Raw genomic sequence first — 72,089 nt, forward strand, 5'->3', positions numbered from 1 at the left:
ATGATGCTTTAATTTGTAGTCTTTATATAGTTTTTACTATATCCAAGATGCTATGGCTACTCCTGAACACTAAATCTACTAACTTTAATATGACATCGAATAATCCCAAATAATTATATAAAATCTTATTATAATTTTCATCATAAATTTCCAGCAAATAAACTATAATCTAGACTTTTTATGTAACCAAAATAAATTATAAAATATAATTTAAAATGACCTTTATGCGTAATAAAGTTTATGATAGAGACTAAATAATAATCCAAGGATCTTTATATAATAACTTTTATTATAGGGATCAAAATGCAATCTTACAAGGACTTTTACGAAATTAATTACTTTATCAGGGGACTAAATTATAAAATTTTCTAAACAAAATTAAATTGGTCTGGTTCGTTCAACTAAAAGGCTTTTTACCGAATATAGACTTTGTCAGGGGTTTAAATGCAAAATCCCCTGTTTTAATAAATGGACTTAGGACCAAATCCCCTTGCTCTTCCCTTTTTTTCCGATCAAAACCCCAAACCCTCGTGGCCGGTGGTGGAAAACTTCCATGAACCCCGCCGACGTACATCAATTGACCTACACCACCGGCGACCTGCTTGAGACCGCCATCTCGACTGTCGATGAGCCGGCGATGGGTGGTTTTTTCTTGATGGGAGATTGGGGGGAGGAGGGTTAGAAAAACCATGGATTCCCAAAAATTTTGATGGCAGCCATCGAAAAATACCAGATCAGCGGATGCCACTGTCTCCGTAATAGTCCGGCAAGTCCAACCTCTCTTCTCACCATCTCGTTTCCTTTTTTTTAATTATAAAAAAATGGATGGTGGCCGATCGTCGCAGGCCAGATGTCCGACCGTCATCAAATGAGGGCGCTGGCGATAGGGAGGAAGCCCAACCACTGTTAGGAAGAGAGGAGGAGGACACACCATCGGCCCTCTTCTTCATCCTTATTATTTATTTATTTTTATCAACCATAGCACCAGTAAAAGAGATGATCAAGATCCATTAAAAATAAATAAATAAAACTTATAAATTCTTTATGGAATCCAATAATAGATCCAGATTGTGACAGTTACGGTCACAAGTAGCAGATCCGGCTTCAAGACTCGCCGTCAGCCCATTCTTCGGATGTCGGAAAGAGTAAAGGAGGTCCTTCTCTTCTTCATTTTATTTAAAAATAATAATCAAACAATTTTTAAAAATAAATAAAAATATGATATATTAAAATTTTTTATATAGTAACAAGATCAATAGATTGGAAAAAATAGTATAGGAGGGACTCTAATATTACTGAATGTAGGAAGTTTAATTTGAATGTAGAAATAAACACAATTCCAACTACTGTTGTTCAAGCTCAAAATAAATCAAAGATTAAGAATGTTACAAGAATATCAAAAGATGAATTTGTTAGACAAATTTATTTTTTTTTTATCCTACAAAAGAACGCTACAAAAGAATTCTTACAGTTTATGCTAGAGGATCTCGATGTTTATTGTTGATGGAGAATCACAGACTATATTTATATGCTAAATCAGGGATTCTTTTAGATTAACACAATTTTTTTCATCAAAGAATCATAACCGTAGTGGAGTTCTTATTTTGACTAAAATATATCTTTATCTCAAAAGAGTTTTAATAATTCATTATCATTTTAATTATCTTAAATTATTTTTAATGATTAAATTACAAGTGGGCTATATTAAGTCTCTAATATTAGGATGAGTACAACACATATAACTATGGAGAAAGAGCAATAAGATGTTAAAAAGACTGGACTGATATTTTCTGCATTTCTTGTTCCAAAAGAAGCAGTGGAAGCTTGAGCGGATACGAAAACATGGATACTAAAAAATTAGTGGAGACTGGAGAGCTTCTTCCGGAAACTGAGTGACATACCTCTTTCATTGTTACATTCCTAAGTAATTTTGTAGAGATCTCCTTCTAAATTCTTCTGTTGGATACCTGAATCATAGTTATTACCTTTTGGTAGCTCAATAGTTGCTTATTCTTAGCCATGTATTTTCTGGTCCAGATCTGAATTTGGCTTTGAGAAAAATTCTAGTTGAAGATATTTCATGAAATGCATACTTCTTAGAATAGATTTACATCAAAATGATGAAGAAAAACAGGAATAGTTAAAATGGAATGAACTGCTACACATTTGAAGACAAAGCATTACAAATCTAGCTGGCAAGGTCCAAAGAACCGTCCATACTGGGTCCTTGACCACCTGGTGCCCAAAAAATCCATGAGTAGATAAGGGGGATGTATTGCAGTATCTATGATGCTAGCATGTGACTAGTATGCCCTGGTAGCATGGTGGTTCAAACATTGATTGCTAGATTTAATAAATAGGAAAACAAGGATCAAAAGGCCAATGGATTGGGTTTCGAGGCATTCGAGGAATTCATCATGCGAGTGGGCCTCGGTGTGATATGCACCCACGGAGTATGCTCTTAAGTAGTTAGTGAATTTTGCTGCAAAATCTTAGGAGTGTGTACGATCTTTAAATCTCATAATCTGTATTATCGAATTTCTGATTCGATCTTGACTTTTCATTTTTGAGCTTCCTAGAATTTCCCAAATATTAGTTTATGGTTATCAAAACATATTTGACGTGGTACCTTGCGGTTGTTTGGGGTGGAGGGGCTTGGAGAGAAGGGAGTTGCAGTAATTAATGATTGGATCAGATTATTAAGCAGCATTTTGATGGTTTCCCGCGTTGCTATGGTAATCTAATGTGTGTGTGTCTCTATATATATATATAGAGAGAGAGATTGGGCTTCGATTGACCGAATTCCAATCCATATCCGGTCGATTTCTCGATTGTTGGATTGGCATGCATCTCAAAAAGTTCCCTAAAAGCAAATGAAGGAGTTCAGGAACCCAATAGTTGACCCGGCATTGTTTAATAAGAAAAGATGAATGCTTTAGATCGGACCATGTGCATTTTCTTCTTTCCGTGTCTTCTCCTTTTAAGGCTATGATGTTGCTTTAATGGGGATGGGACCGGAAGGGAGAGGGAGAGTAGACCTTCCCATTTGAAATGAAACTCTTCCCTCCCTCTCTCCAGCAAAACCTCCTTCTCTCTCTCTCCTTCTATTTTTCTTCGGAAGAAAATTTTTCCCCATCTCTCTCCGATGTAAACATCTCATGGCTCTCTCTTTGGTGCCGCCACGTCGCTGGCTCTCTCTCTTCAGTGCAGCTACCTCGCCGGCTCTCTCCATCGCAAACACATCGTCGGGGATCTTTCTTCAGTGCAAACACATTGCCAGCTCTTTCTCTCCGTCGCAAACACCATCTTCTCTTCCTCTCTCTCTCCGGCCACCTTCCTCTCTTCTTCTCTCTCCGGCCACCATCCTCTCTTCTTCTCTCTCTCCACCCACCGTCCGGCCACCATCCTCTTTTCTTCTCTCTCTCCGACCACCATCCTGCCACCATCCTCTTTTCTTCTCTTTCACTCCGACCACCGTCTGGCCAGCATCCTCTCTTCTTCTCTCTCTTTGGCCACCATCCTCTCTTCTTTTCTCTCTCCAACCACTGTTATCGTCTCCTTCGAACCTCCCCACACTTCTCCCACAGCCACCACCATCCTCTCTTCTTCTCTCCCTCCGGTCAAGGTCCACATCTTGTCCGCAAACCCCCAGCCGACTATCAGAAATTTAAGTTTGCTCTATCAGATGAATTTGAGTTCTCCTATGATAGAGAATGAGAAAGGGGTATAAATTAATTTCTGATTAAAATAAACACAAACTCATCTAACTCAAGCTGAAATAAATATAAATTATCCAAAGATAAACACAAACTCCAAATAATAAACATACACATATTCAGAGTAAACACAAACTATCCTAGGATAAATACAAATACCATAAAATAAATAGAAACTTGATATAATAAATACAAAATCTGATGCGGTAAACACAAACAGTCCCAAATAAACACATACTCGAGGTCCAACATAGGTCATCTTAGGGCCCTCCTAGGATAAACAATAAGAGAAGAGGATAAATATTAAGTCCTATGAAAATAAACACAAAGTATTACAGGATAAATACAAACTTCAAATAATAAACATAAACAGATCCAGGATAAACATAAACTGCTTAAGTTGCTCTTTGTCTTTCATGAACTTATAGCAGGATAAATACAAAGTACTTTAGAATAAACATAAACTCCATATAATAAACAGAAATTATAAATAATAAATACAAACTCTGGGACATTAAACAGAAACTACTTAGGATAAACATAAACTCGGATGGGGTTCAAAAGTTTACTGCTCTAAGGGTCCACCTAAGATAAACAACAAGATAAGAGGATAAACATGAAGTCCTGCAAAAATAAATACAAAGTATCGGAGGATAAACACAAACTTTAATTAATAAATACAAATAAATTCAGGATAAACACAAACTGTCCAGATTACTCTCTGCCTTTCATGAACCCATGGCAGGATAACAACAAAATACTCCAGAATAAACATAAACTCCATGTAATAAACAGAAACTATCCATAATAAACACAAACTCTACGATGATAAATAGAAATTATCTAAAATAAACATAAACTCTACACCTGTTGTTCAGTATATCTTGGGCAGTTTTTATTTATCATCTCAGAGTTTGTATTTATTATGGATAATTTATATTTATTATATGAAGTTTATGTTTATTATGGAGTACTTTATGTTTATCCTGCCATAGATTCATAAAAGACAGAGAGAAATCTGGATAGTTTGTGTTTATCCTAAACCTGTTTGTGTTTATTATTTGAAGTTTGTATTTATCCTTCAATATTTTATGTTTATTTTCACAGGACTTAATATTTATCCTCTCCTCTTGTTATTTATCTTAGATGGATCCTTGGATCAGTAAACTTTTAAACACTGAGTTTGTGTTTATATTGGATAGTTTCTGTTTATCATCTCAAAGTTTGTATTTATTATTCACAGTTTTTATTTATTATATGGAGTTTATATTTATTTTGGAGTACTTTATATTTATCATCCTCTTTTATTGTTTATCCTCCTCTTTTGTTGTTTATTTTTACAGAACTTATTATTTATTGTGGATAGTTTCTGTTGATTCTATGACAGTTTATATTTATCCTCTCAATAGTCTTAGAAACAATAAGAAACAAGATCGTAAATGCACAAATAAGTTCAAACACAATTAAGTACAAATTGATCTGAAATAGTTTTGAACACAAAATTATCTAGAAAGTAATTCTCACACCAACAGCAGAACTGAACAATTGTCGAATCTATCAATAAACATAAACACAACCTGTAAAGAAACTCAAGGAAACACAACGAACAAACCCACATGTCCAAAAATTCTATCGAAATTTGAGGTTTGGTGCATGTATATGTGTTTTAAAAATTTTATTTTCTAAACACCGCAATAGAGAATAAGATTAAAACACTTTTAATCTGAATTATGTATGTGTGAAAATATAAAATCATATGGATCTATCTCATATGCTGAAATTGATATATGTTGAATTCAGATTGTGATCAAATCACATACCTGTTTCGCAATCTTTTTCTTCAAATCTGGATCTGAAAGAGAAGAGATTCTCTCTTAGCCGCTCAAGTATCTGGCCTCTACGAGTATCCACTCAGAATCAATCTGGAACAGTCCTCTTTAATTTGAATTTTGATTCTCCAAAATTCAGTTTGCTAAATCTGAACGAAGCTTGGATCGCAATCAATGCTTGATCTTTTTCCTTGATTTTTCTCCTTGATCTTCTTCTTCTCCTCTACTATAGAGTTTCTCCTTATTTTGTACTACTACAAAATACCAGATGCCCAATCCCTTGGGCGTGGAACTCCTTGGGACTCGCATCCCAAGGGATGGGCGTGTAGAACGCCCAAGAGAAAAGAAAGGGAGAGGAAGAGAGGGTGTGGAAAGAGACTTTGGGTATGAGTGGCTGCTGGTTTGGATGCTCAAAGAATCTTAGGAGAGGTCCCTTTAAATAAGTATAAGGATTGAATCCTATTCAATCACATAATATAAGTCCTACTTGCATTCAGTTTTCTATTAACTTAAGTTATTCAACTTACTTTAGGAGACCCTTTAGGCACTAACAATTGGAGCCCTTGCACCCATAATTAAACACCCCAAAACATATCCAAGAGATGCCCCATAAGAGAACTAAAAGCCCTCTAATCAATGGACACGCCAACTTGATCAAATTAAGGTGGCGTCCAAAAATAACTATCAAGAAAATTAATTAGAGACTTGCACCCTCAATTAATATGATCCATAACCTTAGACACCCAACAATTGGAGTCTCATGAATCTTATTCATATAGGTTATTAGTAGATAATTAAGTTAGAATTATCTTATCAAATAAGTAATTCCAACTGAAAAAGGAATTGGGTCCAACCATGTGCTAGCAAGGTTATCATGAACCCAATAAGTTTTTCTAAACCCAATTGATACTTCATCAGTTCAATTACTAATTTCAGACCTAATTCCTTTGTTGTGTGATCTCATAGGTTCAATTCTATCTGGTAGTGAGATATACAATGATCTCTATCATTGTATTATTGAAACTCTTTTCAATAGATCGGAACAAGTTCACTCTAATTCAGCAGGGATTGTCAATTCAGAATAATCCTAGTGAGCTCTCATAATCTATCAGAGATACCTAGCAGTATATAGTGACAACCTAGTAAAACTGAAAAGAATCTCTAGGTATGTTAACATATAATTCAGTCTCTCTATCGTGAGTCCCGATTAGATGGCAGGTCATGGATAAATCGTCAAACCTCAATATCAGTCATATGATAGATTTGATTAGCTCAAGTCCAGTTGTGACTTCTATAGAAACTCTTTTCCATCAATCACACTACTATAGCTATACATTCTTAGACTTAGCCTTTCAAATCTCATAGGACTACTCCTCTTTATCAAGATCGATAGATCCTATTTTGATGCGCACCCCACTCCTATAGTGGACCAACTATCGCCAACGTCCACTATAAGGACTCATTGAGATCCATGTTTATATGTCAGTCAAACTTCAGCAGCCTTACTGTGAGTAGCAGTACCATCTTAAGTCAAAGAATCAGTCATACAACTACAGCATCGAGACAATCACTAACGATTGAATAGAAATCCAAGTGATCTCTCGTATGGTCACGCTTAGTTCTAGTTGTTCTTTAACAATCACCCGTACTTGTCATCCTGTGTCTCTACACAGTAGATCAAAGACTCATCTATCCCGACGGAAGTGATTTGTGTGTCAGTCTATCTAGATCTATCACCATCCTCATGATGATCCTATGATCGGAAGTATTTAGAAATTAAATACATATCTCTAATTCTCAACACTTTGAGAATATGTATCGAAACTAATTTTATGGACGATTCAAAGATACATCACACTTGAATGAAAAAAAAATTATCCTTTTATTGATCATATCAATATATTAAGTACAAAATTATGCTCTAGAATTATTACAGTGTGTCAGTCATATTGATTTCTAGGACATACATCTAACAATCTCCCACTTGAACTAAAACCAATTGGCCACAAATCTAAGTCCCATCTTCTCAAGGTGGACTTCTATTTTTGATTAGCTCAACTGCTTAGTCAGCGGATCTACCACGTTATCTGTAGAGTCTACTTTTCGCACCTCGATATGAGGTAGTCGCGTTCACTGCTGCTCTATGTGTTTGGACTTCTTGTGAGACCTTGGGCTCCTTAGCAAAGGCTATGGTGTCATTGTCTTTGTAGTACTGTGTCAGGATATGACATCCAGTTCTACAACTAACATTAGAGCCAGAATTCGTCCTACATATCTACAGCATATTCAACCTTCATTGATCGAATATTCAAAACCCTTCTAATATGTCGAACAAAAATACACCCTCGACTCGCAACTCAGAATCATCTCCAAAGATTACAAATAAATCTTTAGTGCTTCTTAAGTACTTAAGAATGTTCTTTACAGCTATCCAGTACTCCTCATCTGGATTCGACTGATACCTGCTCGTGATACTCACAGCAAGGGCAATATTAGGTCGAGTACATAGCATGGCGTACATGAGACTTTCTATCACCGAAGCATAAGGAATCCTACTCATGCACTGCATCTCCTCAAATATGGTCGGACACATCATCTTGGAGAGACTAATACCATGCCTAAAAGGTAAGAGATCTCTCTTGAAATTTTTCATGCTGAACCTCTTCAGTACCTTCTCTATGTACAGCTTTGTGACAGGCTAAGCATCCATTTAGGTCTATCCCTATAGATCTTTATTCTGAGAATATAGGATGCTTCTCCTAGATCTTCCATGGAGAATTTTTTGGATAACCATCTTTTGACTATGGTCAGCATGAAAATGTCATTCCCAATAAGGAGAATATCATCCACGTACAATACGAGGAAGGTGATCGCACTCTCACTGACCCTCTTGTATACACAAGGTTCCTGTTCATTTTTTGATGAAATCAAAAGATTTGATTGCCTCATCAAAATGATGGTTCCAACTCTGAGAAGCCTGCTTTAATTCATATATGAATTTTTACAGCTTGCAGACTCTATGATCACCATCATCGGACGTGAAACCTATAGGCTGCTCTATATAGATGTCTTTCTCAAGATATCCATTCAGAAAAGCAGTTTTCACATCTATCCGTCAAGTTTCATAATCATAGTAAGCTGCAATAGCAAGCAAAGTGCGGATAGATTTCAGCATGGCTACAGGCAAGAAAGTTTTCTAATAGTCAATGTCCTCATGCTGACTATAATCTTTTGCTACAAGTCTAATTTATAGGTCTGCATCTTACCATCGACATCTATCTTCCTTTTGTAGATCCATTTACACCCAATGGGTACGATACCCTCAGGTGGATCTACTAAAGTTCAAACTTGGTTCGAGTACATCGAGTTAATTTATGACTTCATAGCATCTAACCATTTCTCGAAATCGATGTCAGACATCACCTCATCAAAGATATTAAGATCATCAGTATGACCCCTATCTTCCATAAAGAATATTTTCTTTACTTCTTCCATAAGTATATCCATGTACCTTTCAAGAGATCGGGAGACCCCGCTAGATCTACGAGGTGATAGAAGAATATCAACTATTGGCTCATGGACTATGGATTCCTGAGGATCTATAGCTCTGGGCTCTTCAGAGACTTTCTCTTCGAGCTCTACTATCCTTCCACTACCACCATCCTGGATAAACTATTTTTTTAGGAATACGGCATTTCGACTCACAATCATATTATGATCTTACGGAAAGTAGAAGTAGTATTCCATAGATTCTTTTGGATACCCCATAAAGTGAGCTATAATAGATCTATCCTCTAGCTTATCCGCCATTTATCTCTTGACATAGGCCGGACATCCCCAAGTCTTGAGATAACCCATACTCGGCTTCTTACCGAACCATATCTCTACAGTGTGGTAGGAACAAACTTTGATGGAACCCTATTGAACAAGTGAATGTCAGTTAACAAAGCATGTCTCCAAAGAAATAAGGGTAGATCAGTGAAGCTCATCATGGATCGAACCATATCCAATAGGATCCTGTTCCTCTTTTCAGATGCCCCATTGAGTTGAGGCATTTCAGGAGGGGTCCACTGAGAGACTATGCTATTATCCTTAAGATATCTCAAAAATTTTTGACTAAGATATTCACCTCCTCGATCAGATCGAAAAATCTTAACAGATTTGTCTGTCTGCTTTTCTATTTCATGTCTGAATTTTTTGAACTTTTTAAAAGCCTCAGACTTGTGTTTCATGAGATGCACATATCCGAACCTAGACAGGTCATTGATAAAGGTAATGAAGTAGGTATAACCATCCCTGATCTGCACATCAAATGACCCACACACGTCGGTGTGTATCAGGGCAAGTAGCTCTATGGCCCTTTTTTCATGTCCTACAAAAAGCAACTTGGCCATCTTTTCTCGAAGATGAGATTCGCAAGCTGGATACAGCTTTGGGTTAAGAGAGCCAAGGATCTCATCCTTCTCCAGTCTGTTTATCCTGTCCTCTTCAATATGGCTTAGTCTATGGTGCCATAAGTACTTCTGATTTATTTCATCTCTGAGTCTCTTTTGGCCTACAGCACTCACCATGTGCTTGTTTAGGTTCACATTCGCATCAATGTGCAAGTGATAAAGACTGTCAATTAAAAGATCTTGTGCAACCAATTTATTTCATAAATAAATAGAACAAAAGTCTTTATTGAAATAAATTTCAAAACCTTCCTGTGCTAGCACAGACATAAAAATTAGATTCTGACTAGCTACGGGAACATAATAACAGTCTTTTAAATCTAATCTAATACCAGACAGTAATCGAAGAGGATAAGTGCCAACGACCTCTGCAGTAATCTTTGCTCCATTGCCGACCCGAAGAATCATATCACCTTCCTTCAACCTTCTAATTTCTATCAGACCCTGCATTGAGATACATATATGAGCACTCGAGCCAGAGTCTAATATCCAACTAGAAGTAGAAAAAATCGTAGGTTAGATTCAATTACGAGCATACCTTCAGAAGGCTTATCATCTTTTTGGTCTTTAGGCTCTCTAGGTATTTAGGATAGTTCCTCCTCCAACAGCCTTCAGCATGACAATGAAAACACTTTCCCTTTGCCTCAACCGTCTTTAGACTATCCTTCTTCAGCTTGCTCTCTTTCTTTTGCTTCTTCACGAATTTGACCTTCTTCCTTCTAGTAGACTTTCTCTTGGAGGAAGAGGTCTGCTCCACAGTGAGAACAATATCCCTTGAACTCTTCAAGGTACCCTCTGTAGTGCTCAACATGTTGACAAGTTCAGAAATAGTGCAGTCAAGTTTGTTCATATGAAAATTCATAATGAATTAAATATATGAACTGGTAAGAGATTGAAGGATCAGATCCATCTGTAATTTCTTTTGCATTTCTAGCCTGAGCTTTTCAAGCTCCTCAATATCCTTGATCACTGTCATACAGTGCTCATGGACAGACTGTCCTTCGCTCATTTTTAGATTGAAGAGTCTTTTGGACACTTCGAAGCACGCAGTACGGCTTTGCTCACCATACAACTCTTGTAGGTGAGTGATCATGACCCGAGCAATGGGCATATGCTCGTGCTAATTTTGTAACTCGTTTGACATAGATACCAGCATATAACATTTGATCCGACTGTCTTCATCCGTCCACTTCTTAAAAGCAGCTCTTTGCTCAGCAGTAGGACGGTTTGATAGCACTACGAAATTCTGATCGAGAACATGGCTTAACTTTTCTGAGGTTAGGACAATCTTAAGATTTCTGAGCTAGTCTTTATAATTGGTTTTGATCAAATGATTGGTTTCAAGGATGCGGGCTAGAGGGTTTGAGACAGACATAGTGGTTAAACTACGAGAGTAGAGATTCAAGTTAAATTTATATACTTAATGTTTATATTTGCTTCTAAGGACTTTAAGATGCAAACAATGACTCTCACTAATTTATCAGATCCCTCCACTCTCTGGGAAAGAAACGAAAATCCTAACGTGACAAAAGATTCTTAGTGGGTGCTGCAGTCCCACCGATGACATGCACCTCACCTAACAGTTATTGATAACATGCACACTGATACGTAGGCAACTCTTTGTCTAGATGCTTCACTAAGTATGTTGCAACGACTTGGTCTCTAAATCATGTGTGCTCACCTAACAGTTATCATCCACACTTCTTAGTTAAACCCGACCCACCGTTCACAAGTAGATGCAAGGCCATCATTGGATTCCTCACCTAACAATTATTGAGCCCAACTCCATTCTTATCCTAGAGTAACTCTTTGCTAATAGAGTGGTTGCGTGTTCTTGATGCAACTAAACCACTGTAACCAGCTGAGAACAATCAACGTCGGTAGCACGTCCGTACATCTACAACGATAGAAGATCTATAGACTTATATTTATGAAAAAATTAAGTTTAGGTCTCATCTAATCAGTCATCATATGATCAATCTAACTGGCATGGGCTAAATCAGATTGCTAAGCAACCTAATTCAAGACTCAATCTTCCAAATTGATCAGATAAGTGGAGATTGGTAGGGGTCCCTCCATTATCTTTCTAAGATATCAATAAATTGATCAGATCGGCTAACGAAACTAATTAAATAATCACATCTCATTAACTTGCCTGAGATACCAATAGGTCGATTGATCAGAATTGGTTAGCTTTAGTGAATTGGACTCAAACCAGCGAGCCAAATTAGATCCTTAGGTTAATTGATTCTACATATGGGATTCAATCGATTTGATCAACAATAATTGTATGATCATTAACTTAATTGATCGGATCCTTATCAACACTTGATTTGATTTGATTAATTACTTAATCGAGTTAGACCCATATGACTCAAATCAAAAATCTTAAATGCAATCCTATTATATGACCTAATTTATGATTTTTTTATGACCAAAATCGTCATACATAAATACTAATTTTAAATTTTAAAATTATATTTCAGATCTAAATTTATTACATGAAAGTAAATTTTAAAATATAAAAATAATTTTCAAGTTTTAGCATACAAACATATATCAAATATATGCATGTGAAATCAGATCTAAACAAAATTTCAGATCTTAGCATGATATCATGTATCTCATATACTAATCATGAATCAGATTAAAAGTAAATTTATGATCTAAATATGTAATCATATATCACATATATGAATCAAAATTTAGATCATATAAAAATTTCAGATTTTATGCATGCATCTATGTATCACACAAATATGAACTAAAACTCTTTTTAGATCAAAATTCAGATCTATGCATGTAATTACATGTCAACTATATATTCTAAAATTAAATATAAAATCAAATTTTAGATTAGAAGATCTATTTATACATCCCATGTATCAAGAAAAATTTTGATTTTGAAACCATTTCAAAAATATGTATATCAAAATTCAGCATATGAAAACCTATGGCTCTGATACCACTATTGAAATTCGGAGTTTGGTGCATGCATATGTATTTTAAAAATTTTATTTTCTAAACACTATAGTGAAGAATAAGACTAAAATATTTTTAATCTAAATTATACATACATAAAAATATAAAACCACATAGATCTATCTCATATGCTGAAATTAATATATGCTGAATTTAGATTGTGATCAAATCACATACCTGTTTCGCAATTTTTTTCTTCAAATTTGGATCTGCAAGAGAAGAGATTCTCTCTTAGCTGCATAAGTGTCTAGCTTCTATAAGTATTCACTTAGGATCAGCCTGAAACAGTCCTCTTTAATCTAAATTTTGATTCTCCAAAATTCAGTCTACTGAATCTAAATGAAGTCTGGATCGTGATCAACGCTTGATCTTTCTCCTTGATCTTCTTCTTCTTCTCTTCTCTAGAGTTTCTCCTTGCTTTGTGTTGCTATAAAACACCAGCAACCAACAAATTATGAGATGCCCAACACGTTAGGCATGGAACTCCTTGGGACTCGTGTCCCAAGGGATGGGCGTGTAGAACCCCTAAGAGAAGAGAAAGGGAAAGGAAGAGAGGGTGTGGGGAGAGCCTTTGGGCATGAGGGACTGCTGGTTTAGATGCTCAAGGGATCTTAGAGGAGGTCCCTTTAAATAGGCATAAGAATTGAATCCTATTCAATCACATAATACAAGTTCTACTTGCATTGGATTTTCTATTAACTTAAGTTATTCAAATTACTTTAGGAGACCCTTTAGATGCCAACAATTGGAGCTCTTGTACCCATAATTAGATACCTCAAAATATACTCAAGAGACACCCAATAAGAGAACTAAAAGTTCTTTAATCAATGGACACACCTAACTTGATCAAATCAAGGTGGCGTCCAAAAATAACTATCAAGAAAATTAATTAGAGACTTGCATCCTTAATTAATATGATCCATAATTTTAGACATCAAATAATTGGAGTCTCATAAATCTTATTCATGTAGGTTATTAGCAGATAATTAAGTTAGAATTATCTTATCAAATAAGTAATCCCAACTGAAAGAGGAATTGGGTCCAACCATGTGCTAGCAAGGTTATTATTAACCCAATGAGTTTCTCTAAACCTAATTGACATCTCATAAGCTCAATTACTAATTTCAGACCTAATCTCTATATTGTGTGACCCTATAGATTCAATTCTATCTAGTAGTGAGATATACAATGATCTCTATCATTGTATCATTGAAACTCTTTTCAATGGATCAGAATAATTTCATTCTAACTCAGCAGAGATTGTCGATCTAGAACAATCCTAGTGAGCTCTCACAATCTACCAGTGACACCTAGCAGTATATAGTGGCAACCCAGTAGAACTGAAAAGAACATCTAGGTATAGTTAACGTGTGATTCAGTCCCTCTATCATGAATCCCGACTAGATGGTAGGTCATAAATAAATCGTCAAACCTCAACATCAGTCATATGATAGATTTGATTAGCTCAAGTTCAGTTGTAACTTCTATGAAAATTTTTTTCCATCTATCACACTACTATGGCCATAGATTCTTAGGCTTAGCCTTTCAAATTTCATAGAATTACTCCTCTCTATCAAGATCGATAGATCCTATCTTGATGTGCACCCCACTCCTATAGTGGATCAACTATCGCCAACGTCCACTACAAAGGCTCATTGAGACCCATGTTTATGTGTCAGTCAAATTTCAACAGTCTCACTGTGAGTAGTAGTACCATCTCAAGTTAAAAAACTAGTCATACAATTACAGCATCGAGATAATCACTGACGATTGAATAAAAATTCAAGTGATCTCTCATATGGTCACGCTCAATACTAGTTGTTCTCTAACAACTATCTGCACTCATCATCCTGTGTCTCTACACAGTAGATCAGAGACTCATCTATCCTGAAGAAAATAATTTGTGCATCAATCTATCTGAATCTATCTTCGTCCTCATGATGATCCTATGATCAGAAGTATTTAAGAATTAAATACATGTCTCTAATTTTCAATACTTTGAGAATATGTATCAAAACTAATTTTATGGATGATTCAACGACACATCACACTTGAATGAAAAAGAAATTATCCTTTTATTGATCATATCAATATATTAAGTACAAAATTATGTCCTAAAATTATTACAATGTGTCAGCCATATTGGCTTCTAAGATGTATATCTAACAAATCTATTGCATCAATCACAATATAATAGTTTCACTGCAGTAAATAAATTTTCGACAATACAATTTTGAATATAAATTTTTGATTCACCTATTACTGATTCACACAATTTCATACACAAGAGATTCACAATACATCCAAATATCATGACAGAACACAAATTTCTTATAAATATAGACAAATAGCAGAGCCAACATAGATATGATCACATCAGTAGCACAAACTAAACTATTAGACTCTCTGTAAAATGTATGATGTAGAAGGAACTGATAAAAGTCATTCTTTGCATTAACACTTCATTACTATACAACTAAAATCATACCATACAAAATTAACTCCAACATTCATTGCAATAACATGTTTTCCAACAACATTCACTTTAACATTAGTAGGACTCCAATAACAAACAGTACTATCATTCCAAACAGAACTCTATTTGTCAGAGCACTACCCTCACCTAAATCTTTAATTTTACAATACAACTTTTTGGACTCCATCCTTAAATCACTAATTTTTCTTCTTACATCTCGAAGCGAATCATCCACTGAAATCGATGGTTGAGTTCTCAATGGATCATTTGTAGGCAAACACCAGTTCACAAAGTGATGTTCTTCACAACTATAATACAACTTGTTTGGATTTTTTTGTGAATTTGAGATTTTAATTGATGTTAATCAACCACAATGGCATCTCTTGTTCAAATAATCCAGCCAACATGAGCTACTCTGACAACTTGAACTCTGTTGAGACATTAAAACTTCTGCACAAAATAAAATAAATTGCATTAGTTAGGAATTCAGTTAGATGGAGAACAATACAATATGTTCTACTATATTTAGCTATATTCAAACACTAAAAAGGATTAGGGTAGTTAAAAAACTAAAGGATTAGGGTTCTGATAGAGGGAGCAGTCCTAGAGCTTCGACGAAGGACACCGATTTGATGCTTCCATAGGGAATAGGCTGGGGCGGGGAAGGTTTGACACACGAGAGGCTGAAGAAGATAACACATTGATATCACTTGAGTACGAATGGAATTTTAACTTTATAATAATATTTTTTAATTAATGAATGTAATCTGATAATTATTATAACCATATTACATGCTATTAAAGGGGCCAGGGTCTCTAAAATAATCACCTTAGCCGTTAAAATATTAAAATTATATTATGCTAATCATGATATCCATATCATATTTTTTTATAGAAACAGTACTCTGAAAAAGTTGCAACATGTGCCTAAGACATTGTGCATCTTGTACAAAACAAAAGCAAATCAAAGAAAAATATAACAGAGCTATTAAAAGTTTGCAGTGACCATTCTCTCCCCTATATTAATCCTAGATTTCTCTTTTGAGTAATTTTAAAAGTTCTGAATAACTATCCTACTATTGCAGACATGAGAAATCCATTTACCATTCACTGATAGATAGGCATTGCCCACAAGAATGATTAACGTACACAAATCCACACATGCAAATTGCAACGCACCATGCACAGTATTACTCACAATCCAGCAAGAAAGATTATAAATACCTACCAAACATTGGGATTGATGTCACGACAGAAAGATGTGTGCCGGTGACTGTTGGGGGCGGCATTGGGTGGTGGAGGCATCGGTTGGGAACAGTGTAGGCCGGTGGCGGCGTTGGTTGGGGGTGGCGGTGTTGGTTGGGGGTGAATAGGGAAGAGAGAAGATGGTGGCAGGTGGAGGCGGAGGTTGGTGGTGACCTGGGGGGCTTTCGTACAAGACGTGGACCTTGGTCGGAGTGGGAGAAGAAGAGAGGATAGTGGCCGTAGGTGGGGGTTTGGAGGAGACGATGACGGTGGCCGAAGAGAAAGAAAAAGAGAGGAAGGTGATGGCCACAGGAGGGGGGAGGTTCGGAGGAGACGATGATGGTGGCTGGAGAGAGAGAAGAAGAGAGGATGGTAGCCAGAGAGAGAAGAAGAGAGGATGATGACTGGAGAGAGAAAAGAAGAGAGGATGGTGGTCGGACGGTGGCCAAAGAGAGAAGAAGAGAGGATGGTGGTCAGACAGTGGGTGGAGAGAGAGAAAAGAGAGGATGGTGGTAAGAGAGAGAGGATGGTGGCTGGACGTGGTTGGAGAGAGAAGAAGAGAGGAAGATGGTTGAAGTGAGAGAAAAAGAGAAGACAGTGTTTGTGATGGAGAGAAAGAGCCAACGATGTGTTTGCACTGAAGAGAGATCGTTGGCGATGTGTTTGCGATGGAGAGAGCCGGTGACATGGTTGCACCGGAGAGAGAGAGCTGTGAGGTGTTTACATCAGAGAGAGATGGGAAAGAAGTTTTTTCTAGAGAGAAACAGAGGGAGAGAGAGAGAGAGAGAAAGAAGGAGGTTTTGTCGGAGAGAGGGAGAAAAGAGTTTTATTTCAAATGAAAAGGTCTACTCTCCCTTTCCTTTCCGGTCTCATCCCCATTAAAGTAACATCATAGCCTTAAGAGGAGGAGACACGAGAAGAAGGAAATGCATGTGGTCCCATTTAAAGCATTCGTCTTTTCTTATTTAATAATGCTAGGTCGGCTAATGGACTCCCGAACTCCTCCATTTGCTTTTAGGGGACTCTTTGAGATACGTGTCGATCCAACGATCGAAGAATCGATCAGATATGGATTGAGATCCAATCAATCGGAGCCCAGTCTATCTCTCTCTCTCTCTATGTGTGTGTGTGTGTTGTGATGAATTCCTAGCTCAAGTCGACACCACTAGAGTGGGGCGGTGATAGCAGGATGACAAAAGTTGGACCTACAAAATAAGTTTCTGGCTAGAGTTATCTCCGACAGAGATCCTCCAATGCTCGAGTCAGAAAGCCAGAACAGATGGAAAGGAGTGAATGTAAAAGGTTCTTGTGTGCATACATTGGGATCCCCTACGAATCGAGATTTATTAGATGCCATAAGAAGGTGGGAGCATAGGGCGCCATCTCCGCCATACTAGGCGCAACATTATGAGTTGTTGTCGGTGATCTCAGGATCTAAAAATCCATGCGGAGCCGAGGATCAAAACTTTCCATTTTGCTGGATAAGATCGGCTTGTATCTTGTATCGATGGGGATCGAGATCGGCTCAGACCGAGGCTACTTGTATCTTGGAACCTGTTGCCATGGAACTCCGACAAGATAGTCAGGTTGATACCGATTAAGGGCACCTGATGTGCGAATCATTTGGAGATCTAAAAAAAAGTCCACTTGCCAGAATTTGTCTAACGAGAGGCCCTCTGATGCCTAAATTAGCTAGAGTGAGGGAATAGTTGAGAGAACCAGCATAAAGAGAGTGCTCTAGAGTTTTCCTTAGAAAAAACTTAACTTCGGTCCCCCCTACCTCCCATATATAGGGTGGAGTCTTGGTAAACATCGTCGATTTCCCTCGAGACAAGGGAGTTATGAGTGGTTAATGGATCCTTAGTGGTGGTTATTACTACCCATGACCTAGGAGTTACAGATTGTTAATGCCCACGCTAGGTAACCATCCTCCGGCCCCTAATTTTTTAGGGTTGGGAGTTATGGTTTTGTAGGTTACTGTAGTAGATACTTGACTGATTACTGAGTATATATTCACCCAATCTCCAAGTGTTGTAGTCAGGGTAGATGCCCTATAGCTGCACCATTTGAGTCATTTTCTAAGATTGTTTGTTTAATCCCGAATTAGATTATCAATAATCATCGAGATCGAGAATTTGAGTATGTTTCAAGTATTTTCCCCAACACTTGCCCTCCTACTCCTTAGTCCAAGTGTGTTGTAGAAGTCGGGCAAAGGAAGTAAGTTGGAAGCGAAACATATATCGATAAGGATATATCTTCCGCGTTCAGCATTTAAAGCAATCTTGAAAAATCAGATAGTCATTTTGTCATTTTGTGATTCGAGCCACTATTTTGCCATGTTATGGGCCGTGCAGCCATTTTGTCATTTTGTAAAACATGCGGCAATTATGAGCGTGAGGCATGAGGCAATCTACTTGGAATGCCAAACTGTTGCCGGTGATTCCTTCATGGACTTCTCTGGGGGCATACTCGACTTTGATAGGGCGAAGACATTTAAGTAGAGGTAGAGAAGTAGATCTTTTGTAAAGTTGTTCGTTTATGAGCACATATCAAGACACTAAACATCTGATTCATCATGCCTCCTTTGGATCTATCGATAGAGTCCCATCGATTAAGTATCTAATAATTGGATCAATCCAACTCAATCATGACCGACTTGGACCTGGTGAACTTTTTCTTGGGTGTCGATGCTCGAAATGTCGAGATGTTCGATGAAAATCTTTCTTAACTCATTGTACCTAGAGATTGCAAGTCGAGATAAAAAATCTACTCAGGCATTCTTCGAGCGAGGGATATGAAAAATTTTCAAATAATCAAAATTTGCCTTCAAGGATTAGAGCTTGCCAAGGTACCTTGCCAAAATTAGATCCCGTGCTTCATATTTTTCTCAGGCTTGTCCAGCTACTAGTTGTGAGTTGGTGAAAATTTTTAGTCATTTCACATCGAGTTCTTTGGTGACCTCCAAGCCAGCTTTCAGGGCTTTATATTTGATTTGATTATTCAAAGTCTTGAAAAAGAAGCAAAGAGCATATTCGATGACTACCCCTTCAATATTGGTTAGAATAAGTCCCACTCCACAGCCTTGGGCATTAGAAGCTCCATCCACAGGTAGAATTCATGCTGGTTCTGAGGTCCACTCTTCCTCGGGTTGCTCCTGAGTTTTTTTATCCTCTAATATCATGCATTCAACGATAATGTTGGCCAACATTTGGGCTTTTATTGAAGATCGAAGAAGATAAGAAAGATCGAACTCATTGAGTTCAGTCGTCCAATTTGCCAATCTTTTTGAAGTATCCGATCCTTGTAGTAAGGTTCTCAAGGGAAGATCAATTAGAACTATTATTGAATGGGCTTGAAAATAGGGGCGAAGTCATCGTACAGTGATGATCATGGTGTAGACAACCTTCTCGATTTTGAAGTATCTTGTTTCTGCCCCATACAAGACCCTATTAATATAGTTGATGGATTTTTGTACCTTGTCATCTATTCAGACCAAAATCAAACTCACAGCTTTAGAGGATGTTGCCAAATACATGAGTAGTTTGTCGCCCGTGTTTGGTTTCATCAGTAGAGGAGGAGAACTCAAATATATCTCTAAGTCTTCAAAAACTTTTTGGCACTCATCCATCTAGTCAAAATTCTTCATTTGTCTGAGTGTCTTGAAGAATGGAAGACATTGCTCTGCCAACGCAGAGATAAATTGGCTAAGTGATGCAATATGTCCAGCCAGCTTTTGGATATCTTGCTTTGAAGTTAGAGATTTCATATCGAGGATTGTTTTGATCTTCTCGGGGTTAGCTTCTATGCTGTGCCTTGTCACATGAACCCGAGAAACTTTTTCAAGATCACTCCAAATGCACACTTAGTCGGATTTAACTTCATTTGGTATCTTCTCAAGGCATCAAAGATTTCTGCTAAGTCATCGATATATCGAGAGGCCTTATCATTTTTCACATGCATGTCATCGATATAAACCTTCATATTTTGATTGATCTGATTCTTGAAGACTTTATTGACTAGTCGTTGATAAGTCACTCCAATATTTTTGAGACTCAAGGGCATAACTTTATAGCAGTATAAGCCCTTCTCGATGATAAATGCTGTCTTCTTCTCATCCTCGGATGCCATCCAAATTTGATTATAATCGAAAAAAATATTCATGAAGCTTAAAAGCTGATGGTCTGATGTAGCATCAACGAGTTGGTCGATTTTCGACAATGAAAAGTTATCCTTTAGACAAACTTTATTTAAGTCGGTGTAGTCGACACATATTCTTCACTTGCCGTTAGCCTTCTTGACCATCATCACATTTGCCAGCCAGTTCGAGTAATTTACTTCTTGAATAAAATCTGCGGCTAGCAATTTGTCGACTTCTTCATTGATTACCTTTTATCTTTTAGGTGCAAAATTTTTTTTCTTTTGACAAATTGGCTTGCATTTGGGACCAATATTTAATCTATGGATAATCATGTCAGAAGGTATACGTGGCATGTCCGAAGCTGACCACGTGAAGATGTTGGCATTCCCTTGTAGAAAAGCCATGAGGTTATCCCGAAGATCTTGGCTCAACATTGATCCAACTTGGATTGTTTTTATCAAATCTTCTTCCCTCAAAGCTATCGAGACAAGTTGCTCGGTGGGTTCTCTTCTACTTTCTTCTTCTCACTGGTCCAACCCGTCAATAGGAAAAGCTTTTAAAGGCTTCTTTCCTTTTATCATTCCTAGATAGTATTATCGGGCCAACTGTTAATGTCCTCATATTTCACCGATTCTGTCTGTTGTGGAAATGGACGAGTAGATGATACATCAACACGATAGCCCAAAGTGCATTCAATCCCGATCATTTCAGTATTACATTGTAAGCTGAGGGAACTCAGACTATGCGAAAGTTGAGTCACATAGTTGATTATCGGGGTCATCATCTGGTAGTAACTGGAAGCACTATTTCTCCTTCCACCTTGATAGAATCGCCAGTGAATCCGACTAAGGATATGCTGACCGATTTTAGTTGGTTAGTAAGTAATTGAAAAAAGATATCATTGAATAATATGTCTGTCGAACTTTCATTATCGATCAAATAATATTTTATATCATAATTAGCTATTTTTATAGAAATGACAATAGCATCATCATGCAGAGTTTGTACTCCTTCGAAGAGCTCTCCAAATATTTTACCTCCCAAGCAGCATCCTTCTAGAGATCATGTTGATCACGCCCGTCGTAGGTTGAGCATGAGTTTCTTCCTTAGGACGTGATCAAGATTGTTGACCGATAGGTAGTTGAACCGGACACACTACAAGACAAAAGCCAATTAGCAATGCAAAAAAAATGCAGCTAAATGTCTAAAAGCGTCAGTAAAGATAACTACTGACCAAATTTGCATCTAAAAATAAGTGTTAGCAAAAGTAGAGTCATTAATTACCTTTGCCAATTCTTCTTTATGATTGTCGGTAAATGAACATTTTGCGATGCAAAGTAAGAGTTGGTAAAATAGATAATTTACCAACACTTTCCTTAAGCATCGGTAATAACTCTTTTATCGATGCAAAATTTATGTCACCATAGGGCATACCAGAATCTGGCATGCCCTATGGCGATGCAAATTTTGCATCGACAAATGTGATCATTACTGATGCATCCTGATAAGCATCAGTGATTAAACTTTTATCGATGCTTTCTTTGCATCGCTAATGATTATTTTATAAAAAAAATAATTTGATTGTTTTTGTAAAATTATCAATTTTTTTATAGTTTTCCTTGCAAATCTGTATAGATGAACAAACATGTATATACAATATACACTCACACAACCATCTTCTCCATTCACACAATTCGATAGTCATAAATCCAGAATCAAATTTATCTCACTTTAATAATGACACAATCTATATATATACTATCTAATATATAAATATATTGACAATATTAACTTTCACAATTGCACATATAGCAAAATAAGTGTGTGTGTGTGTGTGTGTATACAACCGAATATTTGGATTTTACTGTCATGTAAATATTAAACAACTATTCATGTAAAAATGTAAATATATATCCATATAAAATTAAACTCCAAGCAAATTTGAAGCTTACTATCATGCCAAGCCATATCACAGATCTACAATAGATTAAAAAATATAAAAGATTAAGTTAGCAAACTAATTATTTACTAGATGATGAAAATATATAGATTAAAAATAATATCAAATAATATCGATCACTGGAAGTCACCCATCATCATCATCATTACAGTCATCATCATAGGCGTCAGTAGGGATGTCAGCGGTCGGCAAAAGAGGCATGCGGTGGTATAACTCATCAAGCTTTATCCCAAATGCTTCAAGTTGGGATGTAGTTGAGTATTGGTGTGCTGTAGGGCTGCTATATCCTCTTGACATCTACGGTGCTCCTCCTCAGCTCAACACATCTCCTCCTCATGTCTCCTCTGTGCCTCAAGTAAATGAGCATCACAAGAAACATGTGATGCTCTAGAGGAGCTGGAGGCCACAATTATATATCCCAATCCCTTAATATAATTAGATCTCCTACCAAGCATCTCATCATAAATATCATCATCTGTGGATGGGAGGGAGCCCTCAGTGGTGGGCTGGGATCATATATGCATCATCCGCTCTTAATTAAAGAAAAAAATAAATAAAGAAATACATACACTCTAAACTCTAAACTTCATAGTGAAATTGACAAATAAAACTTAATTAATCAATAAATATATGCTTATTAGTTACTTTACCTCATGATAAGTATATGATGTTGATAATGTAAAAGTACTTACTCCATGAAATGATAGATTTTTTCGTAATTATTTAGTACATAGAAATGTGCCTGGTCATGCTCTTTTGTGTCCATATGTTTGTACTTTCTTCCATAAATGGAATAAATATTAACCTTGAAAATAGATAATGTAGGCTCAATATCAGCCCACTCCCTATCTGCATTGCGCTCTTCACGATTGAACCATGTTTCTATATCATCGAGATATATCTAACAGAATGTAAGACACTCTGTGAAAATATATGCTTCTATAATTGATCCTTCTGGACATGCGTTATTTCGCACATATTATTTCAACTTATACAAGAATCTACACATATAAAATGATGAAAATAAATATAATTTGCACGTAATTAAAATTATAGTATTTGTAAATTAAGTAAAAAAATTAATTTTTTTAATATTATTACTACTCAACAGGGTACATCCATCAGACTGAGTTGGCCCGACAAGCAAAACCTCCCTTGAAAGGTGAACTGCTAAGTGTACCATAATATCAAAAAATGATGGTGAAAATTTTTTTTTCAGCATATACAAAATTAGGATAATATCTGATTGAAGCTTCTCAAGTATATCAACTTGGAGTTTTTGACAACATAATTTTTGAAAAAAAATATTTAATTTAATTAGTATATTTTGTACCTCGAGGGTGGAGAAGCCACGCATCACAATAGGTATAAGATATTGCATCATAACATGAGAGTCACGACTCTTCATATCTAAGATATTACTTTCTTTCAAGTTCACATATCTTGAAATATTGGAGGCAAAACCATCAGACAACTTTGTGATTTTTCACCACTCATAAATTTTTTTTTTCTCATCTCCATACAATATATAACTTGCAGTTGGCATTAGAAATTTTTTATCATCATGGGGCACCAAGTGCAACTCATGCCATGATCCCATTCTTTTTAGATCTAGCCGAGAATTTGGATTATCCTTTATTTTTCTCTTGATGTTTAGCAGTGTCCCAATAACATAATCATAAATGTTCTTCTCAATGTGCATAACATCTAAGTTATGACAATGTAAGAGATGTTGCCAATAAGGTAATTCAAAAAATATGCTCTGGTTCATCTAGTTTAACTCTGATTCAGTATGCTTTCGCTTGCAACTCTCAAAAATTTTACCGAATTTGACACAGTCAATGACCTCTAGTTGTGCTAATATGTCATCTCTGCTCATCAAACAAGGTAGCCTAGCATCTTTGACTTCCTATTGAAGCATCGATTCTGATGGGTCCTCTAAGAATGATTAGATGGTAAAAACTGATGATAACATATATAGATAATTTTCATTCCATACTTCAGTCTAACGAAACACCTATCATCGTTGAAAACTGTAAATGCCAAATATTCCTTTGTGCTCCATTCAGATAGATTACCATATGTCAAAAATTTATTAATTATTCACATTATCATCGCATGCAATCAAATTTTTTTTTTACCAACTTAATCGTATGTTACAACATCAGTCTCCCAAAGTTTCTTTAATTCATCGATTAAGGGTCACAGATAAATATCTATCTCATTATCGAGAGCTATAGGTCCAGAAATAAGCAATGATAAAAATATAAATAGCTCTTTCATATATTTTTATGGTGCAACATTGTACGGCATTAGCATAACCGGCCACTTACTATAAGCATTGCTCATGGTCCCGAATAGATTAAAACCATTAGATGCTAGGCCAAGGTGAATGTTGTATGGGTCACTAGCAAAATGAGAATACTATTTATCAAATTCTCTCCAAACTATGAAGTCAGCTAGAAGACTAATGATGTTATCCTCAAAAATTCTCATCTCATAATGCCATTTCATCGCCTCGATGGTCCTTGATGACTAATAAAGTCTCTGAAATCTTGGTGTTAATGGAAAGTATCTCAAAACTTTATGAGGCCGCTTCTTATCCCTACCAAAGTCTTCAGCATACCTAGACTCACCACATTCTTGATAATATTCTAAGTGTTGATGCTCTTTATAAAACAAAGCACAATCATTCTTACATGCATGTATTGGTGCATAACCCAGTCCAAGTTCACGCATATACTTTTACCTCTGAATATGAATTTGGAAGTTTTTTACCTTCTAGTAATGCTTTCTTGATTAATTTCAATATATATTCAGAGGACTTTTGACTCCAACTAAATATGATTTTATCGTGAAGAAGCTTTATCAAGTACTCAAGCTTCGAGAACTTCTTACAATTTGGATACGACGGCTCCTTTACATCTCTCATGAGTTTTTTAAAATATCTATTATTTATATAATCCATACTATCAAAAGACTTGTCATGAGTATTTTCGTCGGATACAAAATTATCCCCATATTAGGTAGCATGAGCCTTTTTGTATGAATCATCTAATATATCATTGATGTCAGTTGATCCAGGCACTTGACCCGCATGTTGGTCTCTTATATTAGTAGGTCTAGATACTCCATGTAAATCCCAAATAGCATACTTTAGATCCATATCCCAATTCAATAAGTGTTCCAATGCTATATCTGTAGGCTAGAAGTAGTTGTTGTGATATCTCCGATTAGGATATTTGATTCTATTGGGATCATCAACTCTCTCTCATGCAAATCTTATAAAATTTCTAACACCTTGTTAGTATTCAGGTAAGATGATAGAGCATATATTCATCCAACTCTTATTGATATTTTTCATCTATCCATAAGAAATGTTCATCATTAAAATGTGTTAAAAAAAAGTTTTAGAAATGCATGACCCTATCCATTTTAACTCATTACTAACAGGTATGGCCCTATTCCTTTCGAAAAAGCAATAATCTTATTATTATCGTTACTCAATATTTTATTTCATTATTATAAAAATTTTGACAGCATCTCTCCATGATTCTCCAAGTACACGATGTGAATATGGTGCCTATGCCCAATATGTACCCAGAGAACAGATGAGAGATAACTATCGAATACCACATAACGAAATAAAATACCAACTAATAACAATAATAAAGTAAAAGTTTTTTCAAACTGTCCAAATATGGGGCATCCAAGAGTCCATCTCGAAAATGACTCTTGAATAAAAATCTACGGTTCAATACAATTTAACTACCATCTCTGAACATATATATAAGGATGGATTCCTAATGTATCAAAAAAAGATAACTCCTATTGATTTGAACCACCATCTCTGAACATACATACAAGGATGGATTCCTAATTTATCAAAAAAGGATAACTCCTATTGGTTCAGTTCCCATCTTTACCTCAATATGAAAGGACAAGTTTACAGTGATTAAATTACATGATGCCTAGGTTTTGCTCCAGAATAGGATAAGTCAATGAAAATAATTTGGATGGCATATTTTCATGCGAGAATGACATGGATGAAGCTTGTCTAAAGAGATGGAATAGAACCATGCTAAGGTTGAAATAAGATTAAACACAGATCTGAAGGAATGATCGCATGCCCAATCGATTAGATCAGGATGCAGCGGACTTCAAAATTTTTTTCTCGATCCAATGTGTGATCAGATTGAGATCAGATCTCAATCATTGCCAGATTGATCATGCATCTAACATTAGAAATATAAAATCAGAGATTTAAACTACTTTAAATCAGATGGTAATCATATCATCTTGTGTGGGTAAATGAACTCTGCAATCTGATGATCCGTGGATTTTTGAGGTTCGCTGTTGAGCTGTGCAAGTGTCCGACCTCTACAGGTATCCACTCAGGTTCATACTAAGATATTTTTTTCTTGATCAATCCACCTACTCCTAGATAGATCAGTAAGCTCCTTGGTCTGCTTTCAATCTGATCTTTGGTACAGCTTCGATCAGCCTTCGATCACAGTCTTCTCGCTTCTTCATGTAGATCTGACAGCTTTCGATGCTTCGAACCCACCAAATGGCACACCCAATACTCTTGAACGTGGAAGAAGATCTAAAATCAAAGAGAGGAGAGGGAGGAGGCATGGAGAGGAGAGGAGGTGTAGGAATTTTCTATCTCATAAAAATCTATTTTATCGATCAAAAAGGGGACACATTATATAGGTATCTGATCAGATCAAATGCCTTAAAGCAGAAGAACTCTGTTAAGGAACCTGTTGAAAAATATATCTCAAAGTCAATCATTAGATGATTATGCTCATCTTATAAACTATATATAAATTTTTATTAATAAAAATTATTTGATATTTTTATTATAAATTGACCATCTTTGAACTCCTGTGTTGTAATGAAGTTTTTAGGACTATATATATTAATCGATAAAGAAAGATTTGTTGTTAAATCCTTAAAATTATTCGCGATCAAATGATATGCTATTACTAGGACGATAGCGATATCAAGTGTAGGTCGTTGTATGCGATATGAGTTGGTTGTCCTCTTAACCAAGGAGTGTGGAGATACTGTTATGACATGCAGATAGAATATAAGAGTATATTCGCATCGAACATGATCATGTGTCGAGCACTCTGCTGTCAAGAGTAGCTTGTGAAGGGTATGGGTATGTGTCCCTTCGACCTGAGACCACCACGGTGACTTATAAGCAACTCACTGTATTTTAGTATCAGACTATCTGAGTTTTTAACTTAGTGACGGAAGGATACTAGGTACAGTCAAGTACTTATCAAGTCGGTGTGTGAGTCAAGATGAAATTAACCCCTCTGAATTGGTAGGAGATATTCATCAGTGTATTTCAATTTAGCAAAATCTTGATCAGGATAATCCATGAGATGAATTTGAAAGATTAAAATATAATGTGATCGACTAAATTAGGGTTGATAATTAAATCCTAAGTTATCTTGAGCATTTGGGTCAAAGAGATGAATTATACGGTAACCATATGCCAGTAGGTTCTAGAAGGTTGCTTTGCAACACTTCGACCCATCTGATCGTCGGGTCATCATTGCTAGATGGTTACATCGATTGATATAGAAAATTATTTCTACACTACCAGTTTAGGTTTGAACCTATAGGGTCATACGCATTAAAAGATTTGGTCAGATCTGATGGCTGAAGAGTCTAATTGGATTGTGACTCTGGTGAAGAGTCTTACTTGGACTAAGACTCCGTAGGAGAGTCCCATTGGGACTGAGACTCTACCATTTATAAAAAAATAATTAGTAATTAGATTATTAATTAACTTAATTTGATTAAGTAAAGAGCTTTGAAATAAATCTAAATGAATTAGATTCTGTTCGACTCAGATTGGGATTGATATGATCAAACCCGATTACAAGAAAAATTTGATCCTGATTCGATCAGGATTTGGACTCGACTAATTCCTAATTGGGTTAAAAATTTAATGAGATATTTAAATTTTTAATTAGATTAGATTTATTTCTATCAGTAGTTTCAATCCAAATTTAATTTGGATTAGAATTGAATTAGAAATGAAGAGTCAAAGTCAGACTATGACTCTATCCTTATCTTTTGCGCCACATCTGGATCCATGCCAATTTCTCCATGCCTAATTGGATTTGGATATTGATTTTTGGTGTCATGAGAGAGGATCCAATAAGAGTAGTCAGTTATAGCTGATGAGTCATAATATTATCTCTTGCCTAATTCGAATGCGATCCGAATTAGAGATAAGATGCAGACTGAAAATTTTTTTTTTCATATATGATATATTATTGGAGCCATATTATTTTTTTCTTATTTTTTTTGAGCAATTATTTAGCATGTGAGACTCTAAATTTTTTCTCCACATCTTAATATTTTTTTTATAATTTTTGAGGATACCAAAAATGGGTTTTGGCATTGATTCATGGCATCCTTTCTTGGAAAGTCCTAATTCCTAGTCTATAAAAGGGGAACCCCTCTCTTGGACGTCCTATGATCAATTTTCTTGTAGATTTTTTATTTTTAGAGTCTCTTCTCCTTTTTCTCTCTTCCTTCTCTAGATCTTCTATCACTTTAGAGTATCCAAGGTACTTGTAGAAGAAGGAAGAGGTCAGCTGTCGAAATTATTCACAGACTAGCATCTCCGAGCCCCTGATCTATGCCAGTTTTTGTGTAAATTTTTTTATAGAGGCCAGATGATTTTGTGTGGCTATGAGTGATCTGAGGAACACTCTCTCCAACCATTAGATCAAAGAAAATCAAGATCAAAATTTATTTGGTAACGATCTCTAACTTATTTTGATTCCTATGGTAGATCTAATAGTTAGATCTAGAATTTCAACATCGATGAGATAGATGTGATTTTTATTTTTAGATCTAAAGTATATATTTCTTATATCAAAAATTTTGATGTGTTAGTCTAAAATTAGATCTTATATATGTGATTAAGATTAAATTATTTAATCTATTATTTCTACTGTATAAACTTTTTAATTGCATGTACTGCACTATCAAAATTTTTTTTCAACTGATATCAGAGCCAGATTATTTTGATATGAATTAATATGACTTTAGCTCTAATTTTTTATTATTAGATCTGATTATTTATGATTTAGATTAGATCTAAATTAGTTTATTTTCAGATCTAATTTTTATTTATTTAGATTAGATATTCTGAGTAGCAAAGTATTGGGATTGGATAATCACCAGGCCGTCCGATCATAGGAGCAAATAGAATTTCATAACTCTCTCCTCCCATTCAATGGGATGATCTTCATGGCGTGTAGGGGTGCCACTATGAGTTTTCATGAAGAAAAAAGTGAAAAGAGAAAACTTACTTTCTTGCAAAATCTTAGATCTTGAAATCCTAGGTGTTGTTTTATGTGATGCAAGTTGTGAAGATAGTTAGTTACATCTAATTTTGTTGAATCAAAATTATTTTAATCTAAAATCATAAAAAATTTAAATTTGATCCAAAAAATTTTATGAGTTGATATAAAAAATTTACATGAAAAATTATTTTTAAAATCTTAACCATGTTGATGCAAAACTTAATTAAGAATTAAGTATCAAGCTGATTGGATCTAGAATTGTGATTTAGATCTAATGACAATGCATAAAATATGGGGCATGAGTTAGCTCAAATCAGATCCTTTTCTTTAATTGGATTAGACCTAAGATTAGAATCAAAGAATTGATTGACCATATAGAGAAATTGATCAAGTCTAACCAAATATTGAATTAGATTAATCAGGATTTCTCTAGTACAATAGTTGTAGATGGTCAAGTCCATATCTTTGATTAGACCAAATAGACCTTGATTATGGTTTAGTGGTTGAACCCGAACCATTAAGTTGGTCAAATCAAAACTAGTTAACCAATTGATCTCTAAGATAAGTTTGACATTTTGATCGGTGATTTTTAATTGGAAGCAGCTTACCTGACCATTTTGATGGTGTCTAAGGCAAGCTTGGTAGACCCTCCCACCGATCTCACTTACCTGGCCAATTTGGTGAACTAAATTTTGATTAGATCGCTAAGTGATTCGAGTTAGCCCATGTCATTAAGGTTGATCAGTGTGACTGATCTAGGTGCCAGTTCAATCAGCATGACCTAATCCGATTAAATGACTTGGTGAAGTCAGTGGGAAGATTATGGTCTACTGATTGATCTTTTCTTCTCATCTCTCTTCTCTAAATTGATTAAATTTTTTAAATTATTAGATCCTTAAAATGAGCTGGTTATGGTGATAACTAGATTATAGCCTCCCATTAAGGTGAGTGATAATAGGCCCATTATTTTTTATTGACATTGTAGGGCACCATCCGTCTGATGTTCTCTTTGAATGATGAAATTATCATTCATCATATGATGACTCTGATGAACTATCTGATGATGGTTGGGTTGACCAAGCCATCGTTGGGCCTGATCACTCATTAGGTAGAATCACTGAGTAAGTTCATGTTAATAGTTTGACCAAACCAAAACTTTCAGTGGAGGCCCATCGCCTACTGAAATAAAATTTGGGGCTAAATTAAATATTAAAAATTATTTGAAGAAATAATTGGTTGAGAATCTATCCATAGGTGTATATGGGTTGATCGAGCCATCCTCGAGCCTATATGTAGTCTGTATGGATTCTAGTACCCGCTAAAGAATGAAGGTAATTCTTTAAATTGGAGATAGAGGCTATCAATTCGGATAAAATAATGGAAGAACCTTTAGACTAAAATCCAAATCTTTAGGATTAATAAATTCATATACTAATTAGGCTTTGTTCTTTTTTTATGTGTGCAAATATGGCCTCAAACATGTCACTCTGATCATTGTTGGACAATGAGAAGTTTATTGGATCGAATTTCGATAATTGATATCAGAAATTAAAGATTGTCCTGGAGCACGAGCTGATCCTTTATGTGATAACGGATTCGGCACTTGAGGAGCCTACTCCTAACGTTCGAGGAGTGGTCGAGACACTTATTTGAAGTGGCTCAATGATCGCACCATAGTTCGTTGCATCATGTGGGCCTCCATGAATGATGAGTTCAGTCGAAAGCTTGAAAAAGCTCAGCTAGAGAAAATACTTCAAATATTAAGGGATTCTTTTGGTACTCCTGATGACGTTGAGCAGTACAAGACTAGTTGCACCATTTTCAATGTTCGGATAAGGGAGGGTGCATCTATTATCGATCAGGTATTGTACATAATCGAGCAGATTGAAATTTTGAGCAAACTCGGCTTCTCTTTGCATGAACAGCTGGGAAAAGATGCGATCTTGAACTCTTCCCAAGTCCTACCTATCATTCTTCAGTCATTTCAGAATGACGAAGCCTGTAGTCAACTACCACAGTTTGTTGGGGTTGCTACAGACTTTTGAGAAAGATCATCAACTCCACAAGGAGATAATGAATCTAGTGGGAGGATCTTCTTCAGATAGTTATCATCCTTTTAAGAAAGAAAAAAAGAAGAAGAATAAGAAGGTGCCTGATACTGGGAGTCAGTCCCAGAAATCTAAGTTCAAGACTGATCAAAGTCAGACAGAGTGCTTCTTTTGCAAGAAGCAGGATCACTGAAAGAGAAATTATCCTCAGTATATCACTTTCCTTGATCCGAATAGAAGCAATCTGTTGCTGGATAAGGTACCTATATGATAACACCTTATAACTTCTCTCTTATAGATACAATGACCTAGATATTGGATACTGGAAGCTCGATTCATATTTACAATTCATTGCAGGGTCTTCAGATCACTAAGAGATTTGGAGAAGATGAGAGATTTCTGAATGTTGGAGATAGAAGATCAATTCCAGTTCTAGCTTTAGGAATCATCAAGCTTGTATGCGAGTCTTAGTATATTATTTTTAATGAGTGTCATTACTATCCTATTTTTTTTTAAATATTATTTCTATAGGCCTTTTGGCCAATTCAAATTATGAAATATCAATAAAAAAAATTTTATGATATCATTTTGAATGGTGTTATAATTTTACGTGGACAGTTGAACAATGATATCTATATTGTATCTAGGCCTAATGTAATGTACATTTCAAATAAACGTCCTAGAATAGATGATGTCACAGATGCCTATCTTTGGCATTGTAGGCTAGATCATATTAACAAGAATAGGATGAACAGATTGGCTCTAGAAGAAATTCTTGATAAACATGATTATGAATCGTTACCTACCTGTGAGTCTTGTTTGCTTGAAAAAATAACCAAGTCACCTTTTACTGAAAAAGATGAACGAGCCAGTGATATGCTGGGTCTGATACATACCAATGTATGTGGACCCATGAGCACATATACCAGAGGAGGGTATAGCTACTTCATCACATTCACAGATGATTTATCTAGGTATGGGTATGTTTACTTGATGAAACATAAGTCCGAATCATTTGAAATATTTAAACGGTTCCGTAATAAAGTAGAGAAATAAACTAAAAAAAATATTAAAATTCTTCGATCTGACTGAGGAAGTGAATATCTTTTCTGTAAATTTTTAACATATCTAGGAAAGAGTGAGATTCTCTCCCAATGGATCCCTCCAGGGACACCACAGCATAATGATATCTCAGAAAGGAAGAATCGAATCTTGTTGGACATGGTTCGATCCATGATGAAGTTTGCAACTTTGCCGATCTCTTTTTGGAGATATGCACTTGAAATAGCCTATCTTGTACTCAATAATGTTCCAAGTAAGTCAGTTAGTAAGACACTATATGAGATATGGTCAAGACGTAGGCCGAACCTCTCTTACTTTAGGGTCTCGAGGTGTCCAGCTTATGTTAAACGATTACAAACTGACAAGCTCAGTCCTAAGTCCGATAAGTATAATTTTATAGGGTATCCTAAGAAAATGAGGGGATATTACTTTTACCTGCCTGCTGAACAAAAGATGTTTGTCAGCAGTAAGGCACATTTTTTGAAAAAAAAATTTCTTAGTGAAGGAATAAATGTCTCTAAAATTGAGCTTGACGAAGTTCGACAGATAGAAGAACCGATACCAATGATTGAATCTGAACCAAATTTGATGAGATCAAATCTGGAGCCCACTGAACAAATATCCTTAAGGCGATTCGATAGAGTACCGTGTCAGCCAGATAGATACTTAGGTTTTTGGATCCGGGATGGAGATCCTGTCGAACTCAATGAGAATGATGAGAATCTGATCACCTACATAGATGCAATGTAGAGATCCGACTCTGATAAATGGCTTGAAGTCATGAGATCCGAAATGGAGTCCATGAAGGTCAACGATGTATGGATATTAGTTGACCCATCTGAAGGGGTAAAGTTCATAGGGTGTAAGTAGATCTTTAAGAGGAAGAGGGGCGCAGACGGGAAGGTAGAGACCTATAAAGCTCATTTGGTTGTCAAAGATTATCGTCAGCATTATGGTATTGACTATGATGAGATATTTTCTCTTGTGACAATGCTTAAATCTATTTGGATCATACTTGCGATAGCAGCATATCTGAACGATGAAGTCTGACAAATAGATGTGAAGACAGCTTTCCTAAATAGAAAGCTGAACGAAGAGGTGTATATGATACAACCTGAAGGGTTCATATCCACAGATGAGTCCAAGGTGTGCGAGCTTCAGAGATCAATTTATGGATTGAAGCAAGCATCTCAGAGTTGGAACATACATTTTGATAAGATAATCAGAACGTATGGCTTCATTAAGAATAGAGAGGAACCCTACATATATAAATGAGCAAATGGTTCGATAATTATTTTTCTTGTGTTGTATGTGGACGACGTTCTCTTAATTGAGAATGATGTCCCTGCATTACAGGGAATAAAAGTATGGCTGTCATTATAATTCTTCATGAAGGATCTGGGAGAAGCAGTCTATATCCTAGGGATGAAGATCTATAAGGATAGATCTAAGAGGCTGTTCGGGCTCTCCCAATCTATCTACATAGATACTATACTAAAATAATTCAGCATAGAGAATTACAAGAAAGGCTATCTTCCAATAGACCAAAGAATTTTTTTTTCAAAAGAAGATTGTCTGACAACTCCTCAAGAGAAAGAGCGTATGAGTAGAGTTCCATATGCTTCGATAATAGATTCTATTATGTACGTCATGACATGTACGAGACCAAATATGACATACTCATTAGGGGTAGTGAGTAGATACCAATCTGATCTAAAAAAAATCACTGAAAGATCGTAAAGATCATTCTTAAGTATTTAAGAAATACTAAAGATCAGTGGCTTGTGTATGGTGAAACTGACTTGAAACTTATGGGGTTCATCGACTCCAGCTTTCAGTCAGACCATGATGATAGTAAGAGTGTGTCAGATTATATTTTTGTCCTAAATAGTGGAGCAATCTGCTGAAAAAATTTCAAGCAGAATACTATGGTAGACTCTGTTTGTGAAGCAGAGTATATCGCGGCATTCGATGCTGCAAGAAAATTGTATGGTTGCGAAAGTTCATCGACGAACTCAGAGTGGCACCCTCCGTTGATGGCCCTGTCTTGTTATACTACGACAATACTGAAGCCATTGCTCAAGCCAAGAAGTCGAGATCCCATCAGCGCACCAAATATATTCTGCACCATTATCACCTTATCCGGGAGATCATGGATCGAGGTGACGTCGATCTTCAGAAGATCGATGGAAGGGAGAACTTGACCAACCTATTTACTAAAGCTCTCAGAATCAAAGAATTTGATGACTACAAATCGAAGATGGGTATACGATACTGTATCGATTGGCTTTAGTCCAAGTGGAAGTTGTTGAAAAATTATCCTAAAGCCAATCGTTAGACGATTGTGCTCATCTTGTAAACTGTATATAATTTTTTATTAATAAAAATTATTTGATATTTTCATTACAAATTGATCATCTTTAAACTTCTGTATTGCAATAAAGTTCTTAGGACTATATATATTAATCGACAAAGGAGGATTTGTCGTTAAGTCCTTAAAATTGTTCGTGACCAAATGATACGCTATTAATAGGATGATAGTGATATCAAGTGTAGGTCATTATGTGCCATATGAGTTAGTTGTCTTCTTAACCAAAGAGTGTGGGATACTGTTATGACATGCAGATGAAATATCGGAGTACATTCACATTGAACGTAACCATGTACCGAGCACTTTGCTGTCAAGAGTAGCTTGTGAAGGGTATGGGTATAAGTGTCCCTCTGATCTGAGACCACCACAGTGACTTATAAACAACTCACTGTACTTTAGTATCGGACTATCTGAATTTTTAATTTAGTGACAGAAGGATACTAGGTGCAGTCAAATATTTATCAAGTCGGTGTGTGAATCAAGATGGAATTGACCCCTCTGAATTGGTAGGAGATATGTATCAGTGTATTTCAATTTAGCAAAACCTTGGCCAGGGTAATCCATGAGATGAATTGGAAAGGTTGAAATACAATGTGGTCAACTTAATTAGGGTTGATAGTTAAACCCTAAGTCACCTTGAGCATTTGGATCAAAAAAATGAATTATACAGTAACCATACGTTAATAGGTTCTAGAAGGTTACTTTGCAACACTTCGACCCATCCGGTCATCGCGTCATCATTGCTAGATGGTTACATCGATTGGTATAGAAAGTTGTTCTATGCTATCGACTTAGGTTCGAACCTATTGGATCACACTCATTAGAAGATTTGGTCAGATCTGATGGCTGAAGAGTCCAATTGGATTGTGACTCTGGTGAAGAGTCCTATTGGACTAAGACTCTGTGGGAGAGTCGTACTAAGACTGAGACTCTACCATTTATGGAGAATTAATTAGTAATTAGATTACTAATTGACTTAATTTGATTAAATAAAGAGCTTTGGAATAAGTCTAATTAAATTAGATTCAGTTCGACTCAGATTGGGATTGATATGATCAAACCCAATTACAAGAAAAATTTTGATCCTGATTCGATCAGAGTTTGAACTCGGCTAATTTCTAATTGGATTAAAAATTTGATGAGATATTTAGATTTTTAATTCGATTAGATTTATTTCTATTAGTGGTTTCAATCCAAATTTGATTTGGATTAGAATTGAATTAGAAATGAAGAGTCCAAGTCAGACTAAGACTCTATCCTTATCTTTTGCACCATATCTGGATCTATGCCAATTTCTCCACACCTAATTGGATTTGGGTTGTGATTTTTGGCATCATAAGAGAGGATCCAATAAGGGTGGTCGGCTATAGCTGATGAGTCATAATATTATCTCTTGCCTAATTCGAATGTGATCCGAATTAGAGATCAGATGTAGACTAGGAAAAAGATTTTTCGTATATGGTATATTGTTGGAGTCATATTATTATTTTTTTTATTTTTCTTAAGAAATTCATTGGCATGTGAGACTCTAGATTTCTTCTCCATATCTTAATAATTTTTTTAAAAATTTTTGGAGATGCCAAAAAGAGGTTTTGGCATTGATTCATGGCATCCTTTCTTGGAAAGTCCTAATTCCTAATCTATAAAAAGGGGACCCCTCTCTTGGACGTCCCATGATCAATTTTTTTGTAGATTTTTTATTTTTAGAGCCTCTTCTCTTCTTTCTCTCTTCCTCCTCTAGATCTCTTATCACTTTTGAGTGTCCAAGGTGCTTGTAGAGGGAGGAAAAGGTCAGTTGTCGAAGTTGTTCGCAGACTAACATCTCCGAGTCCTTGATCTGTGTCAGTCTTTGCATGGATTTTCTTATAGAGGCCAAATGACTTCGTGTGGCTGCAAGTGACTAGAGGACCACCCTCTCCAACCATTGAACTAGAGAAAATCAAGATCAAAATTTGTTTGATAACGATCTCTAATTTTTTTTGATTCCTATGGTAGATCTAATAGTTAGATCTAGAATTTCAACATCGATGAGATCGATGTGATTTTTATTTTCAGATCTAAAGTATATATTTTTTATATCAAAGATCTTAATGTAGTAGTCTAAGATTAGATCTTATACATATGATTAGGATTAAATTATTTAATCTATTATTTTTGCTGCACAAAATTTTTAATTGCATGTACAGCACTACTGAAAATTTCCTTCAGCACCACCCATCATGAATTTTTCCTCATTTTGTTGCATAAAATCATCAAGAAACATCAGATGGCATGAAGATAAGATAAGGTGGTTGTTGCCCCATTCAATCTACTCAATTTTAGATTCGAACAGTTCAAATTTGAATCCAAATTCAAATTCAGATATGGATTTATCTTTTATCCTCTATTTGAATTTAAACTCTTCAAATTCAAATGGAGATGAAGCTCTTATCCTCTCACCCTTGTCCATAAGTGGTGCCACCCCTTGGATCTTATCCATATGGGGCACCACTCCATCTATGAACAAAACACATGATGAAAAATGTGGAGCGCCAACAGTTGGCGCCCCCTCCCTATCTCTTAATTGTTACATGGAAGGCTTGCTTCAGGGACTCCAACTCTTAATGTCCAAAATGAGCTTGGTATAATTTGGTTTAGCCCTATCTAATAGAAAATTTAAATTAGGTTGGAGAAAATGGGTTTAACCATATGCTAGCATGGCTTCCTTAAACCAAAAGTTAGAACTCAATTGATCCTAACTCAATCAGACTGCACAGCCTAATTGTACAATCCTAGACCAATACCCTTATTTGTGTGACCCCATAGGTCCAATTCTGTCTGATAGTAAGATATGTTGTGATCTCCATCAGCAACATTATCGAAACTCTTTTAGATGGATCGAAACTCTTTCCAATTCAGCCAATTAAGAATCATTGATCATCAAAATGATTCTAATTGATCCCACAATCCATCAGTGACACTTAGCAGTATGTGGTGGTAATTCAGTAAAACTAAATGATGAATCTCTAAGTACAGTTATCGTGTGATTCGATTCCTCTATCATTAGTCCTGACAAGATATAGGTTAAGGATAACTCGTCAAACATGATTCTTGTCATATGTTAGAATTAATCGACTTGAGTCTGATGTGAAACCCAATAAAAATATCTTTCTATTTTCATACTATCATGGCTATGGGCTTTAGGACTCAGCCTCATGATCTACATAGGACTACTCCTCATCTATCGAGATCGACAGATCCCATCTTGATGCGTACCATATTCTTATAGTGAGTTTACTGCAGCCAATTATACCTCAAGATTTTATATGGCTAGGAGATCGAGTTATGATGTAGTCAAACTACAGCAATCTCACCATGAACAGTCGATGCACCACAGGTCAAAGAACTAGTCACAGTGTCACAATATCAAGTTAGTCACTGATGAATAGGTAGACATCCTAATGACTACTCATGTTTGATCACACTCAGTATCTTTGTTCCCAACAAGTACTTACACTCTCACTCTGATGTCTTCACATTGTAGATTCAAGACTCATCTATCCTAAGAAAGTGATTGTACACCAATCTCTTCGAATCAAACACCATTCTCGTGATGATCTATGATTAGGAGTAATTTATGAATTAATTATAATGATATATGTTTTAAATTCTCAACTCTTAAGAATATGTATCATTATACCCATTAACTCAATGGACAATTCAGAGATATTTAACAACACAAATTTAAATAAAAATAAATCTAATTTTTTAATTATAAGTCAATATTATAAAATATATCCTAAAAAGGTATTACAAGTGTCGGCCAATCTGGCTTCTAGGACATATATCTAATGACCTCCCACTTGATCTAAAGTCAATTGGCTACAAACCTAAGTCTGATCTTCTCAAGAAGGGCTTTAATCTTTTACTGACTCAATTGCTTCGCAGTGGGTCAGCTACGTAGTCCACAGTGTCAACTCTCTTCACTTTGACGTATCCCTTCTTGAGGTAATCACAGATGATGTAGAATCATTGCTCGATGTACTTGGACTTCTGATAAGATCTCGGCTCCTTAGCTAGTACTATGGCACTATTATTGTCATAAAAAAAGAAGACGGTATCTGATGGCATCACACCTAGCTCCGTAACGAACTTCTTGAACTAGAATACCTTCTTAGTAGCTCCGATACGATGATGTATTCTGCTTCCATGGTGGAGTCTGCAATAACAGACTGTTTGAAACTCTTTCAACTTACAGTACCATCATTACATAAAAAAATACTGTCTGATATCAACTTTCAATCATCAATGTCAAATATAAAGTCTGAGTCAATATAACCTTGTACCCTCAATTCTCTATTACCAAAGATCAGAAATGTATCCTTAGTCCTTTTCAAGTACTTAAGAATACATTTTATAAAAGTTCAGTGTTCTTCTCCTAGATTTGACTGATATCAGATCGTGACACTCACAGCATAGGCGATATCAGGTTATGTACAAAGCATGACATACATGAGGCTCCTAATTACCAAAGCATATGGGATCTTGCTCATGCATTCTATCTCTTCTGATGTGTTGGGGCACATCTTCTTGAAGAGATAGATTCCATATCTTAAGGGTACAAATCTCCTCTTGGAGTTCTCCATGCTAAACCTCTTCAGCACCTCCTCAATGTACATCTTTTGTGAAAGGCCTAGCATCCTTCTAGATCTATCTCTATAGACCTTAATCCCCAAAATAAAGGATATTTTTCTTAGGTCTTTTATAAAAAATTTCTTGGACAACCACAGTTTGATCGATGTCAGTATGGAAATATCATTTCCAATAAGAAGTATGTCATGCACGTACAATACGAAAAAAGTGACAGCACTCCCACTGACTTTTTGAAGATGCACAGCTTCTCTTCATTTTTGATGAAACCAAATGATTTAATTACATCATTAAAATGTGCATTCCAACTTTGAGACACTTACTTTAGTTCATAAATGGATCTTTGTAGCTTGCAAACCTTGTGATCTCTATCACTGAAAGTGAATCACAATAGCTGCTCCATATAGATATCTTTCTCAAGATATCCATTAAGAAAAACCATCTTCATGTACATCCATTTATCATATCTCACAATTGAGCTGTGATACAATAGCTAGCAATATTTGGATGGACTTAAGCATAGCAACTGACGAAAAGATCTCCTGATAGTCAATGTTTTCGCATTGACTATACCCTTTAGCCACTGGTCTAGCTTTAAAGGTCTCTACCTATCCATCCAAACCTATTTTTTGCTTGTAGATCCATTTATACCCAATTGGTATAATACTTGTTAGTAGATCTACTAAGGTTTAGACTTGATTTGAGTGCATTAAATCAATTTCTGACTTCATTACCTCTAACCATTTCTCGAAGTCGATATCTGATATCACCTCATCATAGATTTTGGGGTCATCACCATATACCTCATCCCAGTAAGGAATATTTTCTTAAATCCTCTGTGATGATACCTAAGTATCTCTCAGAAGGATGGAAAATCCTACTTGACCTATGAGGAGGAGGAGATGCACAGATTGGCTCTAACAGAATCAGTTCCTCAAGTTTCGAAGCTCGTGGCTCTTCAAAGATTTTCTCTTCGAGCCCAAACTGTCTCTCCATGCCTCCATCTTGAATAAACTATTTTTCAAAAAAGATGGTATTTCGATTCACAATCACAATATGATCTTTTGAGAAATAGAAATAGTATCCTAACAACTCTTTAGGATATCCTATAAAATAAGCTTTTAGAGATCTAAAATCTAACTTGTTCACCTATTGTCGCTTGACATGGGCTGAATAACCCCAAATCTTAATATGACTCAGACTTGACTTCTTACCATACTATATCTCATATGGTGTTGTAGAAATGATTTTAGACGAAACTCTATTCAGTAAATAGATAGCAGTTAATAGACTATGATCCTAAAAAATATAGGAAGATCAGTGAAACTCATCATGGATCGAATCATATCTAATAGGATTCGATTCTCCATTCTGAAACTTCATTGAGTTGAGGCATTCCAGTGAAGTCCATTGTGAGACTATGCTGTGAGTTTTGAGATAACCTAAAAATTATCCACTAAGATATTCGCCTCCTCGATCTGATCGAAGAATCTTAATAGATTTTTTAATTTATTTATCTACTTTATTTTTAAATTTTTTGAACTTTTCAAAGGCTTTAGGCTTGCACCTCATAAGGTACACATACCCATATCATGAAAAATCATCAGTAAAGGTTATGAGTAGGAATAACCTCCTCTGACCGGCACATCGAATGGGCCACGTACATCAGTATATACTAAAGCAAGTAACTCTGTGATCTTTTCCCTATGTCACATAAAGGAAAGCTTGGTCATTTTTTTTTGAAGGCATGACTCACAGACTGGATATGAATCAATAGTCAATAGACCCAAAAGTCTAATTTTCTTCAGACTATTAATCCTGTCTTCTTCTATATGACCTAGCCTTAGGTGCCACAAGTACCTTTGATTAATTTCATCTCTAGGACATTTATTCCTTATGGCATTTACATCATACTCGATATAGTTCATAGAAATATCCACATAAAACTGAAAGAGATTGTTCATAAGGAAACTACTACTGATCTTTTTATTTTCAAAATAAATATTACAGTGATCCTTAAAGAAACTAATTATATAATCTTCTTGTGTTAAACAAAAGATAGAAATTAGATTCCTGCTCACAGCAGGTACAAAGTAATAATCCCTAAGAACTAAACTAATTCCTGATGGTCGTCGTAGAGGGTGCATCCCCACAGCCACAGTAGTAACTTTTGCTCCATTTCTGAGTCGTAGGGTCATCTCGTCTTTCCTCAACCTCCTACTATCCTCAAGACCCCGTAAAATAGTATATAGGTGAGTACTAAATCCAGAATCTATAACCCAATTGGATATAGAAGAAACCATCAAATTAGTTTCTGTAATGAGCATACCTTCAGAAGGTGCGCCTTCCTTCTTGTTCTTCAAGCTCGTCAAGTAGCTAGAGCAATTTCGCTTCCAGTGACCGTCCTTGTTACAGTGAAAATATTTTTCTTTCTCAACGGTCTTCTTTTTTGAAACTTCCTTCTTCACCTTGTTCCCAATCTTCTACTTCTTCACAGATTTTTTTTCTTCCCAGTAGACTTTCTCTTGGAAGAGTCCGCTCCACAGTGAGAACAGAGCCCTTTAAACTCTTCAAGATATCCTCAATGGTCTCCGGCATATTGATCAACTCAGCTATAATGCACTGGATCTAATTCATATGAAAGTTTACTATAAATTGAGTATATGAATCAGTCATGGATTGCAAAATGAGGTCAATCTATAACGCCTTGTCTATAACATATCGAGCTTCTCAAGCTCCTCTAAGTCCTTGATCATTGTCAAACAATGCTTGTAGACCAACTGTCCATCAGGTATCTTTATTTTGAAGAGTCCCTTGGATGCTTCATAGCATGCTGCACGGCTCTGCTTACCATACAACTCCTGCAGGTGAGTCAGAATCTACCTGATAGTCTTCATGTTTTCATGTTGGTGCTATAACTTGTTAGACATTAAGGCCAACATGTAGCATCTAACCTTGTTATCATCATCCAACCACTTCTCATGAGATGCTCTCTAATCAAAGGTTGGATGAGCTGACAAGGAGGTAAGGTCCTGCTCGAGTACATAGGCTATTTTCTTGGAGCCTAAGATGATCTTAAAATTTTGGAGCCGATCCTTAAAGTTAGGTCTAGTCAGCCTGTTGGTGTCTAGGATATGGGTAAGGGGGTTTGAAGCAGACATTTCCTACAAGAAAGATGAAGGTTCTAATTAGATTTTGTAATTGACTTAATTAGTTTATTTTAAAAATTTTATTTTAAAAATAAACCTAAACTCTCATAATTTTCTCGAATTATCCACACTTCTCAGATAGAGAAATGAAAACCTCCATGATTTAGGATTTTTAGTGGGTGCTGCGATCCCATCGATTGACACATCATCTCACCTAATAATTATTCATGATGTGTCAGCCAATAGGCGGACAACTCTTGTCTCATGTTTCTCTAAATATATTGCAGTCAACTTCAGTCTCTAAGTCCTAAAGCCTCACCTAACAGTTATTGACCTTATTTCTTAGTTAAGTCAGACCCACCGCTCACTAACACATACAAAGCCATCATTGGATCCCTCATCTAACAGTTATTGGGTCCAACACCATCTTTACTTGAAGCATCTTATGCTATAAAGTGATTGTATTTTTCTTGATATAACTGAACCACTGTAACCAGTCGAGAACAGTCAATATCCAAAAGAACCCGTATATCTATAGTGGTGGAAGACTGCTAGACTTAATATTTAATTGAGGAGATTTTATTTAGGTCTCTTAGGTCTAGTTATTTACTACATCCCATGTAGATCCACAATTAGAATGGATCCACTAAAGTGATCCTAATTTGGTCTGACCAAGATTGGATTCATGGTGCAACGCAAATTGAAGTGGACTCAAGCAAAAGTACTTTATCATTGAAATTTATCTCCAAAATGGTCAGATAAAATAAAATGTATAGGAGGCTCTCTGCTGCCAATAGCAACAGTTCTAATTAAATAACCACCATCTATGTTCTTGCCTTAGACACCAAATTAGTCCACCAATTCAAGATTGAGTTTGCTTCGATTCTCCACTATGAATTATAATCACAATCATATCAAATTGATTCATGATACACCCTACATCCAGGATTGTAGTGATTCGGTGCGATCACTACTTGTATCATTGAACCATACAAAATCCAGTTGCCTTAATTTTTGATCTTTAATTCTCAATTTCAGATCTTAATTAAGTGTATTATGAAATCAAATTTAGTTAGATGTCAAAACTATTTTAAAATCTAAATATTTAATTATGCATCTCATATATAAAATTCTAATTCATGTTTCGATCCTAAACAGTTTGGATCTAGAGTTTTGCACAAAATAAATTCTTTTCTTTTCGTAGTTCTTCTTCAAGAGACATCACAGTGGCACTCCTACATGCCATAAGAGAATCCATTGATTGAACAAGAGAGAAACTTTAATCTCTGCTTCTTCCTATGATCGAACGGCCTGATGATGTACTCTTTTCGAGTACTAGGCTATTAAGACATTAACTAGATCTATGCATCTCATGCAACATAACAATTATGTTAAATTTTATACACTTAATTAAGTCACTAATTTTTAATCTTTTAATCTTAAGTTTCAGATCTAATCATAGCTTTTAAATTAAATATAAAAATCAATCCTAATTAAAGCATAAAAATTGGATCTAATTTAAAACATACCGATCATATCAATAGGCCGAATTATGCATCTCATATAACATAACAATTATGTTAAATTCTATGCAATGAATTAGGTTACTAATTTTTAATCTTTTAATCTTAAGTTTCAGATCTAATCATACCTTTTAGATTAAACATAAAAATTAATTCCAATTAAAGCATAAAAATCAGATCTAACACTATACATGTTGATCATAAGGCTAAAATCTAGATCTAATCTAACTTCAGTTGCATGCATCAATCAGATCTAATCTCCATTTTAATTTAGATCTAAATACAACTCAAATCTAATTTGATTTAGATCTGATCCTAATCTTAGATGCATGATCCTTGTATCCTGGCTCTGATACCGACTGAAGGAATGACTGCACATTCGATTGATCAGATTAGGATGCAGTGGACTTCAAAATTTTTTTCTCGATCTGATGTGTAATCAGATCGAGATCAGATCTCGATCATGGCCAGATCGATCATGCATCTAACATTAAAAATATAAAATCAAAGATTTAAACTATTTTAAATCAGATGGTAATCATATCACTTTATGCGGGTAGACGAACTCCATAATCCAATGATCCGTAAATTTTTGAAGTTTATTGTTGAGCTGCACAAGTATCCGACCTCTATAAGTATCCATTCGAACTTAAACTAGGATACTTTCTCCTTGATCAATCCACCAACTCCTAAATAAATCAGCAAGCTCTTTGGTCTATTTTCAATCTGATCTTTGGTAGAGCTCCGATCAACCTTCGATCGTAGCCTTCTCACTTCTTCGTGCAGATCTAACGGCTTTCGATACTTCGAATCTATCAAATGGCACACCCAACACTCTTGGACATGGAAGAAGGTCTGAGATTAGAGAGAAGAGAGGGAGGAGGCATGAAGAGGAGAGGAGGCGTGAGAATTTTCTATCTCATAAAAATCTATTTCATCGATCAAAAAGGGGACCCACTATATAAGCATCTGATCAGATCATATGCCTTAAAGCAGAAGAACTCCACTAAGGCACCATCCACCATAATTTTTTTCTCAGTTTGTCACACAAAATCATTGAGAAACAGATCATATGCCTTAAACCGGAGAAGTTTGTGTGAGACTTCCCTACTTCCCACCATAATTTTGTGTGAGAAAGAAGTGGGCTTGGTTATGTGTTTGGGCGACATTGGCTAGGTTAAAGGCTAGTTATGGTAGGTTAAAGGACTTGTGTAATTGATGTGTGAGGGTTAGGTGTTAATATGGTTGATTAACTGGGTTAGGGGATTATTATATCGGTTACTTCTTCCCCAAAAAGTGAGTGAGTTAAGGAGGCTAGGTCATTTCTGTTTACCAAAGCTAATTATCTTTACCATTTTGAGTTGCATATCTACATTTAATTTAGTTCCCAAACATAGAAAATGTTTATCTTGATGAATTGCCTATATTAAGGGCTGAGGTATCTTCTTTTCTGAGCATATATTAATTGAAGAAGCTGTATTTGTGTAATTTTCTATATTGCCACTGTTTCCATAAAATGCACTGTGATGTCAATCACATGCCCGTAGCATGGTTGATCTTTTGTACTTTAGAAGCACTGAAACTCTTTCTGAAGTATCTCAGAACCAGAGTATGTCTTGGAACTCTCGTATCTGTGTATGTCTTGTAATTTGTGTTACTATCTTATCTGTTATCTGGTGATATCTCCATATGAGCTTGAACTCCCGTATCTATCTCTGTAGGTGGATAAGAAGTCAGAACAAACAAATGCTAGACTTGAGAAACAGTTGCAGAAGTCAGAACAAACAATTGCTACACTTGAGAAACAGTTGCAGAAGTCAGAACAAACAATTGCTACATTTGAGAAACAGTTGCAGAAGTTAGAACAAACAATTGCTACACTTAGAAAACAGTTGCAGAAGTCAGAACAAACAATTGCTACACTTGAGAAATAGTTGCAGAAGTCAGAACAAACAATTGCTACACTTGAGAAACAGTTGCAGAAGTCAGAACAAACAATTGCTACACTTGAGAAACAGTTGCAGGAGTCAGAACAAACAATTGCTACACTTGAGAAACAGTTGGCTGAAGAAGGAGACGCCAGAAAGGGATCGGATGATGAGATTAATAAGCGTCTGCAGAGAGCTGAAGGGCATATTGAGAGATGCCAGAGGGGTGCTGAATGTTGTCCCATCCTGTGATATCATCTTATTGGACAATTATAAACTCTGTTAGATGGCTGTTTATAAGGTCATACTTACACTCTGCTTTAGCTTTAGCCACTACCTTGTTAGTTTATTATTAGTAGTTTTGCTCCGTTCGTGGTCGGATAAGGTATATGATGTATATGGTCTTGTTCAGAGATTGCTTTGAGATGTAATAAGTATACTATTTGCTTAGTCGCTGCACAGAATTAATGTTGGACTCTCTGTTTTGTGAATTCTTTTGCCATGGAAGTGTTGCTCTTGTTTGTTCTTATATAACACAATTTTAGATCATACCCTTATTTGAATGGGTCAGTGAAGCTGCAGGCAGCATCTTAAACGGCCAATTTTTTAAGAGCAACCTCTCTTGCTGTTTGGAAACTTAACCCAATCTGTGATCTTTTGCCTGAAAATTACCTATATCTTTTTTCAAAAAAAGAAAAGAAAAGGAAAGGCAAAGAAAGGGGAGAAAAAAAAGGAGGTAACTTCTTGCCGGCAGATGATTATTGTAACTTGTTTTTTTTCAACCCTTGGATGGTGTTTGCTTGCTAGTGTACGCTGGAGCTTTGGGGATCTCAAAAAATATCTTCTTTTTTTTTTCTTTTCTTTTTTTTTTATGTGAACAGGAGGTACCCATTTTATTAGAATAATCTTATTTATTTTTATCATTGAGTTGATAAATTGCTGGAAGTCCACCTTTTTTGCCAGACTATTCACTTAGAAAAGGTGTTTTTTTTATTATATTCAGTGGTATGCATCTCACATTTTCTTGATGATCTCAAGCTCTCATTGGTTTGTGGGAAGTTGGGGGTTTGAATGCTTGGTGGACAGAGAAAGCATAAGTTTGCTCTTCAGTAAATGAAATAAATGGATGCCAACCGAACACTGCCATCCATTGTGACAGAATCAAAGCCTACCTCAAACATCAAAGAGGTAATTGAAGGAGAACAATGAAAAATTTCACTAAATTGGAACAAGAGGAGAGATAAAAGAAGTAGATTGAAGGTGAACAATGGGAGAATCCGACTGAATTGGAACGGAATGTCATCTTTTCCTAGATATCTTTAACCTTTCAAATCCTAGTGAAGGCAGGATTCGAATCCAAACTTGTGGTATAATCACAAAGAAACTTCGATATTGATTCTCTACATTTGTGGCTTACAACAATGGACATAAGCCAAAGTAGAAGAGAGACTGATCTCTTTATTGCAACTTATACAATAACTAAGATGCCTCATGTATGTGGAACTTTCTTATATTTTCAAGATTTGCTAGGGTGCCTTGCATCAGTCTTGGCTTAATTAAATGGCAAAATTCATAGTAATAAATTGGAAGGGAGCAATGACAATACATTGCGCCAGCTAACTGGCGTGTTTGGTGATATTTTTGAACTATTTTTTTTTTTTTATCTGGGGCAATTAGACTACGATGCATGGAGTAATTTTTTGAGTTACATTCTTTAGGTGCTGCTGCATTTTTGTTTTCAAAATATTATTTTCCATCAGAACATAAACAATGATTTTTGCTGACCACAATATCAGGCTAACTATTACTGGCAAAACAGCTATGACACAACACTTCATAAGATCCATTATTAAATTATCACTGATTTCTATATAAGAAAATAATATCAGTACTTGATCATGTCACTATTTGTAAAATAAAATTCAAATCTTTTTTTTTAAGTACAAATGGACGATCACATCAGACTGGTGCAAGAGCAGCCCAAAAAATCAAGATACGCAAAATCGTATAAGGCCAGTGGGCAGTCGTTGTTCTGTCTCCAAATTCAGTTATTAGAGTGCTCAGCAACAAAAGCCGCTATCCAGTCTGTTGTAGTATTAGCCTCCGGATAAACATACTGAACTCTGACTGCAACAGCTTGGCAAAGAGAGGTCTAGATATTTCGGATAAAAGGATGGCCTTCGAGCTGCCTAGCACCTCCCTCAATCCAAGCAATGACTGTGGCAGAGTCATCCTCAAGGTAGATCCTCTTCATGTGAAGCTGCTACTTGGCAAAAGTGACACCAACCAAAGCGGAATGAAGCTTCGCACCTGAAACAAAAGACTCAAAGAGGTGAAAGCCACCAGCCACTAGAAGTCTACCATCAGGGCCGCGGATGACAAAGCTCACTCTGCCTCTCCCATCCTTGACACTACCATCAAAGTTTATCTTGATAAATCCCGAGGGAGGAGGCTCCCAAAAGATGAATAGATCCCTACGGGTCACTGCCCAGGCAATCAGGGAGCTTCAGGAATTAGGGATATCAAGGGACGGAGTGGCAGTGTCAAATTGGCAATACTCCTGAGCAAGACAGACAGCTCTGTCCAATACCCAACGAGCAGGAATCATATCACTGTCGAAGATAAAGCTGTTCCTAGATAGTCAAATCTGGTGAGCAATATAAGCCATCCGCCCACCAACAACAGTCGATCTGTCTGTCACACTCTGACAAATCAAGCCAAGAAAGGAAACCAACTATGGATCAGCGCTCACCTCCCATGGATAACCACCTACCTGTCTCCAAATGACCCTCGCCCTAAAGCAGCACAGAATAGCATGCTCCATAGACTCATCCTCCATCCCACAGACCAAACAGGAGGTCAGAACCTCCATGCCCCTATCCCTGAGTGGTGTCTGAGTGAGAAGCTAATTCCAGATAAGTTTCCAAAGAAAAATCCTCACTTTACGATGAGCAGCAACTCTCCAAATCTAGACAGCCTCAATCCTCCTAATAGGCGACGGTCCATACAACTAAAAGAAGTCCCTTAAGGAAACCTTCAGGCAGTAGGAACATCCTCAGACCTTCACAAGGATCGGCTCCGCAAGTGGGCCCCCAAAGAGCCGAGTGATCTCCTCAGCTCGCCAATTGGAGCCAGCAGTAATGAGGTCAAACACCCTCAAGTGATCGTCCACCTCATTGCTAATAAGGGTCAGCCAGTAGGAGAGAGAAATGTTCGAAATCCAAGTATCCTGGATTACCTCCATCGAGCATCCATCTCCAATCAAGCATCAGTCTGGTCCATAACATAGGATCCCTGAGTGCAAATCTCCCTTCAGATGAAAGAGCTTCCTCGAGCGGTGTGGATAGGGGTCCCATGGCTCCACCTGCCGTAGCGGGCCCTTATCACCCTACTCCATAAATAGTCTGACTGGATCAAGAATCTAGCCATATGCCTCGCAATCAAAGCCTCCCTCTTTGTCAACAAGGAGTAGATCCCCAGACCACCATCCTGCACAGGCTGGCACACCACCGCCCAAAAAAGAAGATGGACTCGATAATGATCACACCCGAAACCTCACAAGAAGTTGCGCAACTACTACTCCATCCCTCTAATGCAAGCAACCGGCACGATAGTATTGTCCAAGAGGTATATTGAAATAGAGCTCAGCATCGATCTCACAAGTGTCATCCTACCCATAAAGGATAGGGCATCAGCCTGCCAAACCTGAAGATATTCCTGAACCCGCTGCTCTAAAGGCCTGCACTCAGTCCATCATAGACGATGGCCCGTGATCGGAATACCAAGATAGGACAGCATCCCAATCTGCTCCTGAATCCCTAAGATCACCCTGATAGCCGATCTGACCTGGGGCTTCATCCTTGAATTGAAGATGACCGCAGACTTCTGAGTGTTGACCAATTATCTCGAAAATCGATATTAGGCTCTGAAAACAGAGGCAAAGTGATTCGTTCAATGAGAAGGCAGTCATCTGCAAAGAGAAGATGCGAGAAAGGCTGGACACCAGGGGCAGGCCAATATGGCTCCAGGGCCTGCCCCTGAACCGCTGCTCTCAAAGCCTTGGATAAAGCATCAGCGTATAAAATGAACAGGTAAAGAGAAGAGGGCAATCTTAGATTAGGCCAATAGAGAAAACAAAGAACTCCGTCGGAGTGCCATTGATGAGGATGGCGAAGCTCGGATGCTCGATACAGTTCATAATCTAATCAATCCACCCCTTCCCAAAACCCAACTATTGAAGCATCCACCAGAGGAAAGTTCAGCACATCCGATCATACATCTACTCTATATCCAGCTTGATCGTCATGAGGCTGTGATGATAGAAAGCTCTCTGAAGGTCGTGCATGAACTCATGGACCAGCAGAATGTTGTCAGTTATAGATCGACCTCCAACAAGAGCACCCTGCTCCAGGCTAATCAGATGAGGCATCAATGACTTCAACTGCCCTATAAGAAACATTGCACATACCTTGTAGAGGGTGGTGTAGAGATTGATAGGTCTGAAGTACTCTGAAAGTGAAGCGTCTGGCCGCTTTGGAATGAGGGTAATCAAGGTTTGCTTCCATGCCATCGAGATGCCCCTGGACTCGAGAGCCGCCTACACCGCCTCCACTACCTCTTTCTGAATAATCGACCAGCACCGATGGAAGAACAGCAGAGGACAACCATCAGGCCCTGAGGTTTTATCCTCTCCAAGAGACCAAAGGGCCCCATACACCTTCTTAGGAGACACTAGTCTGGTCAAAATATCATTCTCCTGAATGAAAAGATACAAGCCACCGGCTGAGAACCCGAGATGGGGTGGTCCTCATCAAGCGTCATCATCCATCGATCCCTAAAGAAGTAGAGGATCTCTACTCGGATCCCTTCACCATTATCCACAACATTGCCATCACTCCTTCGCAACTACTTGATGTGGTTGGCAGACCTCTGAATTATGATGGACTGATGGAAGAATCTAGTGTTCCGATCATCCTCTCGAATCTATTGAACTCTGGACTTCTGCCTCCATAAGGTCTCCTACTGCCTCAATAGAGAGTGATGCTTGAAGAGTTTTCTGCAGAGCTCCCCCTCTCTGGCTCGTGTAAGCCATCATCTTGATCCTCCCTTAGCTGCAGCTCCACAATCTCCGCCTCAACCTGCTTAATTTATCGAAAAATATCGCCCACCTCTAAGCAGTTCCATCTGAGGAGTCTGCGTCTGGCTAGCTTCAGCCTATGGGTCACCCTATACCTCGCATCCGTATGGATCGACATCCTCCACACCTCCCGAACCAAGTTTCAAGATCTCGAATAATAGATCCAAAACTTCTCGAACCAGAAGGGGGCCCTGGGTCAGTCCAAGCCATCCATCGAAACCAAAATCGAGCAATGATTCGAGGCTATCCTCGATAGGTGCTGCACTCGATACTTCGGAATGCTGGATCCAGTCAATAGAGGCAAGTGTCCAATCGATCCACTCTCAAATCCGAGCTAACTGGAGCCAATTGTTGCACCAGGTGAACTTGGGGTCAATAAATCTGAGATCAATCAATCCAATGCTGCTGATGAACTCTTTGAACTCCTTGGACTCTATGCTATTCCTCTGCTGCCTGCCGCCTCGCTTCTTATGGGGACCCACAATGTAGTTGAGTCTCCAACCACTAGAGAAGGCATGCCCTGCATCAAGAGTCTAAAAATCTCTACTCAGAGCACTCTCCGATCCCTATGCTTAGTGCTCATATAGACAGCGGAGAGAAGCCAAGGCTCTCCGGATTAGTCCGTGATGACTAAAACCACCTGCTGCTCACATTTATGAAAAGCATCCATCTTAATCAAGCCACGCCACCACATCACCAAGATACCTCCTGACAGACCTCGAGACTCCACAGCATAAGAGCTCTAGGTCATAGGGATCCTCTATCTAGCTTAGGTGAGCCCAACCCTGGAGAGGTGAGTCTTACTCGGCACACATACATTAGGACAATGTTGCTGGATCAATCGATCGAAGGTCGACCAAAAGGAGGGCTTCCCTACCTTCCAATAGTTTCAGAGTAGGATCCTCATAGAGAAGACTGACTAGGAAGGGGGCCTGCACTCATACCTTCCTCGATTTGAGTCCTCCTCAGCAATCAGCGAATCCTCTATCCCGAGGGTCGTCTCCTCATTGTGGATGGCCTGCCTGAGTCTAGCCACCGCAACCTCATGAGAGGACCCCTGGGCCATGTCTGAAGCCCCCATGTGCTCTAGACCCTCAACCATTGCACCCCTGGGTGGGATACCTTCCTTCTCAAGCTCGGGCCTCCGCTCCGCCACCCCTGCCACCACAGAAGTACCAAGCTCTCAGCCCACTCCCTCAGGCTCTAGAGGGCTCTCCTCTGCCACCATTAGGGCCTTGGCACCAAAGATGAAGACTCTCGGACCCTAGGATCCTGCTATCACATCCAGATCCATGGGCGAAGAGGCCACGACCTTTCCCTTTCCCTTGTTCTTCTTTGTGTAAACATTTTTGGAGCTCTCCAGGCCCAAATCTCAGCTCACAGGCTTCACTAAAGCCCCGCCCAAGTCAGAATCTAGGGGCTGGGCTTGCTGGGCTAGCCCAATGCCCACGCCTTACTCCCTTATCCCGCCTGGCCTACTTTCGACTGGGCTGGGCCCCTTGCTACAGTTCTCAGTGCACTTGTACGTCCATCTGCGCCCACAGGCTCCAAGCTAGCCAATAGGCCAAATGGATTTGAGCTTGAAATCCACCCCTTGCCTCCAACATGCATATCTGCATCCCCCGTCGTCGGACATGACCGATCGAGCGATCTCTGCCGTGCGACCTTAGATGGCTGGGTCCATCCGTCGCCTCCAGGCTCCAAGTTTGCCCAGATTGAGTCAACCATTGAGCTTCCCGACCCAGGTTGACATGCCAGTGACTCATGCCGAGATGACCTCGTTGTCAGCCTCCTGCCTTAGCTCCCGTCGATGGATGGCCAGCAACCAAGGTCCAAGGGGGGCCCTGCCATCCCTTAGTGTCCATCCACCCCCTTCGCTCAGATTTGCAGAGTCACCCTCAAGGTAGATCCACTCCGCCTGAAGTTGCTGCTTAGCAAAAGTAACACCAGCCCAAGCAGCATGAAGCTCCGCATCCGGAATAGAAGGATCAAAGAGGTGGGAGCCACCAGTCACTAGAAGTCTACCATCAGGGCTGCGGATGACAAAGCCTGCTCTGTCTCTCCCATCCCTGACACTGCCATCAAAGCTTATCTTGACAAACTCTGAGGGAGGGGGCTCCCAAAAGATGGATAGAACCCTATGGGTCACTATCGGGACAATCAGAAAGCTCCAGGAATTAGGGATATCAAGGGATGGAGTGGCAGTATCAAACTGGCAATACTCCTGAGCAAGACAGACAGCTTTGTCCAATACTCGACGAGCAAAAATCACATCACTGTTGAAGACAAGGTTGTTCCTAGACGGTCAAATCTGGTGAGCAATATAAGCCATCCACCCACCAACAATGGTCGGCCTGTCTGTCACACTCTGACGAATCAAGTCAAGGAAGAAAACCAACCACGGATTAGTGCTTGCCTCCCATGGATAACCACCTGCCTGTCTCCAAATGATCCTCGATCTAGGGCAGCGCAAATAGTGTGCTCCATAGACTCATCCTCTATCTCACATATCAGACAGGAGGTTGGAACTTCCATGCCCCTATCTCTGAGTAGTGTTCGAGTGGAAAGCCAATTTCAGACAAATTTTCAAAAAAAAATCCTCACCCTAGGATGAGCAGAAACTCTCCAAATTCAGGCAGCCTCAATCCTCTTAGTAGGTGGCGGTCCATACAACTGAGAGAAGTCCCTTAAGGGAACCTTCAAGCAGTAGAAACATTCCCAGACCCTTGCATCCTGATTGAGGTGTATAAAAATCAAGGTGGCAAGGATTCATGCTGCAAGTGGGCCCCTAAAGAACTGAGTGATCCCTCAGCTCTCCAGTTGGAGCCGTCAGCAGTAATGAGGTTAGACACTCTCAAGTGATCCTCCACCTCATTGCTGATAAGGGTCAGCCAGTAGGAGAGAGGAATGCTCAAAATTTAGGCATCCGGGATCACCTCCACTGAGTGTCTATCTTCAATCAAGCATATGATCTGGTCCATAACATCAGACCCCCAAGCGCAAATCTTCCTCCAAATGAAAGAGCTTCCTCGGGCGGCATGGATAGGGGTCCCATGGCTCCACCCATCATAGTGGGCCCTTATCACCCTACTCCATAAATAGTCTGGTTGGATCAGGAATCTAGCCACATGCCTCACAATCAAAGCCTCCCTCCTTGTCAATAAGGAGTAGATCTCCAGACCACCATTCTGCACTGGCTGGCACACCACCGCCCAAGAAAGAAGATGGACTCGATGACGATCGCACCCAGAACCCCATAAGAAGTTGCACAACTACTACTCCATCCCTCTAACGCAAGCAACCGGCATAATTGTATTGGCCAAGAGGTATACCGGAATAGAGCTCGGCATCGATCTCACCAGTGTCATCCTACGTATGAAGGATAGGGCATTAGGATGCCAACCTTGAAGATGTTTCTGAACCCGTTGCTTTAGACTTGTCAACGAATCGGGTTCGGGTCGAAATCTAGATATCCGATCCGGACCCAATCTTAGTTACTGGTACCAGACCCGGACCCGAATACCCGATGGGTCTAGCTTTGAGTGTCGGACATGGACCCTAATGGATCTCAGATATCCGGACCCAATTTTAGGACCCGAAACTCATATTCAAAGTCTCACAAAAAATACCTAAAAATTATACAATAATCTCAAAAAATACCTAAAAATTATACAATCATATGATCATACAAATAAAAATATAAAATTTACTCAAATTCAACAAGTAAAATAAATCACATAAAAAAAGATAGCTACAAATTGATCCACAGAATATTATCAATACATTCACAACAATGAACAATACTCCACAACTTAATCCATATGATATTTACCAATGCTTCCCTAGAAAATAGTAGATCAGTGAGGGCATGGTAGATCAGCTGTCTTGATGTCGGGGTCCGGTGAGCAATGGAGATGGAGAGGAAGTCGAGACGGTGAAGATCAGTGGTGGAGAGATCGGATCCCAGTAGTGGAGGACGTTGGAGAGAGAGGGGTGGCCCGGATGGTGGTGGGGGCGATGTGAGCCATGAGGCAGAGGGAGGGGGCGCTCAGTGATAGAGCCGTGGAATGGAGCGACAGAGTGGGAGAGGTGGAGAGGAGAGGAGGGAGGGCTTGGCACCATCAGAAAGCAGGTCTTGGTGGAGGGATCTCGACGGAGAGGGAGAGCGGGAGACTAAGAGACAGAGAGAGGGAGAGAGAGAGACTGAGAGATAGAGAGAGGGAGAGGATCTCCTTCATCCATGACTTTGGCATTGGGGTTCGGCCACCATTGAGCAGATCTTGCGGTGGAGAGGGAGAGAGGGCACCGAAAGCCATAGAGTGGATCCGATGGGAGAGGAACCAAGAGCAGGAGAGGAGGGGGGCTCAGCACCATCAGGAAGCAGATCTCGATGGAGGGATCTCGAGTCCTTGATGGAGAGGAAGAGTGAGAGACTGAGAGACAGAGAGAGGGAGAGAGGGAGATAGAGAGAGGGAGAGCGAGAAAGGATCTTCTTCGTCCACCACATTGGTGTCGTGGTTTGGCCACCAGCGAGCATATCGCACGGTGGAGATGGAGAAGCAGGGCGTCCGAACTCCAGAGAAGCAGGAGAGGAGGGGAGGGAGAGACCAGAGGAGCAGGAGAGGAGGGGAGGGAGAGGTCAGAGTTACCGTCGGGATGGGAGATCGAGAGACTAAGAGAGAGAGAGGGAGAGAGATTGAGAGAGGGACAGGCGGTCGATGGGGGTTTTACTATTTTAGGATTTTAAAACTTTTAGAAATCCTAAATCGTTGGATCTCTGATCTAACGGTTCAAAATAATTATATATATATATATATAATTTGGGTCTCGGATCTATCGGGTCTAGATATTAAATATCCAGACCCTATCCGTTTACATGATGGTTTATCCAGTTCAAGTCCGGATCCGAATAAATGGGTCCAATACTAATACCAGACCCGGATTCATCAGGTAAATACCCATGAATCTCGAGTCTGGACCCGACCCATTGACAGCTCTACGCTGCTCCAAATGCCTGCACTCAGCCTGCTACAGACGACGGCCCGTGATCGAAACACTAAGGTAGGACAGCATCCCAGTCTGCTCTCGAATTCTCAAGATCACCCTGATAGCCGAACTGACCTGGAGCTTCATCCTTGGGCTAAAGATGACTGCAGACTTCTGAGTATTGACCAACTATCTCGATGACTGACATTAGGCCCTAATAATGGAGGCAAAGTGCTCCATATTTTAGATCGAGGCACGTCAGTCATCTGCAAAGAGAAGGTACGAGAAAGGCTGGGAACCAGGGGCAGGCCAATATGGCTCTAAGGCCTATCCCTGAACCGCTACTCTCAAAGCCCTGAATAAGGCATCAGCGCATAAAATGAATAGGTAGGGGGGAGAGGGCAACCTTGGAGAAGGCCAATAGAGAAAACAAAGAACTCCGTTGGAGTGCCGTTGATGAGGATGGCGAAGCTCGGGCACTCGATAAAGTCCATGATCCAGTCAATCCACCCCTCTCCAAAACCCAACTGCTGAAGCATCCGCCAGAGGAAAGCCCAGCACATCCGATCATACGTCCGCTCTATATCCAGCTTGATCGCTATGAGGCTATGGTGATAGGGAGCTCTCTGGAGGTCGTGCATGAACTCGTGGGCCAGTAGAATATTATCGGTGATAGATCGACCCCCAACAAAAGCATCCTGCTCTGGGCTAATTAGATAAGGCATCAACGGCTTCAACCGTCCCATCAGAACCCTCGCACACACCTTGTAGAGGGTGGTGTAGAGATTGATAGGTCTGAAGTACTCTAGGAGCAAAGCATCCGACTGCTTCGGAATGAAGATAATCAAGATCCGCTTCCACACCATCGGGATGCCCCTAGACTCAAGAGCCACCTGCACCACCTCCACTACCTCCTTTCGAATAATCGACCAGTATCGATGGAAGAGCAGCAGAGCAAAGCCATCAAGCCCTGAGGTCTTATCCTCTCTAAGAGACCAAAGAACCCCATGCACCTTCTCAGGAGACACTAGTCTGGTCAAAATATCATTCTCTTGCATGGAGATACAAGCCACCAGCTGGGCACTTGGGATGGGGTGGTCCTCATCAAGCATCATCATCCATCAATCCCTAAAGAAGTAGAGGATCTCTGCTCGGATCCCTTCACCATCATCCACAACATTGCCATCACTCCTTCACAATTGCTTGATGTAGTTGGTAGACCTCCATATCATAATAGACTGATGGAAAAATCTGATGTTCCGATCATCCTCTCGAATCTACTAAACTCTGGACTTTTGTCTCCATAAGGTCTCCTACTACCTCAATAGAGAGTGATGCTCGGAGAGTTTTCTATGGAGCTTCCCTATCTCTGGGTCATGTAAGCCATCATCTTGGTCCTCCCTCAACTGCAGCTCCGCAATCTCTGCCTTAATCTACTCAATCCATCAAAAAATGTCGTCCATCTCTAAGTAGTTCCATCTGAGGAGTCTGTGTCTGGCTAGCTCCAACCTGCGAATCACCCTATACCTCGCCCCCGTAGATCGACATCCTCCACCCCTTGCGAACCAAGTTTCAAGATCTTGAATAATAGATCCAAAACTTCTAGAACTGGAAGGGGGCCCTTTGTCGGTCCAGGCTATTCGTCGAAACCAAAATCGGACAATGATCCAAGGCTATCCTCAGCAGGGGCTGCACTCGATACTTCGAAATGCACTAGATCTAGTCAGCAAAGGCAAGTGTCCGATCGATCCACTCCCAAATCCAAGCTAACCTGAGCTAGTTGTTACACCAAGTGAACTTGGGGTCAGTAAATTCGAGATCAATCAATCCAATGCTGCTGATGAACTCCCTGGACTCTACACTATCCCCCTGATGCATGCCGCCTTGCTTCTCATGGGGACCCATGATGCACTTGAAGTCTCCAACCACCAAAGAAGGCATACCCTATATCAAGAGTCTAGAAATCTCCACTTAAAGCACTCTCCGATCCCTGTGCTCAATACTCACATAGACATCAAAGAGAAGCCAAGACCCTCCGGACTGGTCCGTGATGACTAGAACTACCTGCTGCTCACATTTATGGAAAACATCTATCCTGATCAAGCCACACCACCACATCACCAAGATACCTTTCGACAGACCTCGAGACTCCATAGCATAAGAGCTCCAGGCCATAGGGATCCTCCATCTAGCTCGGACGAGCTCAGCTCCAAAGAGGCGAGTCTCACTCAGTACATAAATATTAGGACAATGCTGCTGGATCAATCGACCGAAGGTCGATCGAAAGGAGGGCTTCCCCGCCCCTCAATAGTTTCAGAGCAGGATCCTCATAGAGAAGACTCACCAAGAAGGGGGTCTGCACTCGTACCCCTCTCGATCTGAGAGTCCTCCTCAGTAATCAGCGAATCCTCCATCCTGAGGCTCATCTCCTCATCATGGATGGCTTGCCTGAGTCTAGCCACTGCAACCTCATGAGAGGGCCCCTGGACCATGTCTGAAGCCCCCATGTGCTCCAGACCCTCAACCATCACACCCCTAGGTGGGATACCTTTCATCTCAAGCTAGAGCCTCCACTCCACCACCCCTACCACCATAGAAGCGCCAAGCTCTCGACCCACTCCCTCAGGCTCCAAAGGGCTCTCCTCTACCACCATCAGGGCCCTGGCACCATAGGCGAAGACTCCACGCACATCTGGATGGGCCGGGCCCCTCGCTGTAGTGCTCAGCACACTCGCACGCCAATCTACGCCTGCAAGCCCCAAGTTGGCCAACGTGCCGAATGGATTTGAGCTCGAAACCCATCCCCCACCTCCAACATGCATATCAGCATCCCCTACTGTCGGACGTGATCAGTCGGGCGATCTCCACCGCACGACCTTAGATGGCTGGGTCCATTCGTCACCTCCAAGCTCCATGTTTGCCAAGATCAAGTCAGCCATCGAACTTCCCGACCCAGGATGACATGCCAATGACTCATGTCGAGATGACCCCATCGTCGGCCTCCTCCCAACTGCCCCAGCCTCCTGCCTCAGCTCCCGCTGATGGATGATTAGCAACCAAGGCCAAGGGGGTCCCACTATCCCCTGGTGTCCATCCGCCCCCTCTACTCGGATGAGGTTGTCTGGACCCAACCCCACCACTGGAACTCCATTCTCTAGCCAACACCGCTCCTCCAGTGGGTGGAAGTATTCGCAATGGAGACAAACTCTGTCGGCACACTCAAACACTAACCACTGCCAGAATGGGCCTGCCAGCGCCTTCACCAGAACCCCCGACCGTAAAGGGTGGCCAAGGTCGATTTTGATGCACACACAAGCAAACCCCAGCCGCCTCAGGTCCGCCATATATTCGTCAAGGGAAACCAGCTCACCGGCGAGCCGCACCACCTCCCGAAGCACTTCCACAACCCAGTACTCCATCGGAAGCCATGGAAGTCGAACCCACACCAACACCGTCGAAATAGCCCCTACCGCTGGAAAGAACGCCGGCCTCCATGGTTCAAGGGCTAAGGCTTGCCCTATCACCATCCACGACCATCGTCATCTCCCCAAACTAGAAGAGGAGCAGCCCCCCTCCAGTCCGTATGTCGTAACCTCCCCTTTGATCGCTCTCCAAAGTCAAAATTCCTTGGACACCAACTCCGGTGGCACCCACTGCCCCAGGCTCCTTCCCACCACCGTTGATGCCTCCCACCACCCCAGGCTCCTTCCCACCCACCGCCAGGGCCTCCATAACCTCTGAGACCACCGGGTGAGCTCCATCACCTCCTCCGATGATGGATCCGACGAAACCCACACCGTCCGCCCTTGCAACTCTCCTTTTCAGCTCGTCTCTGATCGGACGCCGCCCCTTTAAGGTACTCAATCAGTCTCGCATCTCCTTCGCCATCATCCACTGCACCGATGACTCCGATAGCTGACCAAGTCGCCGGCGATCACACCCAAGAAGACAACAGTCCGAATCTCAAAGCACTTCGATCAGGTCATACGGTTCCTCGAAAGAAAAGCACTAAAATGCTCTTTAATCCAAGTCCTTCGAGCTGACATGATCTTACGACTTGCAATGTTCCGAAACTCTTTGCAAAATTCGCCCACAAGCATCAGTCCTCTAAGATTGACCCAAACAGTCGTCCGATCCCATCACAATGGTCCATGTCACCTGGCACGCCCTCAGTGCTCATCTACCTCTCCAAGCTGACATCCCTTGGTTGTTCTAGTACATGATGAAAATTTTGAGGGTTTTGCTGTAATTGTGTAATTTATATATATCACTCCACTGCCCAAAGAACCATCTCGTTTCTCCGCCCTTTCCCTCGATCGCTCCTCTTGTCTACCCCCCCTCCCTCTATCTTCGAAGTCTCGGGCATTTGGCGTCACTGTTGGTCCTGAAGACGATCAAAGTAAGTCTTCTATTCTTCTATTTCAGGTTTTAATTCGCTATGCAATCGATGCACTATTGACTGCTCATTTTTCCATCTCATTTTGGTGTAATGTGCTTCCGATTTCTAGACTAGGGTTCCTTTTTTTTTTTTTCCCCGAGTTTTTCTTGAGTTAATTCCCTTGTTTAGATTCTATGAATAAAATCCTTTTAATAGCATTTGATGGCCCAAATGAGATCACCTTGGTGATCTACGATCATTCGTGATCCGAATCCTGTAGTGGTCTGATCACTAGCAATGTGAAATCATGACGTTTGGTAGATCGTGGTCTATTGATTAAATATCCTCGAGTATTCATGAGTAATCTGTTTGGTATTCTATAAAAATTCAAGATCATTAATTATATAATATCAAAACTATCCATAATACATTTCATAAAAATATATTTATTAATCATCTATAATATATTATAAATAAAATATTATTATATTTATTAATATAATAAAAATTAATAAATTCTATAAAAATATATTTATTAGTCCTATAAATTATTAATCCTATAAAAATATATTAATTATTATTATAAAATTAATATTTTTATTTATACTTGTAATATATTATATATCAATATGCTATCTTAAGCATATTAATTGTGCTATCTTAAGCATTATTAGGTAATCATTTTCAAACTTTAGTATTTATACGGTATCTTAGAAGTGCTAGATGGATCTTTAGCTATTGAGTTGGCTTTTTATATGTTCTAATACTTTATCCCTTTGTTTAGTACAAAAGATGGACCGACGGAAGAATAGATAGAGGAGAAAGGATGGATAAAGGAGAAAATAAATGGATCTTCTATTTATGTTTTCATATATTTGATAATATATGGAAGGATAGATATAAATGATTTTCTCCTCTATTTGGTATAGAAAGAATAAAAGAAAGGATGGATGATATTTGTAGATATTTCTATAAAATTATCTTTTAATAAAAATATTATTATTATTAATTTATAACACTTATTTATACTAAATAAGTGAAACAATATATAAATTATTAATCTTTATAATTTAAAATTATATAAATATTTTATTTAATCTAATAAATAATTTTATAAATTAATTATATATGAATAAATTTATTTATATAAAAGTTATATAAGTAACTAATTAATTTATAATTTAATTTAAGTGGTTAATTAATTTTATACAAATAGTTACTAAAAAATAGTAAATAAAAATAAAAATAGAAGATAATTTTAATTATTTACTTATAATTATAGAAATTATGTGCTAAATTTAAAATAATTAGTAATGAAATTTAATAATATATGATAAACAGTATAGATAAAATAAAAATATATAAATAAAATAAATAAAAAAGTGAAGAAGTGTTAAGGTTTTCTCAAAAAGTTGATAAAGAATAATTTTGTCAATGTAGAAATCCATCCTTCACATGCTCCATCCATTCTTCCTTCACATGCTCCCCTAATTTGGGAGGATGCAAAATGATGGGTCCGGATGAATAGAGAATCCCTCCTTCCTAAAATCTTTTGAACCAAACATTGGATGGAGGTCATCTATTTTTTCAATTTCATCCATCCTTCCTCTCATGACCCCAACCATATATAGTGTATATATGCCTTTTTTATGTGGATCAGGTGACAATTTGTTCAGGCGGTATCTCTGGACATCTTTTCCTGATTTCCAGATATACACCATATTATCATTGAATGCACCCCATATATTTACTTTTTTTGTTTTGTTTTGCTTTGCTTTGTTTTTTTTAAGCCTGGCTCCACTTGTTAAGAAGATCAGCGAGGAGAAAATATTGGACAAGACAAATGAGCTCTGATAAATTGTTAAACGGAAAGGATCAGCATCATGATACTGCTAGTATAGCTCTGAAGACAATAGTTTCAGTAGTTACTACAACATCTTTTGCTCAACGCATTCTAGCACCTCTTGGCCCCCAATTAATAAAGGGCATAACTAGTTCTGTAAGTTCCTATACAGTGTTGCAAGGTTTGCGTAATAAATTTAACTTTTGAAAAAGAAAATTATGTTATTGGCTTATTAAACTGATCTATGTTGGTTTTCTTTAACTGGCTAGCATCTCTGTGTTTATTTTAATCATGCTTACAGACATTCTGAAACATATTTTCTTCTCCTTATTGCCCTGGCTTACCTATTGCGATTCAGGAACTTGGTTATCTTGTGCCTCTGTGTCATCTAACATACCAACCAAAATGGGTATTTAAATACTGTCTCTATAATAAGACAGAGAGGAGATTATAAATGTTTCTTTGCCCTTTAATTTCTTATTAGCTCATTCTCCTGTCAAGTTTGTATTTGTAATAATTAACATGTAAACCTTGTACCTAACAGCTTCCAAAGAATTCTCTCTCTGTTTTTTTTTTTTTTTTGGCTCCTTTGCAAGCACACCAGCAGTTGTGCAATCAGCAGATTGATGTAACCTCATTGTTAAAAACATGCTTCTTTCGCTAATCCATGAGATTCATGAAGGAATGGCTAACACCATTAACTGTGCTAAAACATCAATTCTTTATTGTTAAAACCACTTATGCGAAATTCCATGATATTTGGAATGTCTAAGATTGTTGAATAACACCACTAAGTGTCAAAAATCTGTCACTCTATTTCTGCTTGAAAGCTGCAGTTACTGACAAGGTGCAAACTGGATCCCTCCAATGCATAAAAATGCATCTATTCTCCGGTCAATACTTTCTTTTCTTTAGTTTTGTTGTCTAAAATTAATTGTTGTTACAGGCTGCTATCTTGATGTAGGATAGGATGATGAAGTGTACAGATGCAAATCTAGGATATATGACTAAACAGACTTTTTTCAAACATGCAAATGGCTTCTTGACGCTAGTTTTCGGGGACTGTTGTTGTATTCTTCTTAGGGTCCGTTTAGTTGGGGTACATTAAATTACGGGGCAATTTCATGATTCTTGAAAATCGTTTATCCAAAAAAATGATTACAGAAAAAAATAATTTTTACTATATTTAGTTGATAGAAAAATTACTCTAGAAAATAACATTGAAAAAAGATTACCACGTTTGGTTGGAGGTAATCCTAAATAGGAATTTGGCCAAATTTATAAATATACCTATAAATATAAAATATTTTTTAAATATCAAGATAAAATTATCATCTCCAATCAATTTTTATATAATCAATACAATCATATAATCCTTTGCATAATGCTATCGCATCTTAATTTTTTACAAAAGCTCTTCATTGAATGAATTTGGAAAGATATTAAAATAAATTTAATGATTATATATATATATATATATATATATATTCTATCTCTGAGCTTTATTCTTCTTGATATTTTTATTGTCATCAATGTCTCATTCTGCACCACTCATTATTAAATGTATTAGAGATATTTTTGTCTAGTATGGATTACCACCACTTAAAAATTTACAAAATATCAGTCCTCTCATGATATTTATTTTATCTTCTCTTTCCGAAAAATAAATATGGAACTCATCAATTTTTTTGCCATCTCTCTTCCATTTTTCATACCAAACATAATAATCTAACATGAGATTTATTTTTTCATGCGAGATTACCTCCAACCAAACGGACCCTTAATGTTTGCAACAATTACTTGCTTTTCTTAGGGTCTCTTAAGGGTATTTGAAGAGCACATACCAGTAACGATGAAAAGGTTAATTACTGGTTTAACCACAGATCTAAGAACAGTTGACTCATACTCTAGAGTTTCTGAGTTGCAATGCAAACTATAGCTTGCTGCTGCGTTGGAATTCCAAGAGGGAATATTGGGAAGCCAGTTGAGGGTGTTTTTGGTGCTTTTGCTGGAAGCAGGTTGTAAGCCTTGAAGAATATTTGTGGTCTGTGGGAAGGCAGGTTAGAGGCTGTTTGGTAGCTGGCTGGTTTATTCTGGAAGGTATAATTGTGGTCTGGATATCCATGGTGTAAAAGAGAGTGCTGAATGGGTTCAGGGATTATTGGTTTGGAGCCAAACAATGACCTGGCAGACTGATCTGGACAGGTGACTTGGTCTGCTGTCAGCTGCAGCTGGCTGGACCTGTTAGGTTGTGGTGGCTGTCTTCAGATGCTGGCAGTGTGACCAGCAGCAAGGGAGAATTAAAATAGATGAGATTGAGGGCTGTTATGGAAGTCTGAAGCACTGGTTTGAGGTGGTGAGGAAGAAAGGAATAAAAATTAAAGCAATAGCAATAGAAAGTAATGAAAGAGGATGAGGGAGAGAAGGAAGAGAAAAAGGAACCTAGACTTGCAGGGTGCTAATTTAAGAAAAAAATTAAAAGCAAAATTTTTTCTTTCATGGACCGCGGAAACCAACAACAGAAACCATTGCGGCAACCAAGGTGCCATTTCTCCCCCCATAAGATTCAATTCAAAAGATTAAGTCTCTAAAACAATTACAAAGTAGGTCTCCTTGGCTCCATAATTATCCACATAACCTAAAATTCATATTAACTAAAAACAACTAATAAACAATTTGAAGGGGCTCGATAAGTTATGTAAACATTAATGTAGTCCTAAGCTACTGCATCACGTCCCTAATTCCATATCTTGTCCATCATCTGGCCACATGGCCACACGCATATATTTACATTTCAAATCATGAGGCTTTAAAATACTTTACATGTAGAGCCGTCAAAACGGGCCTTGGTCTACGGGCCAGTCCATTTAGGCCCTTAAAATAGTAGGGCTGGGCTAGTGTTTTAGCAGCCCGTTTAACAAAAGGGCTTTTTAGTCCGATCCGTTTATGGCCCAACCCGTGAAGGGCTGGCCCGTCTAGCCCGCAGGCCAGCCCGTTTTTTAAAAAAAATTATTTTAAAATAACTAAACCACTTAAAGTAATCAATAAATAACCAATTATTTCTAAAATATCCTTTTTCTTATTTCTATGCCTCATTAGTCATTACTTCCATCGTTAATGTCTAATAACTCAAATCACTTTTTTCAAGCCTTAGTCCCTGTTCATCTTTCCACTACCCATCTGATCATTATTACTCTCTCCTTTCTTCAAATGGCCTATGATATACTAAGCATACCAATCACTACAGTGGCTAGCGAATCAGCTTTTAGCATTGGTGCTCGTGTTTTAAATAAATATAGATGCTGCCTTCTTGGTGATCATGTGCAAGCTCTCATTTGCACCCGCAATTGGTTACATGACTTTATTCATGATGGTAATATCTTTTTTTATAATTTAAGATAAAATTTGAATTTAGTTGGATGCAAAATAAATTTTTTCTAACTATTTATTGATCTTTGTTATTTGTTACTTGTGGATTACAGATGAAGATGATGATTCAACTACAAAAGTTGATGCAAATTTGTCAAAACAAGATTGTCAAGTTTCTAATGTTATAATTGACGAAGATGAGGATGATTATTGATTAATGAAATGTTGGCAAAAATCTTAAGAACAGGAACTGAATTTCAATAGTTAGACTCAATGTTATTTGAACAATATTTATTACTTCTTGGTTTGTTTGATTTTGTAGAGTTTAATTAGTCTGTGGTGTTTTTTCTTATGGAGAATGGAGATTATGATATTATTACAAAAATTTTGGAGTTTTTTCATGTTTACTTTTGGTGTTTTAAAATTTGATGTAGTGATTGATTTTATTTATTTATTTGATGAAGTATTATGTTTGAGAATTTTTTAATTTATTATAATTTTTTAATTTTTATAATTTTTATAATTATTTTAATTTTTTTGATCAGCTATAAGGGCCAGCCCGTTTAGGTCCTTCACTTATAAGGGCTAGGGCTGGGCCGCCTATTTGATGGCCCGTGTATCAAAAGGGCTTTTTTGGCCCGGCCCTAATAGGCCCGGTTTGTGAAGGGCCGGCCCTCCATGGGCTGGGCCGGTCCGTTTTGACGGCTCTATTCACATGCAAGCACAAAACTTCGACAGAGATCAAGTCCATGATTCAAAAGAGTAATTGCTGAGTCTGGGATAGGAGAGAGTGGAAACGGGGGAAAAGATGAAAAATATGTATCATATTAGGAAATGATATCAATTCTAAGAGTGATATCTCTTTTTTTAAACATTAGTCCTCCCCTCCTTTCTCCTAAAATAGGATCAACACCTGTAAAAAGACTCTATTATTGTTTGTTCTCTTATTCTTGAGAAATTGAAAAGGAAAAAGATATGAGAGGCCAACCGGAAATCAGAGGAGATAGTCAAGATTCAGCCAGCAAAGAACTTCTTTCCTTAGGTTGGCACTTAAAAATAGGAGTGGCAATTGGATTGGGTTGGATCATAAATAGATCGGATCAATATAGATCGGATCAGAAAATCGTCAATCCAAATCCGTCCTGTTTATTAAATAGATCAAAAATTTAAATCTGAATCCGACCTATTTATTAAACAGATAATCCGATCCGATCCATTTAACTCATTTATTAAATAGATTAAATTAGGTTAAATAGATTAAACAAATTAAACGAGTTAAACAGATTAAATAGATTGGGTTAAATGGATCAGAAATGGATTAAACAGGTTAAACGAGTCTTAAATAGATTAAATGAGTGAAACATGTCTGGTTAAATGGGTCAGAAATAGGTTAAACAGATTAAATGTGTTATCTAACTCAATTCGATTTAAATATTAAATGGATTAAATTGGTCAAATATCTAAAATTCAAATCCGACCCAATTATTAAACGAGTTAAACGAGTCGATCCATTTATGACCCAAACCCATTTAGCCTAAATTCAAACCTATTTATTGCAAGTCAAACACGGATCAGATTGACGGATCGGATTATATTTTTTCAGTCCTATTTGAAAACCCACACTCTCTCTCTCTCTCTCTCTCTCTGCATCTCATGCTGGAGCGGGTACTTGACTGTAATATCTAGCAACAAGGAGCCTACTCACGGTGGCTGGCTGGCCCCAAACTTCCACCTTCTCTAGGAGTGGGTTTCATATGCTGACATGGACCTCAAGATGCTTGGCTTAAAATAGGCATAGAAGGCCATGGAATCATTGAATCACAGACATCCATTAGCTAACACCAATGACTAGCCAAGACAAGCATCTAAATCACCAAATTAAACTATACCCTAGTTATCCCAAAAATGATGAATTTTAATTACAATTAGTATATTTCTCCAAATCAATATTTGACTGAAAATACGGCATTATGCAGTGTTTTTGTTTTTGGCCTGAAATTTTTTTTTCCTTACCCCATCACCATGCCATTTTCTACCTTAATCGTGTCATTCTCACCTTTTTTGGCTGGTTGATTGCATGCCATCGCAAGATGAGAAAGGGATAACACAATGCTACTCTCTCTCTCTCTCTCTCTCTCTCTCTCTCTCTCTCTCTCTCTCTCGGTGATAGGGATTCATGCAAGTGCATCCATGCAATGCTGTCCATGTAATTTGGAAGGATTGCTCGCGAGAACATAGGAAGAGGGAACCCTTGAAGTGCCACGCAAAAGAAAAAAAATCTAGTTGTCCGATGATAAGAGTTATTCTTTGTTGAAGTAAACCAACCGACCTCCATAAATCGATCGATCTACAGCATATACCGACCGACGTCCGACTCTGATCCACTAAACGAACAGACAATCCTGAAAGCGATTACCGACTATATGTCGCTGAGCAGGCTGGTGCTACTCTCGACCGACCAACCGAACATCCCTCATCGAATCAAGATCGGTAGACGGCCAATGTTCGGACTCTATAGACAATAAACTACTTCGACCGTCGGTATTTCAGAGTTACTAACCGACAACCGACTTCCGATGCACAGTCAGTCGACTCATTCAAATATATCATAACCGTTACGAATGGTTACTCCACTAATATCGCGGCGTAATCTATGGAGATTAATAATCTATTACGAGATTACCGCCCTGTGATCCTACGCCGCTAAATGCAGGACCATATCCGGCAGTTACGACGATCTACTTTATAAAAATGGGATAAGGCAACAAGTTTCGATAAGCTAATTTTTATATGCTGGGCTCTGTCTCTGTTCTCATTCTACTGTTGCCCAGTCTCCTTTTCTAACTTAAGCATCGGAGGGTCTCCGTCGGAGACAACTCCAGTCAGTACGGACTTTATTTTGCAGGTGCTCATTTTCGATGAATAGGTGATGAAGAGATTGGCTGCAACAGATTGGCACGCCAGGAAGGGAAAAACAGTGGCAAGAAGGAAACTCGCAATGACAAGAACTAGAGCTCAACAATCAATGGTGATCGGTTCGTGAGACACTCTTTTTGTCGGAAAGAGGCCCCTCCCCTGCCCCCGGTAGTAGAGCTCAGTTCTCCACGCCCCGTGGTTACCACAGCGCTCAGATTGCTGCGATCGTGCAACAAATGAACGTCCTCGTGGAGGCAGTCAAAAGCCTCCAACAACAGGAAACCCAACCACCATAACTGCCAGCGGAGCAACCGATGGCGCATTTAGCATCTTTCAAGCATAGCCGCCGTCATCCGCGATGATCTCCATCTCCTTCACCAGAGTGGCGATCTCGGCTCTCTCAACGGGATGTGCAGTGGCACTCACGGCAATCTCAATGCACCACCCACCATTCATGGTGCCCCTCTCCTTCCCAATTAGATCGAGCAAGGAAGGAAAAGCAACCGTGAATACCGTCTGCCTCTAATTCATCCGGAGGATCAACCTTCGGAGTCTCCCACCATCGGGGGCTTGAAGATTACAAATGTAAGTTCGAAAAAATCGACTGCCAACTCGCCCAGCTCCAGACAGACGGTCAGAAATCGTCAAACGATTTTGATTTCCATACCGCCCAGCCTCTCTCTTGACTTATTTTGAATGAACTGATCCTGACTCGATAAAAGATACCGCATGTGAAGCCCTATGACAGTTCCACTGACCCAATCAATCACCTCGAGAGCTATAAGGCTCTCATGACAATCCAGGGAGCAACTGACGCTTTTCTGTGCATCGGCTTTCCGACTACACTTCGGAAAGTTGCTCGGACCTGATACTCTGGGCTTCGATCGAAAAGTATCCACTCCTTCGAGCAGCTGGAACATTCCTTCATGGCTCATTTCAGCATCAATCAGAGGCCGCCATGAATCTCGGATAGTCTCTTTTCAATCAAACAATAAGAGATCGAAACACTCTGAGATTTCATGACCCGATTCAATGCAGCCACGCTTGAGGTCAGGGACCTTAACGAAGACATGGCCATATCGATCATGAAAAGAGATCGGAGGGGGTCCCGATTCACATACTCACTAGATAAAACCCTCCCTCAGATATATGCCGAACTCTTAGAACGTGCGTACAAATACATGCATGCGGACGAAGGAGCTTCTGACCGATGCTAGATAGAAAATAAAGGTCAGAAAAAAAAATAGAAGAAGAGCGGGGCTTCGATCGAAACAAGTAGGCCCCCATCCAATAAGCAAGCCTCACCTCAACGACGGAGTCCGAGGCCGACACATAACAGGTATAATTCCTATACCCCGCTCTTTGCTCCTCGTGCATAAATCCTCATGGAGATCGAAGGGGCAGAATATCTGTGACACCCTCCGTCGATGAAAGCAAAAAATCGTGATCGAAGGAAGTATTGCCGATTTCATCGAGACCACGGTCACGACACCGAACAATGCATCCAGCTCAAGGATGAAATAGAAGCACTGATACAATGTGGCTACCTCAAAAAATATAGGAGGGAGCCACCGACTCAACCCCCCCTCGATCGATGATCCAAAATGACTGAGAAAGCTGTGAATAACCAGCTGACCGCGGGAGTCATCAATATGATCACCAGATGGCTGGATCGGGGGGCAACTTCCGACGAGGGGTCAACAAAGCGACCAAGACTCCATGATGTAATAATCTTCTCGGAGGAAGATGCTCGGGGAATTCAAACTTCCAATGATGACACTGTTGTTGTTTCAGCAACAATAATAAATTATGATGTAAAAAAGATACTTATTGATAATGGAAGCTCGATTAATATTCTGTTTTACTCGACCTTCTCTCGAATGAAATTGTCGATTGACCGACTCAGAAAAATTTTGATACCATTAGTCGGCTTCACTGGAGATGCGATCATAGTGGAAGGAGAAATCATTCTCCCCCTAACCACTGGGATTGAACCACAACAAAGCACTATCTTCATAACCTTTACGATCGTCCGAGTATTCTTGACCTATAATGCCATACTCGAAAGATCCGGACTAAATACCCTGAGAGCGATACTCTCGACATACTACCTGTTGGTCTGATTTTCAACCAAAAACGACATCGGAGAAATGCACAGAGATCAACAATTCGTCCGATGCTGTTTCACGATCTCCGCCCAGAACAATAAACCTGAAGACTCCCTACTGACCGACAAATTAGACCAAAAGGAGAATCAGGAAAGGGTGAGCCAGCCGAACAATTGACTTCCATCCCGATAACAGAAAATCCCGAGCAAACGATCCGAATCGGGTCATAATTGTCTGACTCAGAGCGACAACAGCTAATCAAATTGCTCAAAGCCAATACCGACATCTTTGCTTGGTCAGCCATGGACATGCCCGATATTTCTCCAGAAATAATGACTCATCGGCTCAACATTAGTCCAAAAGTCAAGCCAGTAAGACAGAAAAAATGGTCCTTTACCCTGAAAAGATAGACAGCCATCGACGAGGAAGTCGACAAACTACTCACAGCGGGCTTCATCAGAGAAGCCACATATCCAAACTGGCTCACCAACGTAGTTATGGT

Source organism: Elaeis guineensis, chromosome 1 (assembly GCF_000442705.2).
Source record: "Elaeis guineensis isolate ETL-2024a chromosome 1, EG11, whole genome shotgun sequence".
In the NCBI taxonomy this organism is placed as follows: Eukaryota; Viridiplantae; Streptophyta; class Magnoliopsida; order Arecales; family Arecaceae; genus Elaeis; species Elaeis guineensis.